Genomic DNA, 72089 nt, shown 5'->3' on the forward strand with positions numbered 1-72089 from the left:
CATTCCAGCGGGCAGCGGAGGTGTGGTAGATCCCCTCGGAATCCCAGCAGCATGACGGCGTGGTGGTGGTGGTGGAGGAGAAAAGCTGCAGGGCTTCGCCAAGCCGGAGCAGACTAGCGGTGGAGGAGAGAGATCGGCGGCTAGGGTTTTTGGGAGAGGGAGCCTTGGGGTGGCCGGCTAGCCTCCTCACCTCTATATATAGAGGGAGGGGTGGCTAGCGCTGGCCCCACCTCTCTTCAAGTCGCACCAAGAAGGGGGGAGGAGATAAACCTATCCCAAAACCTTTATCTCTTATTTAAACCATTCAAATCTAGAGATAGATCTTATCTCTAATTTAAATCATTTAAATCTTATCTCTAAGGGGCTGGCCGACTTGGGCCCACATGTCATAGTGTGCCTGGCCCACTAGGCCATGTAGCACTCATGTGGCCCCTCCTGGGGTGGTGGGCCCACCGGTGGCCCTCTAGAACCTTCTAGAAGCTCCGGTCAAAACACCGAAACTTTTCCCGAACCCCGGAAGATGACTTCCATTATATGAATCTTATTCTCCGGACCATTCCGGACCTCCTCGTGATGTCCTGGATCCCATCCGAGACTCCGAACAACATTCGGTCTCCATCTCATATTCCGAAGCTACTATACAACATCGAACCTTAAGTGCGTCACCCTACGGTTCGTGAACTATGCGGACATGATCGAGACTCCTCTCCGATCAATAACCAATAGTGGGACCTGGAGATCCATAATGGCTCCCACACATTCAGCGATAACTTAGTGATCGATTGAAACATTTACATACGATACTGATTCCCTTTGTCACGCGATACTTTACTTGTCCGAGGTTCGATCATCGGTATCTCCATACCTAGTTCAACCTCATTACCGACAAGTACTCTTTACTCATACCGTGGTATGTCATCTCTTGTGACCTTGTCACATGCTTGCAAGCTAATTAGACGACATTCCACCGAGAGGGCCCAGAGTATATCTATCCGTCATCGGGATGGACAAATCCCACTCTTGATCCATATGCCTCAACTCATACTTTCCGAATACTCAATCCCATCTTTATAACCACCCATTTACGCAGTGGCGTTTGATGTAATCAAAGTACCCCTCCGGTGTAAGTGATTTACATGATCTCATGGTCAAAGGACTAGGTTACTATGTATCGAAAGCTTATAGCAAGATGAACTTAATGACTTGATCTTATGCTACGCTTATTTGGGTGTGTGTCCATTATATCATTCACCCAATGACATAACCTTGTTATTAACAACATCCAATGTTCATGATCAGGAAACCATGATCATCTATTAATCAACAAGCTAGTTTAACAAGAGGCTTACTAGGGACTCTGGTTGTTTACACAACACACACGTATTAATGTTTCCGGTTAATAATATTATAGTATGGGGTGTAAACATTTATCATAAACACAAAGATATAATAATAACCATTTTATTATTGCCTCTTGGGCATATCTCCAACAGTCTCCCACTTGCACTAGAGTCAATAATCTAGTTTACATTTGTAAAGATATAATACCTTGGCCTTCTGGTGCTTATCATGTTTTGCTCACGGGAGAGGTTTCAGTCAACGAATCTGACACGCTCAGAAACGTATGTATTTTGCAATTCATTTGCGTCTCCACGCATCACTCATTTTCCAAATGAGTCGGCATTAATCGTATATGCTTAGTCTTCTGGTGGAACCTTAATTCCGCGGTCTGAAATATGTCACTAATATTGTCACACACAATATAGCTTCAAAGTTCTGACACTACCGGAACTACACCAAGTTCTCAAAGACCTCCTTGACTCAAACACCCTCGGTCATTGTCAAAACAATGACATACTCTGCCTTCGTTTGTAGAATCCGTCACAATATTTAGAACTCATCTAAATCTAGCATAGACTTCTTCTAGCTCATTGTGCTACCTTTTAATAAACACTTAGCCTAATTGAGATTGAAATCTATTTTTATATGTGACCAAACTAATATCGGTTCAACGCCTTACATCGATTTGTTCGTCATTACCTCATACAAAACTATATATATATCCTTGGCTCTTCCAAAGTACTCAAGGATATTCTTACTGTTGTCCAATGATCATCACATGAATCATTCTGGTAAATGCTCGTGACACTTTAGAACATATGACATCTGATTGTGTATATATTATTCGTGATCTAAAATCACTTCATGTGTTTTTACTCATTGAGTATCAAATAACTTCAAGTCTTGTTCAAAACTCCACATGGAAAAGAACACCTTCTTAACGTTTTCGTATTGAACTATTTAAATATTCATTCTATGTACTTTGACTTAAACTTATTATGCGTTTCAATCTATCTTCATAGATCTTGACGCTAAGTATGTTTCAGTCCATATCCTTTCATTGAAGCTAATTCTCAATGAAACCTTTTAATCACATCAAGTACATAATTACATCATTTATAATCAATGATATGTCATCCACATATAATATTATAACTATGTCTCAGCGCTCCCACTTAATTTCTTGCAAATGCAAGTATCTTCATCGTTTCTGATGAAATCAAAACTCTTTGATTATTTCATCCGGTGAAGATTCCAACTCCGTGATACTCACTTCATTCAATTGAAGTTTGTATACCTATCTAGTATTCCACGGACCAGCTAAACTCTTGGTTGTATCTAGTATACATCCTTAATACACACTTCTGGTAAGGAATGTATTTCTGCCATCCTACTAACATATCTCATAAAAGAAATATGTAGCGATTACTAGAATAATCCACATAGACTTAAGCATCGCTACGAAAGATCTAATATTATCGTAGTCAACTCTTTGAACTTTGTCGTAAACAACTTTTCGACAAGTTGAGCTTCTTCAAGGATATTGCATCCAATTCCATCAATTTTATAGATCCATTTACTTTCAAAAAGTATTTACCTATCTTGGATTTCATGGTGCTTAGCCATTTTAACGAAGTCAGGGCCCATCATAACTTCTTTGTATGTAGCTCGTTTATCATTGTTCAAAATCAATCCTTTGTCCACAAATCATTTATTTGACCACAAAGTAAACCATACCTACAAAGTTCAATAGGTACTTCGATCTCCATGACTATAACACTTTGTAGACATGGGAGCCATGATCGTCGTGGCCGCTTTCGGAACCATTTCCGATGCTACGCTACTCTGATCATCATGCTCAGGTTCATAAACCTCATCAAGTTCCATTGTCCTCCCACTCAAATACTTCGCTAGAAACAATTTCTTGGAAATAAGTAAGAAACATCGACAAACACTTTTGACTTTGACTTCATAGTGGAAAAAATTCCCAATTTGTTCTCTGGGATAACCAACAAAAACATTCATCCGATTTTGGTTGTAAACTCATTTACTTATGCTACGCATACCAAAATTTAAGAAAGGACTATTAGGGTTTATACCCTTGCCATTACTCGTATGGTGTCATTTCAACGGATTATGATGACGCTCTATTTAGTGTAAAAGCGGTAGTCTCTAAAGCATAATCCACAAAAATATAATGGCATCGTTTCAATTTTATCTCATCATTAACCCAACGAGGTTTGGATTCGTCTCTCGGATACTCCATCATCACTATGATACTCCAAGAAACGTGAGTTATAGAACAAGTTCATAACTCTCTTAAATGTTCGCTAACACTCGTAATTCAAATATTTCCACCATGATCCAATCATAGATATTTGACTTTTCTATTACGATGATTTCCACTTCATGCTGAAATTTATTTGAATCTATTCAAATGTTTCAAACATCTTCCTTATTGAATATATCCTTATATATACACTCAATTCATTGTTGGAAGTTTTCATGAAGTAGAAGAATCTCCCGCACACAACTATGCCCAATGAACCACATACATCATCATGTATGTTTCCACTAAGTTAGTTGCCCGTTCAACTCTTGGCCTACGAACAGTATTACAGTCATTCTCTTTTAGAAGAGATTTGCAAGCGCCGAATGATTCAAAAATCGAATGACTCCAAAAAATCCATTTGCATGGAGTTCCTTCATGCGTTCCTTTCTAACATGACCTAAATGGCGGTTCCACTAATAAGTGGAATTCACATCATTTGCCTTATGGCATTTTAGCATCAGTGTTATGCATGTGTGTTTCACCATAAAGATTTATAATAACTTATCCATCGTACATGGAATACTGTCATAATTTGAACAACTCATTGTTCTCATTTGACCAGAACAAAACAACAATTATAAAGTTCTTTATTATAAATCTGAAAGGCTAGGTAGAATGCCAACGACGAACACAATAACACTTTATTTTGTTCCAGACGTGCATTCCTACCATATTCCTTGTCAGTCACTTAGGCCATCGTATTCTTGTATTGCGTTGTTTTGTACGACACCTCATACCAACCAATATGGTACAAATACCCAAGAATTTCATTGTGTGACCAAACAAAGAATACATTCATAACATGTATATCATCTATATTTACCTGAGCTAGACTTTCTAGTCTTTTCTTTCTTTCTGCCAAAATCTTTTGTAGTTTCTCTTTTAGCTTTCCTCATTTTCAGAAAACACTTCACCGTCAACAACTTCTAGGTCCGCTGGTCAAATACCAATAACCTTGAGGTTCTTACTTTGAAGTTTGATCATCACATGACAAGTGTTCCAGATTTCACTATTAGTAACTTTTTAATGTGATGAACAATTTCACTCATAATTTTTATCCATCAAATCATGATGTCATTCCGAGACCATGTCTGTACATGCTAGGCTCGTCAAGTTTAACCTCAGTATTCGCATGTGCAAATCTGGCTTGCACCCGTTGTATGCACACGTAGAATCTATAACACCCGAACATCACGTGATGCTTCGAAACGACGAGTCTTAGCAACGGTGTATACTAAGGACGACCACTTCATGGATATGCGAATATCGTTAGTGCCCAACTAGTTGGAGGATCGGGACGCCTAGCGTCTTCAACCTTCGTACATTCCCATAAAACTTATGAGTTTATGTAGTCTCAATAAATTATATTCTATCATCTTGCACTAAGGTCTTAGATATCACATATATCTCATACCTTGCTTATTTCTGAAAACTAACTTTTCTACTCCTTACTTTTCAAACGGATTTGAACTTCAAGTTTTACAGAGACAAGATGATTTTAGGTACTAATTGAAACCATTGCTCTTTTGAATCAGCAATGTGAGGTTTCCCAAAAGTTTGCAATAGGACTTAATCATTTCTTGATTCTTTAACAATACGGTACCAGTCCGTAGAGTTACTTGTTAGATTTAACAGTGTTTCTATCTCAATTACTAGACTAGCGCATGGTAGATAACGGATGCCAATTCTACAAATTTAATTCAAAATACTATTCAGACTATGTTCATGATAATTAGTTCAAGTTTTAATCTAATTACTAATGAACTCTCACTTAATACAACATCCCTCATAGTTGTTTAGTGGCACACGATCCATCGTCACTACACCAAGTCTGATCATCACGTGAGATGATGTAGCTTTAATGGTGAACATCAACATGTTGATCATATCATCCATATCACTCGTGTTCAAACTTTCGGTTTCCTGTGTTCCGAGACCATGTCTGTACATGCTAGGCTCTTCAAGCAAACCCAAGTATTTCCGCGTGTGCAACATGGCTTACACCCGTTGTATGTGAATGTAGAATCTATCACATCCGATCATCACGAGATGCTTCAAGACGACGGACTTTAGCAACAGTGCATACGAGGGGAGAACACTTTATTATCTTGATATTAATGTGAGGGATCATCTTATAATGCTACCGTCGAGATCTAAGCAAGATAAGATGCATAAAGGATTAACATCACATGCAATTCATAATATGTGATATGATATGGCCTTTCTTCTTGTGCTTTTGATCTCCATCTCCAAAGCACACAAGCATGATCTCCATCATCACCAGCATTGCACCAAGGTCCATGGCACCGCTTCATGGTTGTCCATCACTTATAGCTACTATAACAACTACTTGAAATAAAGCTATTACATGATGAATAGACACGCAGGTCTTAACAAATTTAAAGAAACCATTAGGCTCCTGCCGGTTGCCATAATACAATAATGAACATCTCATACATCAAATATAGTCATCATCACATCATGGCCATATCACATCACCAAACCCTGCAAAAACAAGTTAGACGCCTCTAATTTGGTTTGCATATTTTACGTGGTTTAGGGTTTTCGAGTAAGATCCAATCTACCTACGAACATGAACCACAACGGTGATACTAGTGTTTTCAATTGAAAGAGTAAATTGAATCTTAACTATGGTGAGAGAAGATAGACACCTGCAAAGCCACTTATGCAATACAAGTTGCATGTCAAGCGTGGAGCAAGTCTCATGAGACGCGGTCATGTAAAGTTAGCCCGGGCCGCATCATCCCACCATCCCGCAAGATGCAAAGAACACATAACTAAAGACAACAAAAGCATCAACGCCCACAAATCCATTGTGTTCTACTCGTGCAACAGATCTATGCATAGACACGGCTCTGATACCACTGATGGGTTCGTTGCATGGAAAAAAAATTCTACCGTGAACATGAACAAAAACCAAGATCCAATCTAGGAAGAAGCAAGATCTAATCTATGAAGATCGAAGCAACGAGATGTATGAAGACTAACCCTCGAAGATCCAAAGCCTTACGAGATCAGATCTCGTTGTTGATGTAGTCGATCGTCCCGGTGCTGCAATCCGGCAGCACTTCCGTACTCGATCGCGCGTACGGTGTCGGTGTAGTCCGTCCTCTCCCCATTCCAGCGGGCAGCGGAGGTGTGGTAGATCCCCTCGGAATCCCAGCAGCACGACGGTGTGGTGGTGGTGGTGGTGGAGGAGAAAAGCTGCAGGGCTTCGCCAAGCCGGAGCAGACTAGCGGTGGAGGAGAGAGATCGGCGGCTAGGGTTTTTGGGAGAGGGAGCCTTGGGGTGACCGGCTAGCCTCCTCACCTCTATATATAGAGGGAGGGGTGGCTAGGGCTGGCCCCACCTCTCTCCAAGTCGCACCAAGAAGGGGGGAGGAGATAAACCTCTCCCCAAACCTTTATCTCTTATTTAAACCATTCAAATCTAGAGATAGATCTTATCTCTAATTTAAATCTTTTAAATCTTATCTCTAAGGGGCTGGCCGACTTGGGCCCACATGTCATAGTGTGCCTGGCCCACTAGGCCATGTAGCACTCATGTGGCCCCTCCCGGGGTGGTGGGCCCACCGGTGGCCCTCTAGAACCTTCTAGAAGCTCCGGTCAAAACACCGAAACTTTTCCCGAACCCCGGAAAATGACTTCCATTATATGAATCTTATTCTCCGGAACATTCCGGACCTCCTCGTGATGTCCTGGATCCCATCCGAGACTCCGAACAGCATTCGGTCTCCATCTCATATTCTGAAGCTACTATACAACATTGAACCTTAAGCGCGTCACCCTACGGTTCGTGAACTATGCGGACATAATCGAGACTCCTCTCCGATCAATAACCAATAGTGGGACCTGGAGATCCATAATGGCTCCCACACATTCAGCGATAACTTAGTGATCGATTGAACCATTTACATACGATACCGATTCCATTTGTCACGCGATACTTTACTTGTCCGAGGTTCGATCATCGGTATCTCCATACCTAGTTCAACCTCGTTACCGACAAGTACTCTTTACTCGTACCGTGGTATGTCATCTCTTGTGACCTTGTCACATGATTGCAAGCTAATTAGACGACATTCCACCGAGAGGGCCCTGAGTATATCTATCCGTCATCGGGATGGACAAATCCCACTCTTGATCCATATGCCTCAACTCATACTTTCCGAATACTCAATCCCATCTTTATAACCACCCATTTACATAGTGGCGTTTGATGTAATCAAAGTACCCTTCCGGTGTAAGTGATTTACATGATCTCATGGTCGAAGGACTAGGTTACTATGTATCGAAAGCTTATAGCAAGATGAACTTAATGACTTGATCTTATGCTACGCTTATTTGGGTGTGTGTCCATTATATCATTCACCCAATGACATAACCTTGTTATTAACAACATCCAATGTTCATGATCAGGAAACCATGATCATCTATTAATCAACAAGCTAGTTTAACAAGAGGCTTACTAGGGACTCTGGTTGTTTACACAACACACATGTATTAATGTTTCTGGTTAATACAATTATAGCATGGGGTGTAAACATTTATCATAAACACAAAGATATAATAATAACCATTTTATTATTGCCTCTTGGGCATATCTCCGACAGAAACATCCAGCTCTGTGGTTTTAGTCGGAAAACATACACAATCAAAAAATGAACAGAAAAAGGAGGTAAAACACTCAAATAGTGAATCATATGCTTTATTTCATTGATCATGTATCATAACTATTACAAGATATGTAATGTGGTAATTGCTAAGTATGGAAAGGACGTAGTTGTACGATATTCCAAGTACGATCTGTCTCGTCGTACACGTCACCCGGATCCTCCCTCTTTCGTTTCCGGAGGAAGTTTGCAGGTATATCCTTCAACTCACGAATATCAACGTGGTAGTAAGATCCGTTATGCAATACTTTGCTGACGATGAAGGGTCCTTCCCATGAAGATTGCAACTTATGTTCTTTCACCTGCCGAAGGAGGAGGACCAGATCACCTTCTTGGAACGAGCGATTCCGAACTCGACGACTATGATAGCGTCGCAGTTTCTGCTGGTAGATGGTGGAGCGCTGGTCTGCTAAATTCCGAGCCTCTTCGAGCAATTCCACAGATAGCTGTCGAGCCTCATCTGCATTGTCTTTTTTATAGGCGGAAACTCGCGAGGAATCATGAATGATGTCGGAGGGTAACACTGCTTCAGATCCGTATACTAGGAAGAAGGGTGTGAAACCAGTTGATCTGTTGGGGGTTGTTCGTAAGCTCCACAAAACAGAACCTAACTCCTCAGCCCAAGCTACGTCTTCTTGTCGCAGCGGTTCTTCAAGGCGAGGTTTGAGCCCAGTTAGTATGAGGTCGTTGGCCCGCTCAACCTTCCCATTGGACTGTGGATGTGACACAGAGGCAAGGTCGAGCCGGATCCCTAGGTCATGACAGCACACCTTTAGTTCTCCCTGTGCAAAGTTCGTGTCATTATCTGTGATTATGCTATGTGGGATGCTGTATCTCACCATGAGGCTGCAAACAAATTTTAGTGCCGTAGCACCATCGGCTTTTCTAACTGGCTTTACCTCGATCCACTTGCTGAATTTATCAACTGCAACCAAGAGATATTCAAAACTGCCAGATGAGGACTTTTTCAATTTTCCGACCATATCAAGCCCTCAGACCGCGAACGGCCAAGTGATAGGGATGGTCTTCAGCTCTTGAGCTAGTGCATTTGGCTGTGTAGCGTAGTAATGGCAGCCGCGGCAGGTTCCGACTACTTTCTCAGCATCAGCTTTTGCTGTTAGCCAAAAAAACCATGCCGAAAGGCTTTTGCAATGAGTGATCTGGGAGCGGCGTGATGCCCGCAATCGCCAAGGTGGATCGCTCTCAGAATTTCCATGTCATCTGCATTTTAGACGCATTTTTGGAAAACTCCATTTGCGCTTCTATTGTAAAGTTGTCCATCAATTACTGTGTAGGACCTTGCTCGCCTGATGATCTGCCGTGCCAAAACCTCGTCCTTAGGCAACTTTTGATCCACCAGGTATTCCAGAAAAGGCCTGGTCCAGGCCGGAGTGATGACCATCACCTCTTTTGCCGGAGACACTGCCATGTCTGTATTTTCTGGGTTAGCGCCCTTCACCGAGGGTGTCCGTAAATGCTCAAGGAAAATTCCGGGTGGAATTGGCTTTCAGCCAGATCCGAGCTTGGATAACATGTCAGCCGGTGTGTTATCGTCTCTTCTGACGTACTTGACTTCGTATCCGAGGAAGCACTTGGCGATCTCGTCAACTTCATCTCTGTAAGCCGCCATGACGGAATTCCTGGCGTTCCAGGTTTCGGCTACTTGCTGTGCCACCAGGTCGGAGTCTCCGCAACATATGATGTGCTTGATCCCGATCTCCTTTGCGATGCGCAGTCGACGTAGTAAAGCCTCATACTCCGCCATGTTATTGGTGGCCTCGAAGTGGATCTGCAGAACGTACTGCAGTTCTTCTCCGGTTGGTGACTTAAGGGTCAATCCAGCCCCCGAGCCTTGATGTTGCTTGGAGCCGTCAAAGTGCATAACCCAAACTTCTGGTTCCGGCACAGGCGTGCCCTCCAGTGCTTCAGTCACGAAGAAGTCCACCAAAACTTGTGACTTGATTGCATCTCTAGCTTTGTAGCTGATATCGAAGGCGAAAAGTTCTATTTCCCACTTTGCTACATGTCCTGTTGCGTCGGAGTTAATGATGATATTTAACAATGGAGCTCTGCTCACAACTGTCATCGGATGCTCTTGGAAGTAATGCCTCATCTTCCGGCTTCCCAGGAATGCTCCATAGGCTAGCTTCTGAAAGTGAGGGTAGCGTTGCTTGGATTCCGTGAGGACCTCGCTGATGTAGTAGATAGGCCGTTGGACTCCATACTCGTAGCCTTCTTCCTTTCGCTCCACCACGATGACTATGATGACGACCTTGTTCGAAGCTGCCAAGTAGAGGAGCATAGGCTCCGACTCTGCTGGTGCTACCAAGATAGGTGGGGAGGAGAGTATACTCTTCAACTCCTGTAGTGTTCCGTCTGCTGCATCGTCCCAGACAAATTTGTCTGTTTTCTTCAGTAGTTTGTATAATGGCAATGCCTTCTCGCCAAGACGACTAACAAATCGACTAATTGCTGCTACACAACCAGTTAATCGATGTACATATTTGAGACAAGTTGGCCGCTTGATGTTGAGGATGGCCTTGATTTTTTCCGGGTTTACTGTAAGCCCCAGGAGTAGGGAACGTAAGAGCGCGCATGTATGAGGAGTTTTTTGTGTATGAGGTCACTACAAGGGACCGCGAGGTCGCCTCGCATTCCCAAGCTTATGGGTAGGCCAAGCAAAGCTCGACATGCTCATACACAATACCGACCTCATAGGCTCACGTTTAGTCCCATGCCTGAGTGCTTCACCTTCCTGTGCACTTCAAACAAACACGCACGGTGCACATGATACAAGGGTGAAATACAGTGCATATAGTTTCACAACAATAACAACTATGACACAAAAGATGGAAATAAGTTTATATAGCAACGCTCTAATGAGCAAGATAGCAAATGACACTCATAGGATACATATCCCAACAATACATCATACATCATGCGGAAGCGAATATATCGTCTAGGTACAGACAAGATGCAAATGGGCATAAGATGCCAAGAACATAAATCAGACGATGCCCATATCCACGGATCTCAGGTCGCTGCTAAGGAACTCTCACTGCGGACCGGAAACATCCTCATCATCATACTCCACGTAGTATCCTCCTGCCGGATACTCGCAAGGAAACGTACCTGCAAGTCGGGCCAACGGTTGCCGAAAGGTAGATAGAAAGCAGAGCGTGAGTACCAAAGCACGTGTACTCAGCGAGACTAGAACTAGGCTATGCTCGCCGGGCTATATGGTGGGTTTAACGGCAGCAAAACTTGTACTAATACTTATAGAGACACGCTACAACTTCCGTCTATTTAGAGAAGGTAAGAGAGCGCATATGGATCCAACTATATACTACAACAAGCATAACCCTGCCAAATACACATATCCCCTTCAACAAAGCGAAGAGGCAATGTAAAAGGCACTCAACGGTTGACAAGTTTTATTAGATATTGGTTGTAGTAATGCTATATTACTACGCAAGTTATTAGCAAATTATTAGCAACAAGTATAAGGTGTAATTTGTTCTATGATCAAGCCATACAATTCCAAGTCGTCCATAACCGCGGACACGGCTTATCGATAAGATGTACACCCTGCAGGGGTTGCCCAAAAGTAACCATACGCACGCTTGACCCTGGTGTCAAAACCAGAGGCTCACGACAAGACCATTCCCAAAGCTACAAGCAAGTTTATTGGGAGCCACCCAACTAAGCTACCCGTGACGAAGTTCGGCCGTACTCCAATACGGACCCAGAAGTTTGTGCCAACGGCTAAGCTAAGTTTGAACAACCTGCCTTCGCTAATCGTTCCACGAGAGATGCAGTACAGTACATAATATAACACCCGAAGGCAACAGGAAGTAAATCGTGCATATAGTGCATATGAGCAAAATAAAACCAAGGTTGTGGCTCCCACTAAACAGACTCGAGGTAAGGTAGTAGGTGATGGAGGTCCCACTCCCCCACGTATGGGTACAACGCTCAGTCTCGGAACATATAACAAGAACTCGGGGTCCTAGGGGACACAAGTGGTTGACAAAGGTGTCGTCCACCGATGCCTCTGCATTAATAGTTATCCCACCTCAATTTTAGTTGCAACAAGTATCAAGATTAACTTCACCAACATTATCCATAGATAAGACATGTAACAACCCCAAGTTATCCTGATAACATATCGAGATAAACAACAAGACCCTAAGCACGCCTACGACTCGCAAGGCTTATCAAACAACAAACAAGAGCTGATAGGTAATGGAAGGGAAACACGGCTCAGTATGGTAAACAAGTGGAATAGGACACGTGACCCGAAAGAATCGCAATATAGGGTAGCAGTAGATAGCAAGAGCTGAAATGTAAAATAGGTGAAGGAGGGAGGGCTCGCCTGCAGGATCAGCGGTAGTGCCACAAGCGATATCCTCCTCGGGGTAGCACGCAAACTCCTCGTGGCACTCCTCGGTACCGGCGTCTATCGCGAAGAAGCAAATCACATACAAAGAAATAAAGTGCGCAAATCAATACAAGAAGTGCAATGCGCAATATGATGCATGGCATGTGATATGCAAGGGGTTCATGCTTGGCAAAATTAAGTGGGGCATCTAAATAGCAAGATATAAGAGGAAGCCCTCACATAACATTTAATTCGATTAGTAATTTCCATTTGGCTGAGACATAGAATGGTATATGATGCATGCCAATTTAATATTTGGATTCCTCATATTTTTCTGATACAAATAGACATCAAATTTGTTGCATTTGGCATTATAAAAGTGAAGTTATGCAAAATGCAAGTTTTAAACATATAGTAAAACGTTTGGCAAAAAGTTGGTCTTAAACCAGGGGCACCATGATTTGATCCCTGGTCTCCAGGAAAACAATGTATGGTTTCAGCCACTGGAACTTGGTCGTTTTACTGACAGAAAAGGGACACGGAAGTTTTAAAACAGCATATCAAAATAATTTCTGAAGTTCTAGATAAAACGTAGACATAGCAGATCAAAACTGGGTAAACGCCTTCACTGGGATTTGATCCTCGGTCTTCAAGTAAAAAAAACAGGGCTCCAGCCAGTGGAGCTAGGATGTGTTGGTGATATGATCTGGGTGCGTGTAGCTTTGGAAAGTTCAGACATGGTTTGCCAGTTTACTGAAACTGCACACGAACAGGACATGCAAAAAAAAACTGGCGTTTGCTTCTACTGGGATTTGGTATCCGAAAGTGATGGATCAGATCTGGCATGCCTGCCACTGGGATGGTGCTCAAATTATGATATGTAAAAGATGGAATTGTTTTTTAGCAGATCATACTACCGTCTGACGAAACTGATAAATGAACAACTGTATGCTGAAACTGGAATAGAAACAGATAAAGAAGATGGTGGCGTTGCACCTCCTGGTAATTAGATCGTGTGTATGCTGGGAAGGATCGAGGGGCTAGTCAGTCCAGCTGAAACGAGTGGTAGTTAAGAGATAAACGTACGGCCAGAAAAGCTTCTCCAGGTGCCATGGCAGGGTCACTGAAGATGTAGCGATCAGCAACCGGCGACGATACTAGTTTGCATATACTGGCGGCGGGAAGAAGTCTACTACGACGGAATGGACAGGGAGATGGTGGAGGCGAAGCGGTTCTCACCCAGGACGAAGATGGCGAGGCGCTCGAGCTCGGGGACGACGGAGACGAGGAAGAGGAAGCAGACGTGCCGGCTCTGGGGAGAAGACGAGGTCGAAGAAGGCGTTCTGGAACTGCTCCGGCTCCGTGAACTCAGCGAGGAGGAGGACGAGGCCACGGGGGCTCCATCCCTGCGGTCAGTACGGCGAACGGTGGCGAGGAACGGCGGCGCGGCGGCGACCTTTCTCCGGCGAACTTGGTGACTGAAATTCCTAATTATCCCTGGGTGTTCTTCTCTGAAGTCTTTTGTGGAGGAGATGATAGAAGAGTCAGCGATGGCGGCGGGCAAGAGGAAGCATGCAGCTAGGGTTGGGGGATTGATTTGGAGGGGAAAAGTGGAGGAGGGAGATGCCCAGGCTCTCCTCGTGCTCCACCTCACGAAGGACAGCGACAGGGGGAGCCTAACACTCACGCTCAGGTGCGTCTTGGGCTGGCCTGACTCGGCTGGGTTAGGTCCAGATTAGGACAGGATTCTGTTAGCATTTTCCTTTTTTTGTTTAATTCCTGTTTTGAAACAAACATATTTAAACTATTTCGAAATTGGTTAGAGATGAGATAGAGTATCAAACGTTTTGAAGCCTGCAACCTTAATTCAAATAAAACAAAGTACATGTGTTCCCAAAATTATTTGCTTCATATTAAAATAATTGTAAAATAAGATGAGATTTAGGAGGGCTTTAATATTAAACCCAAGTAAAATTTTTTGGCATGACCTATATGAAAGGTAGATCAATTTATGGTGATGGTTTGGCCTTGCTTGGAACATCACAAGTGATGTAGAGAGAACAAGAGAGAGGAAGAAAACCCAACAAGCAAAAAAAAAGGTGGCACATAAAACTAAATGCAATTTGATAAAAACCAATGGTGACATGTATGAGATGCATGAATGCAAAGATGATGCACAAAACATGGTAATGTAAAGATGGTAGTGACGAGGGAATACATCGGCAATGCCTACGTATTGTAGACTAGGGTTTCGGGAGAGAGCGACGATGGAGATTCCGGGGTCGAGATTAGGCACACGACGTACCTAGCTTCGGGTCCCCTCGGTGGAGGATCCCTACGTGCTGCTAGCAATCCAGTATATGAGCATAATATGTTTACATGGTGCCGCCATAGGCGGAGCTATGTTGTCTCTATTCTGTCTATCTTTTTTCCTCTCCTTATTTCGGGTGCCCTGGCTAGCTTTATATATGCAACCAGCCTAGGGTTTTACAAGAGTCCTAGTCGACTACTTCTTCGGGTTGCCTTGTTGGGCCTTCTCCATATTGGGCCGAGCCGATCCAGGTATACTAATAATGGGTACCCGAAGGGTATGCCCATGTCAGTAGCCCCCGAGTTTATAGGGAAGTCGAAGACTTGCGTAGAAACTCCAAGCATAACCATCTCCGAAGTCGAAGAAATATAAGGCGAGGTCCATGTCGTAGATCATGTGTAGTGTAGATGATGTCGACGATTCTTGAAATTATCGGGTGCGCGGCAGCGCTCCCGATGGGAGTAGCCCCCGAGTCTATGGGCAAGTGCTTGCACTTGGGCATAGACTCAAGTTGTACTACTCGATGAAAAACCTAACTATATTTTTGGTAGGACTTGATGAAATCCATGTGCTCCCGATGGGAGTAGGCTCCACTCGAGTCGTGGAATCGAGTTGAGTCTACAAACTTTGACTGTCATAGATGCTATCGAAGTTATTTTCTATCGGGTGCGCGGCAGCGCTCCCGATGGGAGTAGCCCCCGAGTCTATGGGCAAGTGCTTGCACCTGGGCATAGACTCAAGTTGTACTACTCGATAAAGAACTTTACTATATTTCTGGGTGCAGCCCCTCTTTTTATCGACTCCAGGCCGTTGCTATCCATATCTATATTGTACAGGGATAATGGTAGTTGGGGCTAGTTCATCTGACGGATCAGGTACTAGTTAACTGCTCTAGTGGCAATCCGCAAAAACCTACTTCAAGATCATGTCCCTGGACATGATCCCGGGATACTGGTGTTAACTCGACAGGTGCCGCTTAAGGTCTTACCATTCTGTCGAGTCCTAGTCATGTTTTATCGGGTACCTAACGCGTCCGTTAGGATTTTTCTTCGTATCTGTTGATACGGATAAAAGTAGCAAACCGACGTCAGAGACGGTGCCACGCCGCTCAGAACGGATCCGGGGTCTTACCTTCGCAGAGTTTTGCGGCATTCAGAGATTATTCGCGACTTTTAGCGCTCTGAGAATATATTGTCGAGTGCCTTGTTCGGCTGATGCAATGACCCATTTTACGGGCTCTTCTATATTTTTCTCGGGCGTGATGAGATAGCCAAATATATTGGATTCTTCTATATTGTCGGGTTCATCACCGATGCTATTGCTCGGAAGAATATGACGAGTCAATGGACCCGAAGATTTGTCGAGTTCATCACCGATGTTCTATTTTTTTTTTTGATGAAAATTTCGTCGAGTTTTTTCTTGAAGAAAATTTCTTCGGGTCCTCCTTGAGGACAATTCTTCGGGTCCTCCCTGAGGATAATTCTTCGGGACCTTCTTGAAAATAATTCTTCAAGACCTCCTTGAGGATAATTTTTCGGGACCTTCTTGAAGATAATTCTTCAGGACCTTCTTGAAGATAATTTTTCGGGACCTTCTTGAAGATAATTTTTCGGGACCTTCTTGAAGATAATTCTTCGGGTCCTGTTCTTTCTAAGACAATTTCGTCGAGTTCTCCCTTTGGACAATTTCGTCGGGTTCTCTCTTGTAGACAATTTCGTCGGCTTTCTCCTGCATAAATAAACAAACTTTTTCTATCTTTCCCTTGACTCTCTTTTTCGCGTGCGGTGTCAGATGCTTAGATTCGATGATATGTAAAGTGAATATATGCCGCGCAACCCCCGAGTGTCGGGTGCGACGAAAGTAAACGATAATCAACTTTGTGCAAAAAAGAACACTTAGCTTTTTGGACACGATGAAGTCGATGCATGATGAAGTCTTCGAGTGTAGATAAGAAATCTAGCCAAAGTAGAAACCACCAAATAGCAAAAGTGGATGCCGCGAAATTGTTGATGAAGAAATAGCCGAGCCCCCGAGCGTTGCTGGGATGATGTCATGTTTGTTGTGTCACAGTCGTGACCCGAGGAGAAATCGTTGTCGAGCTCCCGAGCGTTAGGCGTGACGTTGAAATAAGTTGATGGAGTCGCGGCGTCATATTTGGTGAAGCCATTTAAGATGAAGCCATAGACAATAATATACGAAGATGAATCCCAGATGAAGTATTTGAGATGAATCCATATTTGAAGATTACGCCACTTAAATATAGAGCATATATTGAAGATAAATCCGTTGATATCATAGAGGATGGATCCATTGGCCCGAAGAATCCAGTAATAATCATAGAAGATGAATCCGCTGATATCATAGAAGATGAATCCGTTGACCCGAATAATTCAGTAATAATCATAGAAGATGAATCCGCTGATATCATAGAAGATGAATCCATTGACCCGAATAATTCAGTAATAATCATAGAAGATGAATCCGCTGACCCGAAAACGTATCGGGTAATATTGTTTAAGTGAACCAATAATAACCCAAAGAAAACCAATCCAATAATCCGAAGAAAATAAATACACTGAGCCGAAGAAGACAAAGCCACTAAGTCGAAGAAAGTAATTCCACTGAGCCGAAGAAAAATTCACTAAGCCGAAGGAGATATATCCAGAGGCGAAGAAAAGAAGTTCATCAAGTAATCGAGTGTATTTGTAGTAACGAAGCCACAGTGTTTGGGTGAATTTGCTGTAATAATGTAATGACGCAGTCCCCGAGTATTCGGGTGTGACGAAAGTAAATAATAATTGACTATTGGAAGATGAACACTTAGCTTTATTGTTGGATGCGGCGAGGTCGAGGTGGAAGTAGGTCGTCTGGAAGATGGAGTCGACGAAGCGGATGTACTTGATGCAGCAGAGCCGTGCGGCGTTTAGCCGAAAATATTTGATACGGTGGAAGTAGTCGGCATGAAGGAGAGAATCGTCAAGTTCGCGGTGGGCGAGCCCCCGAGCATGCGACTGTACGCGGCGAAGTCGTCGAAACTTGTTCTGATCAGTAGTTATATTACGGCGCAAAAAACTGTGCGCAAATAATAGTACAAGTCGAAGAAAATACTTGGCAAAATAAATTTCGCGTAATTGAAAATATAGCACCTGATAATCTATATGTTGGGTGGCGAAGTACGCACTAGCAGATTCATGCTGGCAAATCTACGACGGAAAATTTCGGGAGAGCCAATTTTCTTACTAGAGATGAGATCGTGCTATTTGCCTTTGTTAGATGAATAGTGTTCAATCCAAGACCAAATACTATAACGTGAAGAAATAGCAATAGGAGTACTTAGCTGAATATAACGATCGCATCTTGGAGATCTTGAAGCATCATGACTTCTCTTCCTTGATTCTGCTGCTGCTTCCGCCGTGAAACAACAGTTTTTTTTTTCTTTCCGATCAAACGAGACACGTGAATCAGATCTTGAAAGTTGTGTCCCGCTTTCATCATGCATGCAAGCCGTATTTCTTTTATGCTTCGCTATTGGTGATCGCGTGGCGTGGAACTGCTTTGATCGGGACTCGGTCCTTTTGGCGGCGCTCCTCCCGGAAAAAGATGATCTTCCCTATGCGGCGGACGCGGATACGACCGCAGCAGGCATGCCGTTGTCGACGAAATCAAAGATGATTCGGCCAGATGAAATCTAGCTGTTCTCGAAGATTAGGATCTCGCCCGGATAACAAAATCCAGTCGTCGCGATTCCCACAGACGGCGCCAATTGACGAGGGAATACCTCGGCAATGCCTACGTATTGTAGACTAGGGTTTCGGGAGAGAGCGACGATGGAGATTCCGGGGTCGAGATTAGGCACACGACGTACCCAGCTTCGGGTCCCCTCGGTGGAGGATCCCTACGTGCTGCTAGCAATCCAGTATATGAGCATAATATGTTTACATGGTGCCGCCATAGGCGGAGCTATGTTGTCTCTATTCTGTCTATCTTTTTTCCTCTCCTTATTTCGGGTGCCCTGGCTAGCTTTATATATGCAACCAGCCTAGGGTTTTACAAGAGTCCTAGTCGACTACTTCTTCGGGTTGCCTTGTTGGGCCTTCTCCATATTGGGCCGAGCCGATCCAGGTATACTAATAATGGGTACCCGAAGGGTATGCCCATGTCAGGTAGCTCACTTGGGATGTTACAACTCGCCCCCCCTAAGAGGAATCGCGCCCCGAGATTCCTAAGGAGATGTGAAAAGAGCGGGATACTCGGATCTAAGAAGATCTTCACGTTCCCAAGTTGCCTCTTTATCGGAGTGGTTTGACCATTGAACTTTGAAGAACTTGACAGATTTGTTTCTGGTCTTTTTCTCAGCTTCATCAAGGATGCGAATCGGATGCTCCTGATAAGATAGATCTTCACGGAGATCGATTGTCTCGTGATCCACTGCACGGCCAGGATCTTTGAAACACTTCTTGAGCTAGGAGACATGAAAAACATCGTGCACCAAGGAGAGGTTGGGTGGAAGCTCCAACTGATAGGACACTTGACCACGCTTTCCAAGAACCTTGAAGGGACCGATGTATCTAGGTGCAAGCTTGCCTTTGATACCAAAGCGATGTGTTCCCCTCATCGGAGTCACACGAAGGTAAGCCAGATCATCAGGCTTGTATACCATGTCGCGGTGCTTGCTATCATAATAGCTTTTCTGCCGGGACTGAGCCATCTTCAAGTTCTCTTGAATCACTCGAACTTGTTCTTCAGCCTGTTGTACAATGTCAGGACCAAAGAATTTCCTTTCACCAGGACCAGACCAGTTCAGAGGTGTTCTACACTTCCGACCATACTGAACTTCAAAGGGTGCCATGCCCAAACTGGCTTGATAGCTGTTGTTGTATGAGAACTCAGCAAAAGGAAGACAATCCTCCCACTTCATACCAAAAGATATCACACAGGCACAAAGCATATCCTCAAGGATTTGATTCACTCTTTCGACTTGACCACTAGTCTGAGGGTGATAAGTTGTGCTAAAGAGCAACTTAGTTCCCATAGCTTGCTGAAAGCTTTCCCAAAACTTGGAAGTGAAGATGCTTCCACGATCTGAGCTTATTTCCAAAGGAACACCGTGAAGAGAGACGATTCTGTTGGTGTATAACTCAGCCAACTGACTAGCAGAGATCGACTCTTTGACAGGAAGGAAGTGAGCAACCTTGGAGAGGCGATCGATCACAACGAAGATTGCATTATTGCCTTTGCGATATTTTGGAAAGCCAGTGATTAAATCCATCTCGACTTTGTCCCATTTCCATTCAGGAACCTTCAAAGGTTGAAGCATACCAGAAGGCTTTTGATGCACAGCCTTGACTCGGCAACATGTGTCACACTCTGAGACATAGCTTGCTATTTGTTGCTTCATACCAGTCCACCAGAATGTGGTCTTGATATCATGATACATCTTTGTGCTTCCAGGGTGGATAGAGAGAGGAGTTTCATGAGCTTCTTTGAGAATCAACTCTTTCAAGCTTGGATCATTGGGAACAACGAGACGGCCTTCAAAGAAGAGAGTGCCTTGATCATCAAGGGAGAAGGAACTGTACTTAGGCTCTTGCATGTTGGCCTTAGCTTTCTGGACCTCGTCATCTAACAATTGTGCTTGACGGATCCTTTCCTCAAGAGTGGAGGCGATAACAAGGTTTGCAAGATAGCCTTGAGGAACCACTTGGAGATTCAACTTCTGGAAATCTTCAAGAAGAGACGATGGAATTTCATCCACCATGAGATTATTGCAATATGACTTGCGACTCAGCGCATCAGCCATCACATTTGCTTTGCCAGGAGTGTAGGAGATAGTCAAATCAAAGTCCTTGATTTTCTCAAGCCATCTTGTTTGACGAAGGTTCAAGTTGGGTTGGGTGAAGATGTATTTGAGGCTCTTGTGGTCGGTGAAGATCTCACATTTCCTACCCAACAAGTAGTGTTTCCATTGCTTCAAAGCATGAATCACTGCTGCAAGCTCGAGATCATGTGTAGGATAGTTGAGCTCATGAGTGCGCAACTGACGAGAGGCATAAGAAACGACTTGACGCTCTTGCATAAGGACGGCACCAAGTCCTTGAAGCGAAGCATCACAAAAGATCTGAAAGGGCTTAGAAATGTCAGGAGGAACAAGAACTGGCGCCGTGGTGAGCTTCTTCTTGAGGAGTTCAAAGCTTTCTTGACATTGTGGAGACCAAAGAAACTTCTTATCTTTCTTGAGAAGATCAGTCATAGTCTTAGCAATCTTAGAGAAGTTCTCAACAAAGCGGCGGCAATAACTAGCCAAACCGAGGAAGCTTCTCACTTGCTTGACATTCTTTGGAGGGAGCCATTCAACAATGGACTTGATAGTTTCAGGATTGACAGCAATGCCTTTTGCAGAAATCACATGGCCAAGGTAGACAACTTGAGGAAGCCAAAATTCACACTTGGAGAACTTGGCATAGAGGCGGTGTTCACGAAGCTTCGTTAGAATGAGACGAAGGTGCTCTTCATGCTCTTCATTAGACTTGGAGTAGACAAGGATATCATCAAGATAGACCACCACAAACTTATCAAGGTACTCATGAAAGACCGAGTTCATGAGGCGAGAGAAAGTTGCTGGAGCATTTGTGAGACCAAAGGACATGACTGTGTACTCATACAGGCCATAGCGAGTTTTGAAAGCTGTCTTTGGAACATCCTCCTTGCGGATTTTGATTTGATGGTAGCCGCTTCTCAAATCCAACTTAGAGAAAACAACGGCACCCGCAAGTTGATCGAAGAGATCATTTATTTGAGGAAGAGGATATGTGCTCTTGATGGTCTTCTCATTGAGAGGGCGGTAATCAACCACCAACCGATCAGTTTTATCCTTCTTCTTGACAAAGATGGTGGGACAACCCCAAGCAGAAGTGTTGGGCTGAAAGAATCCAAGCTTCTCCAATTCATCCAACTGCTTCTTGAGTTCAAGCAACTCATTTGGGCCCATCTTGTAAGGACGCTTGGAGATAGGAGCCGTTCCAGGTTCAAGCTCGATGACAAACTCGACTGCCCTGTCAGGTGGCATACCTGGGAGCTCTTCTGGAAAGACATCTGGGAAGTCACAGACAACTGGCACAAGTTCAAGCTCCGGTAGATGATTGCCATTCAAAGAGTATAGCTGAACAGAAGGAGACTGAGTCGGTGAATAGACTATGTGGCCGGTTGGAGTTGGAAGAGTCACCGTGTGATTAGCACAATCAATGACAGCCTTGTTGATTTTCAACCAATCCATACCAAGGATGACATCAATGTTTGACCTTGCAAGAGCTATCAAAGAGGCAACGAAGGTATGATTCCCAATTTCAATTTGGTTCCCATGACTTATCTTGGAAGACATCATTTGAGAACCAGGGGACTGAACCATGATGCAACTAGGCAAACTCTCCAGAGATAAACCATGCATATCAGCAAAACTTGAAGAGACAAACGAAAGAGAAGCTCCAGTATCAAACAGAACTTTTGCACCGGTAAAGTACCAAGAACGACGTCCTCGGACTGCTGAGCTTGCTCAATGCTGATGTTGTGGAGGTGAGCAGTCTTGGAACCTGGCTTGTTGTTGGGGTAGAAGCCACGGTTCGGAGAAGGAGCACGCACCATCGCATGTGTCGGAGTCAAGCGAGGTGGTGGTGGCGGCAGCTTCTGAGTGCAAAAGGTGGAGATGTGTCCAGCTTGCCCACACTTGTAGCACGTGGTACCAGGGCGAGGAGCCGGCGGTCTCGGAGGTCCTGGAAGTGGCGGCCTCGGCAGAGGCTGAGAGACTCTAAAAGCTGGACGAGGAGCTGGCGGGCGAGGAGCTGGAGGGTGAGGACCATACCCTGCTGGCATGCGGTAAGCTCCTGGAGCTGTGGGATAAGGGACCCACAACCTCCTCTTCGGTGTCGGTGCAGAAGGACCACCAACATCTCGAGAATGCTTACGCGATTCCTCAAACGCAAGTCTTCCTGTCTCTTCCTTGACTGCATTGTTCACTAGCTCATCGAAAGTCCTGGCCGGCACATGAGTCAATGCATATCTGAGAGAAGGTTTGAGGCCACTGCGGAATCTCTTCTGCTTCTTTGCATCAGTTGATGACTCATCGCCGGCATAGCGAGCCAGATCTGTGAACTGTGAGCTATAGGTGATCACATCATTGTTGCCCTGCACAAGCTGACAGAACTTTTCTTTCATGCGCTCCATAATGCCATCTGAGATGTGATGACTCCGAAAAGCCTCCACAAACTGGTCCCAACTGACATCAGCACCATCTCTCATCTCCTGATACTGATCCCACCAAGCTGCGGACCCTCCTTTCAGCAAGTGGGTTGCATACTTTACCTTATCTTCAGGGGCCACTCCAGCTGTGTTGAGCATGCGATTCACATCGCGTACCCAATCATCCGCATCCAAAGGCTGAGGAGTAGCATCAAAAGTGCGAGGGTTTAGCTGCAAGAAGTCCCGTATCATCACTCGACCATTGCCCTGATGATTTGCTTGATCGACATTATGTTGATGCTGCTGCATCTGTGCAAGCAACTGAGTCATCTGGAGCATTGCCTGGCCCATCTCAGGTGGAGGAGGTGGTGGTGGTGGAGGAGGGCGCGCCATCCTGTTGATGAACAAGAATTTGATTAGTACACAGAAGGATATGAAAATCCAACATTAGTGCACTAAAGAAACTTTTGAATTGCAACAGAATAACATGAGCATGACATAGATATCATCAAGGTACAAGAGAAATCAAGTACACAAGTGGTAGCCATAACATACGACGATTAGAACGATAGCATTAATAATACTTCACAAATCTCGCAAGATAGTGATATATATAGCTATGCAGAGGTTAACAAAACATGGTATGTGCTAACACTATCCAAGTTATGCCAAAAGAAGATAGTTGAACAAACAATTCCAAAGGAAAGGAACTTGAACAACAGACAACAAGTTAGCACGATCATGCTAACAAGCGATAGAAAGATTTTTCAACAACCTTCATAGATCTTGTAACCAAAAGATTTAGAGGCAACATTTTAAACTTTGAAACAAACACCTATGGTACTACGGACCCAAAACACGTGATATCCTAGATGAAACAAGGTAAGGATAGAACAAAGCCGTTACACTTCCTTACCAGAGGGTGGGTGGGTGGGGTAAGAAGTAAAATCAATGAGTTCCTACTCTCACGAATAGTTTTCCTGAATAGCTACAAAAATATGAGTTCTAGACACAACTTCGTCCGCTGCAAGGGCTCCTATAGGCAGTTAAGGCTCTGATACCAAGTCTGTAGGCCCCAGGAGTAGGGAACGTAAGAGCGTGCATGTATGAGGAGTTTTTGTGTATGAGGTCACTACAAGGGACCACGAGGTCGCCTCGCATTCCCAAGCTTATGGGTAGGCCAAGCAAAGCTCGACACGCTCATACACCATACCGACCTCATAGGCTCACGTTTAGTCCCATGCCTGAGTGCTTCACCTTCCTGTGCACTTCAAACAAACACGCACGGTGCACAGGATACAAGGGTGAAATACAGTGCATATAGTATCACAACAATAACAACTATGACACAAAAGATGGAAATAAGTTTATATAGCAACGCTCTAATGAGCAAGATAGCAAATGACACTCATAGGATACATATCCCAACAATACATCATACATCATGCGGAAGCGAATATATCGTCTGGGTACAGACAAGATGCAAATGGGCATAAGATGCCAAGAACATAAATCAGACAATGCCCATATCCACGGATCTCAGGTCGCTGCTAAGGAACTCTCACTGCGGACCGGAAACATCCTCATCATCATACTCCACGTAGTATCCTCCTGCCGGATACTCGCAAGGAAACGTACCTGCAAGTCGGGCCAACGGTTGCCGAAAGGTAGATAGAAAGCAGAGCGTGAGTACCAAAGCACGTGTACTCAGCGAGACTAGAACTAGGCTATGCTCGCCGGGCTATATGGTGGGTTTAGCGGCAGCAAAACTTGTACTAATACTTATAGAGACACGCTACAACTTCCGTCTATTTAGAGAAGGTAAGAGAGCGCATATGGATCCAACTATATACTACAACAAGCATAACCCTGCCAAATACACATATGCCCTTCAACAAAGCGAAGAGGCAATGTAAAAGGCACTCAACGGTTGACAAGTTTTATTAGATATTGGTTGTAGTAATGCTATATTACTACGCAAGTTATTAGCAAATTATTAGCAACAAGTATAAGGTGTAAGTTGTTCTATGATCAAGCCATACAATTCCAAGTCGTCCATAACCGCGGACACGGCATATCGATAAGATGTACACCCTGCAGGGGTTGCCCAAAAGTAACCATACGCACGCTTGACCCTGGTGTCAAAACCAGAGGCTCACGACAAGACCATTCCCAAAGCTACAAGCAAGTTTATTGGGAGCCACCCAACTAAGCTACCCGTGACGAAGTTCGGCCGTACTCCGATACGGACCCAGAAGTTTGTGCCAATGGCTAAGCTAAGTGTGAACAACCTGCCTTCGCTAATCGTTCCACGAGAGATGCAGTACAGTACATAATATAACACCCGAAGGCAACATGAAGTAAATCGTGCATATAGTGCATATGAGCAAAATAAAACCAAGGTTGTGGCTCCCGCTAAACAGACTCGAGGTAAGGTAGTAGGTGATGGAGGTCCCACTCCCCCACGGACGGGTAGAGCGCTCAGCCTCGGAACATATAACAAGAACTCGGGGTCCTAGGGGACACAAGTGGTTGACAAAGGTGTCGTCCACCGATTCCTCTGCATTAATAGTTATCCCACCTCAATTTTAGTTGGAACAAGTATCAAGATTAACTTCACCAACATTATCCATAGATAAGACATGTAACAACCCCAAGTTATCCTGATAACATATCGAGATAAACAACAAGACCCTAAGCACGCCTATGACTCGCAAGGCTTATCAAACAACAAACAAGTGGAATAGGACACGTGACCCGAAAGAATCACAATATAGGGTAGCAGTAGATAGCAAGAGCTGAAATGTAAAATAGGTGAAGGAGGGAGGGCTCGCCTGCAGGATCAGCGGTAGTGGCACAAGCGATATCCTCCTCGGGGTAGCACGCAAACTCCTCGTGGCACTCCTCGGTACCGGCGTCTATCGTGAAGAAGCAAATCACATACAAAGAAATAAAGTGCGCAAATCAATACAAGAAGTGCAATGCGCAATATGATGCATGGCATGTGATATGCAAGGGGTTCATGCTTGGCAAAATTAAGTGGGGCATCTAAATAGCAAGATATAAGAGGAAGCCCTCACATAACATTTAATTCGATTAGTAATTTCCATTTGGCCGAGACATAGAATGGTATATGATGCATGCCAATTTAATATTTGGATTCCTCATATTTTTCTGATACAAATAGACATAAAATTTGTTGCATTTGGCATTATAAAAGTGAAGTTATGCAAAATGCAAGTTTTAAACATATAGTAAAACGTTTGGCAAAAAGTTGGTCTTAAACCAGGGGCACCATGATTTGATCCATGGTCTCCAGGAAAACAATGTATGGTTTCAGCCACTGGAACTTGGTCGTTTTACTGACAGAAAAGGGACACAGAAGTTTTAAAACAGCATATCAAAATAATTTCTGAAGTTCTAGATAAAACATAGACATAGGAGATCAAAACTGGGTAAACGCCTTCACTGGGATTTGATCCTCGGTCTTCAAGTAAAAAAAAAACAGGGCTCCAGCCAGTGGAGCTAGGATGTGTTGGTGATATGATCTGGGTGCGTGTAGCTTTGGAAAGTTCAGACATGGTTTGCCAGTTTACTGAAACTGCACACGAACAGGACATGCAAAAAAAACTGGCGTTTGCTTCTACTGGGATTTGGTATCCGAAAGTGATGGATCAGATCTGGCATGCCTGCCACTGGGATGGTGCTCAAATTATGATATGTAAAAGATGGAATTGTTTTTTAGCAGATCATACTACCGTCTGACGAAACTGATAAATGAACAACTGTATGCTGAAACTGGAATAGAAACAGATAAAGAAGATGGTGGCGTTGCACCTCCTGGTAATTAGATCGTGTGTATGCTGGGAAGGATCGAGGGGCTAGTCAGTCCAGCTGAAACGAGTGGTAGTTAAGAGATAAACGTACGGCCAGAAAAGCTTCTCCAGGTGCCATGGCAGGGTCACTGAAGATGTAGCGATCAGCAACCGGCGACGATACTAGTTTGCATATACTGGCGGCGGGAAGAAGTCTACTACGACGGAATGGACAGGGAGATGGTGGAGGCGAAGCGGTTCTCACCCAGGACGAAGATGGCGAGGCACTCGAGCTCGGGGACGATGGAGACGAGGAAGAGGAAGCAGACGTGCTGGCTCCGGGGAGAAGACGAGGTCGAAGAAGGCGTTCTGGAACTGCTCCGGCTCCGTGAACTCAGCGAGGAGGAGGACGAGGCCACGGGGGCTCCATCCCTGCGGTCAGTACGGCGAACGGCGGCGAGGAACGGCGGCGCGGCGGCGACCTTTCTCCGGCGAACTTGGTGACTGAAATTCCTAATTATCCCTGGGTGTTCTTCTCTGAAGTCTTTTGTGGAGGAGATGATAGAAGAGTCAGCGATGGCGGCGGGCAAGAGGAAGCATGCAGCTAGGGTTGGGGGATTGATTTGGAGGGGAAAAGTGGAGGAGGGAGATGCCCAGGCTCTCCTCGTGCTCCACCTCACGAAGGATAGCGACAGGAGGAGCCTAACACTCACGCTCAGGTGCGTCTTGGGCTGGCCTGACTCGGCTGGGTTAGGTCCAGATTAGGACAGGATTCTGTTAGCATTTTCCTTTTTTTGTTTAATTCCTGTTTTGAAACAAACATATTTAAACTATTTCGAAATTGGTTAGAGATGAGATAGAGTATCAAACGTTTTGAAGCCTGCAACCTTAATTCAAATAAAACAAAGTACATGTGTTCCCAAAATTATTTGCTTCATATTAAAATAATTGTAAAATAAGATGAGATTTAGGAGGGCTTTAATATTAAACCCAAGTAAGAAATTTTGGCATGACCTATATGAAAGGTAGATCAATTTATGGTGATGGTTTGGCCTTGCTTGGAACATCACAAGTGATGTAGAGAGAACAAGAGAGAGGAAGAAAACCCAACAAGCAAAAAAAAAGGTGGCACATAAAACTAAATGCAATTTGATAAAAACCAATGGTGACATGTATGAGATGCATGAATGCAAAGATGATGCACAAAACATGGTAATGTAAAGATGGTAGCTCACTTGGGATGTTACATTTACCTCTATGCCTCTGTGAGAGACAATGAAGCCAAGGAGTTTTCCAGCTGGAACGCCAAAGACGCACTTCAGCGGATTTAAAATCATCTTGTACCTCCGGAGATTTTCGAAGGTTTCCTTAAGATCGCTGATCAAGTCGGATCATTTCCGAGTCATGACTGCAATATCGTCGACATAGGCGTGCACGTTCGGGCCAATCTGGTCCTTCAGGCATCGCTGCATCGTTCGTTGATATGTGGCACCTGCATTTTTCAAACCAAAGGGCATGGTGACATAGCAGTAGTGTACCAAAAGGTGTGATAAAGGAAGTCGCCTTTTGGTCGGACTCCTTCATCCGGATCTGATGATACCCGGAATATGCGTCAAGAAAACAAAGAAGTCCCCCCCCCCCCGTCGAGTCAATGAATTGGTCAATGCGAGGCAGGGGAAACGGATCCTTCGGGCAGTGTTTATTCAAGCCAGACTAATCGATGCACATTCTTAGTATTTCAAAATTCTTTTTGGGTACAAGGACGGAGTTTGCGACCCAATCAATATGGATAACTTCTATTACAAAACCTTCCTCTAGTAACTTTCCTAACTCCATTCCTATGGCGCGGCGCTTCTTATCTCCAAAGCGTCGCATAGCTTGCTTCAACGGTTTTGCACCCGGATTTATATTCAGGTAGTGCTCGGCGAGTTCCCTTGGTACTTCGAACATGTCAGAAGGTTGCCATGCGAAGATATCCATGTTGGCCCGCAGGAACTCGACGAGCGCGTCTTCCTATTTGGGGTCCAGGCCAGCTCCAACAGAAACCTGCTTGGAGGCATCCCCTTGCTTGAGGTCAACCTTCTTGGTGTCTATCGCGGCCTTGAACGTGGTGTTCTGGTCGGAGATCTGCTTCTTGGTGGTGTGCATCTCAGCCGGATCCACCGCGGCGCTGTAGCCTTGCAGCTCCTCTCCAGAGATAACTAACTCCGCGAAAGCGGCTTTGCCCTCCTCAAAGTCTTGGGCTTTTTTGTAGTCTCCGGATACGGTGATAATACTGTTAGGACCCGGAATCTTGAGCTTGTTGTAGATGTAACACGGCCTTGCATGGAACTTGTGGTATGTTGGCCTACCGAAGATCACGTGGTACGAACTTTTGAAGGGCACAACCTCAAATGTGATCATCTCCTCACGATAATTATTAACATCACCGAAGGCCACAGGAAGTTTGATGCTGCCCAAGGAGTTCGCCTTCTTACCCGGAACCACACCATGGAATTTCGTGGTGCTGTGCTTAAGCTGTTCCTTGGTAAGGTTCATCTTCTCCAGGGTTTCCAGGTACATGATGTTCAAGTTGGCTCCGCCGTCCATGAGGCACTTGGAGAAGTCATACCCGTCTATGCGGATGACGGCCGGATGATCGGCTCTGTCAAATGTGCATGGTATTTCCGACCACTTCACGTATTGCGGCACAGCCAGAAGCGTGGCGTTCAAGGTCCGGAGGGTGGATTTCTTTGCACGAACTGTTGGGGTTCTGAGGAAAGTGTGATATGCACCGACACTTTTCTTTCCGAAGGGATTGGAGGTGTTAGCTGCGGAACCCTCTTTGGGATCCGGCAAAGCTCTGTCCTCATACATTGCCTCGGAGCTTTCCTCGTCCTTGTCCTTATTCTTGCATTTGCCTCCTTTGCCACGTGGGCGGTGCTTCCTTGCACGCTTGTATCCTGCTTCTGGATCCGTCTTAAGATCGTTGACCCACTTGCAGTTGCGATTCGTGTGTGAGGACTTGCCTGTTACCGAATCAATATGAGCCAAGCACGCCATGTCTCTGTATTCCTCGTAGGTTTGGGGTGCGCGGGTTCCGGCAGCCATGACTTCGTCAGTGCGCTGCTGGCCCCGGCCGGCTCCGCCACCACAGTCGCGGCCTCTTCCTCCACCTTGACCTCTCTGGAACGTCATGGTGACCATGTCGGATCCGCCGCTCTTTTGGTCATCGGGGGATTCTTCCACTTGTTATTGCCGTTGTTTTTCTTCTGCTGCTGCAGGGGTAAGGCTGTGGCCGGAAGTTCTCCGCCCGCGTCATCATCCGCAACAGTGTGGGTGCTGGCGATGGAGATCATCTTGTTCAGATCTAGCTTCTGGTCATTGTACTCGCACGTTAGCTTGTGTCGGAGCAGGCCTCCCCTCTGCAATCCTCCAATGAAGGCCATCATAGCTGTTAGGTCATCGACATTTTCGTAGGCATTTCTTGTATCTAACCATCAAGTAAGGTACTCTCGAGAGGTTTCATTTTTCTTCAGTATGCAAGCCTGCAAATCGCTGGCCGTGGATGGTTTCTTGTAGGTCCCCCGGAAGTGTGCCGCAAAGGCTATCTTCAGGTCAAACCAGCAAAAGATGGAGTTTTCCGGGAGGTCACTGAGCCAAACCCGGGCTGGACCAACAAGGTACAACTGGAGCATGCGGCAAGCCATGTTTAGGGTCCCTCCGGCAAAGTTGACAACATCGAAGTAGTCATCAATCCAGGTACCGGGCATCTCTTTGCCATCATAATGCTTCAAGTTTCCGGGTAGCTTGAGGTTCAGGCCTCTTGCCATTTCTTCCTCGCGGATCCTCTTTCCAAAACACTTTGGGCCAATGTAGCCAACTTTGTATTCGTTCAGACGTTCCTGTGCGTCTCGCGAGCTCCGCCTGTGATTAGGGGACTTTGAGCGGGAGTGTGATCTTCTGCCTCTGCCTCCCCTGCTGGGTGGTGGTGACGGAGAACCGCGCGGGGGCTTGTGATGCCTCTTGCTTCCGCCATCAGAATCTCCGCGTCCTTCTTGGCGGTGCTGGCTCCGGCTGCGGTGGCTTCCTCCGTCGTCGCAGTGGCTGCCTCCTTCACGCCGGGGTTGCCTAGGCTCAGCGGCGCATTCCTCGTTCCTGCTCCTTCTGGGCTCAACGTTGTCACGGATGTTAATTCCACCTGGCCCAGGGGGCCTGACGTTTCCGGCAGGACTTCGTGGGCGAGGGCGCGGAGGTGCGTGTTGTTTCCTTGGCGGTGAGGGGTTCCGGTACTTGTCTTTTCCAGAGTACATCGCATCCTTTCCCTTGGCCTTATCCTTAGGAGTATCCGAAGATATGGGGATTGGATTTGGGTGCTCCCTGGTCTTTCTCCGGTGCTCCGATAATCCGGTGCACGATTGATCGTCGCGGTGCTCCCTTGGTTTTCCAGAAAGGCGATTGTGCGATGTGGACACACATGCGTCCGGGTTAGATTCTAACTTGCGCGAAGTATCCGTCTTACTCTGTTGCTTCATGTCCGTGACAATGATTGTTCACAGATATTCAATGTGAATCTGCTCATTGTCCTTAGCCAGGAGCTCCGCTCCTTTTTTCATGGTGTCCTTTGGAGTTTTCAGAGGCTTGTGGCGAGTTGCACTGTCAAAGTTGATGTTGCGAGGGTGGATAGCGTATTTCCACATCTGCCTTGCTTCCTCATGGGTTTTTTAACTGTGTTCTTCCACTCCTCCGCGAGCTCTCTGCCTTTCACGTATTCTTCCTCCGCCAGCCGTCCGTTTTCTACGGCATGCTCGTACAGTTTGTCGGTTTCCATCTTGTCCTGCAGGACTGATGATGTGACCTTGACTATGCTTTGAGCTTCCGCCAGGAATTCTTTATGCTTAGCTTCAAAATCTTCTGGATCCGCGGCCTCCTCAGCGGTGATTGGCCAGGTGAGGATCTTTTTTTTACGTGTTCTCCTTCCTTGCCTGCTATCGCAACGAGCGTTTCGTCTATCAGCCCCTCCTGAAAGTTCAGGGCCCAGCCTGGCTGTTGCTCCCTCTGCTGGGTACGGACCCGTTGCGAGGCATCCGGATGAGATGGGTCTGGGATTGATGCGTGAGGCGGAGTTTTTTCTGAATCGTCATCCTCGTCGAAGCCAGCCACGGTTGCAAAGACCTGCTTTGGCGGAGCGGATTCAGCTTCAGCTTTCTCCCTATCCTCCATCTCCTTCATTAGAGCATTGTACTCTTCTGAATCTATGGGGGATGCTTCAGCGGATAGTAGGCTAAGGTTCTCAAGTATCGAGTCTTCATTGTTTCCAGAACGTTCTGGGTATTCGGAATCTTCGGCACCCTCTGTCTGCATGGGTCCAGCACCGTCCTAAGTAGGGGCGTTTCTGAAGTGTGTGCGAGGAAGTGCACGAAGTGGCACCTTTGCTTCTCTAACACCTGCGAAACCCAGGCGGATTTGCAATTGTCTTACACCACTGTTTCCTGGTCAGGGGCGGATAGGGTGGTCTTTGAAATTTCAGATCTAAGGCGGAAATTTTATTAGGAAGTTCCTACGACTCAGATCGGATCTTAGCAACTGCGTCCAGCTCGGCGGCGGTGGTAGCTGCGTTACTTACCACTTTCTACTAGCTACTAACTCTTTTTATCTTTTTGCGTGAAGTAGCAAGTTAGCAAAGGCAGCAAAGAGATGGCTTGAATTGTGTTGCGCTCCCTGACCAAAAACCGTACAAAGATAGGAGAAACCAAAGTTTTTTGTAGCAATGGCAGGATTTGGATTTGTGATCCTGGCCAAATTAAAACATGGCAGAAGGACCAAGGTCGGGAATAAATTTTCGCCATCCTGAAGAAGTAGGTGGAAAGGGTATGCGGCAAGTCAGGTCAAGTCAATGAGAACTATAGACATGGAGGGAGCACACGTCAACAATCAGTCCGCAAACAGGGCTAGGCCAGAACAACAGTGCGCGGCATCAACCGGCCGGCCACAACGGCATGATCCCGGCCGATATGCTGCGGCGGCACCGCCGCCCGGCACATGACTCGATGCCATCGGTCTCACGTGGCCAAGGCACGGCACGACACGGTAGATTCCAGGGAGCAGGATTGACCAAAACAGGCAAAAAAAATTTAAATAATACGAATTAATTATTTAATTCCAGGACTATCACGCGTTTTCAAAAATTTACAAAAGTGTGACTCGGTCGGATTCTAGTAGGCCGATCGGACAGGGGCAAACCGACTGGGTGTCGGCTGCAGGGCTGCACCACATGGCCAGACTCGTTGGTCGATAGCAGGCCAACTGGTCGATAGCTGGCCAACTGGACAGCTAGAGACCAATTGGCCTCCTACTAACCGACCGGCCTGCTGCTATCCGATTATTTGCATGGATGTGTTTTGTTTTGTTTGCAGCACGCTTATGGTTAGCAGGGATATAGCTTGAGGCACTTATGGCGCCATTTTTAAACGCTACAACATACTGATACATAGTTCATACATAATGTCTGATACATAGGTGATGCGTACATAAATGTCTGATACATAGATACATAAATGTCTGAGACTATGGACGGCGTATGGGGTTTCGTGGGGGCGGCGTAACACGGGGTGTCCAACCGAACCTGTCCGGGGCCCTGGTGATGCGAGCAGGGATCCAGGACCCGGACTCGGGGTCGTACTGCGTCTCCTTTGTGGGCTCTGGTGGAGGAGTCTGCATACCGACATAGTTCTGCTGCGTGCTGTAATACTCCATGTGCTCAGGATCCTGATCACTAGCTCCCCATGAAGGATTGGACGCAGTGTGCTGCGTGTATCCTGTGCCACGAAACATAAGTGATGTCAAACTAAGTGGAGTATAGTCTATATGGAACACAATAGCTAGAATAGTACATACCCTGTGTGTATCCTGCTCCTCCCATGAAAGGGGCCTGCTGCTGCTGCCACTCGTCGAAAGCAGCTTGATGCTGATAGTCACCGAACATACCGTGCTGCTGGTACTGATAGTCGTCGACGGAAGGAGTGTGCTGCTGCTGCTGCCACGACGAACCTCCTGCATGGTCAGGAGGTGGTGGTCTGGGTGTCACTGTCGGTGTGCGACGTGGCCGTGATCCGTGGTGCTGGTACTGAAAGTCGTCGACGGAAGGAGTGTGGTGCTGCCACGACGAACCTCCTGCCCGGTCAGGAGGTGGTGGTCTGGGTGTCGCCGTCGGTGTGAGAAGTGGCCGTCGCTGCTGCTGTGTGGAGGGCCGCGGTGGAAGGAGGTGGCGCTGAACGACATCAGAACTACGGCTGCACGTGATAGCCGAGTAGATCCCGCGTAGCTTGTCTTCGAGACGCCTCAACCAGGACACCTGCTGGTCGCGCGGCTGCAGAAGAGGCTGTGACGCCCCGGAACCGGTACCATGAGGATTCCAGCGATCCCGCCGAAATCCGCATGATATCGATTCAGAGACGCCCTCCGACACGACGTGCGCGACGAATCACACACGTGATGCCAGAGGAATTAACACGAGCGGTAACATTACAACAGGATTACAATAGAGCCCACGAGAAACATATATTACAACAACGACTCCAACGAGTCAAGATACAAATAGATACATACAAAGATCCAAATCATACAGAAGATCAAATAGGTCCGAGTACGGACAAGATACAAATTGGACTAAGAGTCCTGAAGATAACCAGTGGCGTCTAGAACCCTGCCCAGGCCAAGCCGGAAGGGTAACCTTGCTAACGTCGTCTTCATCGAACATAACTTCATACCTGCCCGGTTATGTCCCAAAGAAGCGGCAATAAGTACGGGTTCGTACTTAACAAGACTTCAAGACGTATAAGCATTCGTCATCCAGTCGTCCTTTGTACTTGAGGCACGCAGGGGACTTAGATGACGCAAGAGGAACGTCATAGGCAAAATGGTGGGGTTAAGCGGCAGCGCGCAAGCACTAAAAACCTATAGAGACACTCTACAACATTCGTCTAATCAGAGAAGATGAGAGAGCGCATAAACTAACAGTTCTATACTCTGCAAACATAACACAGCCGATGTGTTCCCCCCTCGCAAGGAAGTACTTACGAAGGCACTCACACGGTGGACAAGTTTTATTAGGTAGCCGTTGTAGTAATGCTATATTACTACGCAAGTTATTAGCAGATTATTAGCAGCAACATAAAGGTGTAAATTGTTCTATGATCGAGTTAAACAATTCCAAGTCGTCCATAACTGCGGACACGGCTTATCGATAAGATGTACACCCTGCAGGGGTTGCCCAAATGTAACCATACGCATGCTCGACCCCACGTAGCAAGTGCGGAGTCTCACAACAAGACCGTTCCTAGTTCAACAAGAAAGTCTAAGGGGGCCACCCGACTAAGCTACCCGTATCGAAGTCCGGCCGTACTCCGAAGTGGACTCAGGGTTTGCGTTAACGGCTAGGCGTGCAAACCACACGCTTCGCTAAACGTTCCGCGGGGTACAGTACAGAATGTAAACACCCGAAGGCAACAGGAAGTAAACACCCGAAGGCAACAGTAAGTAAAGCATGGCATACATGGCATAGGCAAATAAAACCAAGGTTGTGGCCCCCTTTTCAACTGACTTGAGAAAAGGTAATGGGTGAGGGGGGGTCCCGATAATCGTCCCCACGTACGGGTAGAGCGCTCAATCTCGGAACAGATAACAAGAACTCGGGTCCTAGGGGACATTAGCGAGTCAAAGTTCCGATGCTTTCGCAAAGGGGCTCACAGATGCCTCTGCTTACAATTTTAGTTGTTAACAATAAAGTAAGTGTGACTATCTCCAACAACATATCCATAAACCATGTGTCATGATTCACCAACAAATAACCCGATAAGATAACGATAACGGTAACGAGACATAAACAGCACTAGCATGCACTACAACTCGCAAGGCAAACACGATAACCAAACAATAGCTGTAGGAGGTGGTGGTGGCAATATGGGCTGCTTGAGGTGACAGGTGGATAGGACACGTGACAAGAACGCAACTCAAGGCTAGCATAAGGGAGAAGGCAAAATAAAATAGGTGAGCGACTCCTGCAGAGACAGGAGTTTAGGAAATGCTTGCCTGTTAAAGCTTGCCGAGGAACATCCGGAGAACTCGTCGTATCTCACAACACCACTTCGCGATCCTATCCGGGAAGAAGCAAATGCTGGACAAACAACGGATGCAAATCTTACTACTACGAAAGAAGAACCAGCATGAGCAGATGCAGGCATGCATGGCATGGCAACGATGGTGCAATGCAACTTATCCATATTAATCGGAGTCGGAACCAAGGACAAACAAATCAAGGTTGGAGTTGCATTTCTACCGGCAAATTTAAGTGTTGATTAGCATGGTACAACATGGCAGGGGTGGGCTACTTCAAAGTTAAATGGAACCGGGACAACAAATAATTTATATCCCACATATTCCATATGTTACATATTAGGTGATAATGCAAACTAGCACGAGACGACATGATGCGAAATGCAAACAGGCATATGAATGGCATATTCATGATCCTCATATTTTTCTGATCGAAATTCATGTATAATACTTTTTATTTTGAGTTGCCGTTCAAAAGATATAGGATTTGCAAGTTTATATCATGTTCTGGAATTTATTTCGAAAATAGAAAACAAGCAGAACTTTTGGGTACCGAGGTTCATCTAGCCTGTGTTGCTGACTATGGGGCTGGGTTGCTGACTGGGACGGCTGACTGGATCGCGATTGCTGGGACGTTTTGCACCGGAGAAAGACTAGCCCGAGCCAAAGACGAGCGGGTCCCAGCTGTCAGCGGACATGATAAACAAATGAGACAAAAAGAATGGATTTATGCCAGAACAAGATTTGATCTTGGATCTCACGGGAGATTAGGAAGGGGATTACCACTGGGCTACCTCGTTATTCTTGCCAAAAGTGGGATGCTCGCCCAGTTGAACCAACCATCAGCGAAAGATTAGAGCTGGACGTGATGGACATGGATCAGGGAAGAGACGGGAAGGAACTGCAAGAAAACGCGAACTCGACGACGGCCATAACGGTCACGAGGCTTCACAGAGGACCAACAAAATGACGTGCGGCACCATGCTGGGGCGAGGTAAGGTTCGGGGACGAGATCCTGGTGGAGTCGGAGACGTACATGGCTGTGCACACGAGAGGAAAAGTAGCGACGGCGTTAAGATCATGCTGGTAAACGACCGGGAAGACAAGATGAGAACGAGCGCTCACGAGAGGAGTCCAGGCCGGCTAAGGGCGGTGCGGGCTTCAGCGTTGAAGAGACGTCGTTGAAGGACGGCTGCTGGTCCATGACGGCGGAGGTGTTGCCGACGCGCGCACGGGGCAGGAGCTTAGCGACGAACGCATCACTGCAGGTTGACGTCGAAGACGTCGTTGGGAATGTCGGCGGCGAGGTAGGGGTTCCGCCGGAGGTCGAGGAGGCGGCCGGCGAGCAGACCCAGGCGAGGAGGCCGAGCTCGAGCGGCAGTTCATGGATGTGGCGGTGATTTCCCGTGAAGAAAAGGAGGGCAGTGAGGAGATGGAGAGAGTGGCGGCGGGGAGGAAAGGAAGTGGTTTGGGTTCTGCAAGTGATGTCCCTTTTTATGGAGAGGAGCTGCGATGGGATGTCCGTCCATCATCGGACAGCGACGTGCGGAGGCGTGGATGTCTTGCCGTACAACGAAGAAGAAAGTGCTAGGCGGTGGGATGGAGCGGTACTTGGGCTATCATGGGCTTCAAAGGAGATGGCCACTAGGAAGGAAATTGGTCCAGGAGAAGAGAAGGACGTGGTGGCTGTGACCTGTGAGGATCGACTGCTAGCTCGTTCTTCACACGTTTTCTCCAAATCTTCCTTTCTTGCTGAATTTTCCCATGAAACAACAGGGGAAAAGAGGGAAGGATTTTAGAGCAAAAAGGTTCACAAAATACTTTCAAAAACTTTGGTTCTGAAATAAACAAGTTTTCAAATATTTTAAAAATGTTTATGTTGAATTAAATAAGAATAAGGGAGGCTTCTTATATAACCATAGGATTAATTTGCAAAACAAATTAGGCTTGCACAAAATATTTTTTTAGGGTTTTTCAAAACATGCAAGGTGATATGATGCATGAATATGCACCAAATAAAAAGGAACAAACCAATCTAATAGGGGTATTACCGGGGCCGTTACAATCGACACCACTAACAAGGGATCGCGCCCCGAGATCCCACGTTCAGGTACGGGGGAAGAGAGGTGAACTATCGGATCTTCAGGCGACGTGTCGAACTCCTCGACACCACTACCAAGAGTTGTTGCTCCATGTTGGTCGGTCGACTCCACTAACAAGAAGTCGTTGTTCCATCGATGATGTTGCGCTTCTGTTGAGAATCTCAGGTTGCAAAGGATCAGGCTCCGTACAACAAAGATGGAAGGAGTAAGAATCACATTCATCCACCCATTCAAGTAACAAGAGCAAATAATAAGAGTAGTCGGTATTGTCGCGACTCCATCCCGCACTCAAAGTATGACTCTGTACATAAATAGGAGAATCGTGCGATCCACTCTCGGAATCAGATTGGCGATCTTGATAGGCGTTGTCGACGAAGATTCATCGGGGCCAAAGCACAAAGAATTGAAGAAAGAGCACAGAAACAAAGATGATGTCAATGGAGAAGACAAAGGTTAACCATCGGTGATGTTCTTCTGTCGAAAGTCTTCAGAGATCGGTCCTATTAGGATAAGGCATAGATCGTCCAACCCGCGTCGGAACCTAGAATTCAGAAAAACTTAGTTAAGAGAGAAGACTCAAAACTCGCAAAGGTAAGAGGAGAAAGAATAGAGATAAGAAGAAAAATCAGAGCTAGTCAGATCTATCCAATGAATTTTCAGAAAATAGTTTTGACACTAGACACAACATCGTCCGTTGGCAAGGTTATCCTACAGGCTGGACCAGTGGGGTACCGTCAACCTGGGCTCTGATACCAACTTGTGACGCCCCGGAACCGGTACCATGAGGATTCCAGCGATCCCGCCGAAATCCGCATGATATCGATTCAGAGACGCCCTCCGACACGACGTGCGCGACGAATCACACACGTGATGCCAGAGGAATTAACACGAGCGGTAACATTACAACAGGATTACAATAGAGCCCACGAGAAACATATATTACAACAATGACTCCAACGAGTCAAGATACAAATAGATACATACAAAGATCCAAATCATACAGAAGATCAAATAGGTCCGAGTACGGACAAGATACAAATTGGACTAAGAGTCCTGAAGATAACCAGTGGCGTCTAGAACCCTGCCCAGGCCAAGCCGGAAGGGTAACCTTGCTAACGTCGTCTTCATCGAACATAACTTCATACCTGCCCGGTTATGTCCCAAAGAAGCAGCAATAAGTACGGGTTCGTACTTAACAAGACTTCAAGACGTATAAGCATTCGTCATCCAGTCGTCCTTTGTACTTGAGGCACGCAGGGGACTTAGATGACGCAAGAGGAACGTCATAGGCAAAATGGTGGGGTTAAGCGGCAGCGCGCAAGCACTAAAAACCTATAGAGACACTCTACAACATTCGTCTAATCAGAGAAGATGAGAGAGCGCATAAACTAACAGTTCTATACTCTGCAAACATAACACAGCCGATGTGTTCCCCCCTCGCAAGGAAGTACTTACGAAGGCACTCACACGGTGGACAAGTTTTATTAGGTAGCCGTTGTAGTAATGCTATATTACTACGCAAGTTATTAGCAGATTATTAGCAGCAACATAAAGGTGTAAATTGTTCTATGATCGAGTTAAACAATTCCAAGTCGTCCATAACTGCGGACATGGCTTATCGATAAGATGTACACCCTGCAGGGGTTGCCCAAATGTAACCATACGCATGCTCGACCCCACGTAGCAAGTGCGGAGTCTCACAACAAGACCGTTCCTAGTTCAACAAGAAAGTCTAGGGGGGCCACCCGACTAAGCTACCCGTATCGAAGTCCGGCCGTACTCCGAAGTGGACTCAGGGTTTGCGTTAACGGCTAGGCGTGCAAACCACACGCTTCGCTAAACGTTCCGCGGGGTACAGTACAGAATATAAACACCCGAAGGCAACAGGAAGTAAACACCCGAAGGCAACAGTAAGTAAAGCATGGCATACATGGCATAGGCAAATAAAACCAAGGTTGTGGCCCCCTTTTCAACTGACTTGAGAAAAGGTAATGGGTGAGGGGGGGTCCCGATAATCGTCCCCACGTACGGGTAGAGCGCTCAATCTCGGAACAGATAACAAGAACTCGGGTCCTAGGGGACATTAGCGAGTCAAAGTTCCGATGCTTTCGCAAAGGGGCTCACAGATGCCTCTGCTTACAATTTTAGTTGTTAACAATAAAGTAAGTGTGACTATCTCCAACAACATATCCATAAACCATGTGTCATGATTCACCAACAAATAACCCGATAAGATAACGATAACGGTAACGAGACATAAACAGCACTAGCATGCACTACAACTCGCAAGGCAAACACGATAACCAAACAATAGCTGTAGGAGGTGGTGGTGGCAATATGGGCTGCTTGAGGTGACAGGTGGATAGGACACGTGACAAGAACGCAACTCAAGGCTAGCATAAGGGAGAAGGCAAAATAAAATAGGTGAGCGACTCCTGCAGAGACAGGAGTTTAGGAAATGCTTGCCTGTTAAAGCTTGCCGAGGAACATCCGGAGAACTCGTCGTATCTCACAACACCACTTCGCGATCCTATCCGGGAAGAAGCAAATGCTGGACAAATAACGGATGCAAATCTTACTACTACGAAAGAAGAACCAGCATGAGCAGATGCAGGCATGCATGGCATGGCAACGATGGTGCAATGCAACTTATCCATATTAATCGGAGTCGGAACCCCGGACAAACAAATCAAGGTTGGAGTTGCATTTCTACCAGCAAAGTTAAGTGTTGATTAGCATGGTACAACATGGCAGGGGTGGGCTACTTCAAAGTTAAATGGAACCGGGACAACAAATAATTTATATCCCACATATTCCATATGTTACATATTAGGTGATAATGCAAACTAGCACGAGACGACATGATGCGAAATGCAAACAGGCATATGAATGGCATATTCATGATCCTCATATTTTTCCGATCGAAATTCATGTATAATACTTTTTATTTTGAGTTGCCGTTCAAAAGATATAGGATTTGCAAGTTTATATCATGTTCTGGAATTTATTTCGAAAATAGAAAACAAGCAGAACTTTTGGGTACCGAGGCTCACCTAGCCTGTGTTGCTGACTATGGGGCTAGGTTGCTGACTGGGACGGCTGACTGGATCGCGATTGCTGGGACGTTTTGCACCGGAGAAAGACTAGCCCGAGCCAAAGACGAGCGGGTCCCAGCTGTCAGCGGACATGATAAACAAATGAGACAAAAAGAATGGATTTATGCTAGAACAAGATTTGATCTTGGATCTCACGGGAGATTAGGAAGGGGATTACCACTGGGCTACCTCGTTATTCTTGCCAAAAGTGGGATGCTCGCCCAGTTGAACCAACCATCAGCGAAAGATTAGAGCTGGACGTGATGGACATGGATCAGGGAAGAGACGGGAAGGAACTGCAAGAAAACGCGAACTCGACGACGGCCATAACGGTCACGAGGCTTCACAGAGGACCAACAAAATGACGTGCGGCACCATGCTGGGGCGAGGTAAGGCTCGGGGACGAGATCCTGGTGGAGTCGGAGACGTACATGGCTGTGCACACGAGAGGAAAAGTAGCGACGGCGTTAAGATCATGCTGGTAAACGACCGGGAAGACAAGATGAGAACGAGCGCTCACGAGAGGAGTCCAGGCCAGCTAAGGGCGGTGCGGGCTTCAGCGTTGAAGAGACGTCGTTGAAGGACGGCTGCAGGTCCATGACGGCGGAGGTGTTGCCGTCGCGCACACGAGGCAGGAGCTTAGCGACGAACGCATCACTGCAGGTTGACTTCGAAGACGTCGTTGGGAATGTCGGCGGCGAGGTAGGGGTTCCGCCGGAGGTCGAGGAGGCGGCCGGCGAGCAGACCCAGGCGAGGAGGCCGAGCTCGAGCGGCAGTTCATGGATGTGGCGGTGATTTCCCGTGAAGAAAAGGAGGGCAGTGAGGAGATGGAGAGAGTGGCGGCGGGGAGGAAAGGAAGTGGTTAGGGTTCTGCAAGTGATGTCCCTTTTTATGGAGAGGAGCTGCGATGGGACGTCCGTCCATCATCGGACAGCGACGTGCGGAGGCGTGGATGTCTTGTCGTACAACGAAGAAGAAAGTGCTAGGCGGTGGGATGGAGCGGTACTTGGGCTATCATGGGCTTCAAAGGAGATGGCCACTAGGAAGGAAATTGGTCCAGGAGAAGAGAAGGACGTGGTGGCTGTGACCTGTGAGGATCGACTGCTAGCTCGTTCTTCACACGTTTTCTCCAAATCTTCCTTTCTTGCTGAATTTTCCCATGAAACAACAGGGGAAAAAAGGGAAGGATTTTAGAGCAAAAAGGTTCACAAAATACTTTCAAAAACTTTGGTTCTAAAATAAACAAGTTTTCAAATATTTTAAAAATGTTTATGTTGAATTAAATAAGAATAAGGGAGGCTTCTTATATAACCATAGGATTAATTTGCAAAACAAATTAGGCTTGCACAAAATAATTTTTTAGGGTTTTTCAAAACATGCAAGGTGATATGATGCATGAATATGCACCAAATAAAAAGGAACAAACCAATCTAATAGGGGTATTACCGGGGCCGTTACAATTGACACCACTAACAAGGGATCGCGCCCCGAGATCCCACGTTCAGGTACGGGGGAAGAGAGGTGAACTATCGGATCTTCAGGCGACGTGTCGAACTCCTCGACACCACTACCAAGAGTTGTTGCTCCATGTTGGTCGGTCGACTCCACTAACAAGAAGTCGTTGTTCCATCGATGATGTTGCGCTTCTGTTGAGAATCTCAGGTTGCAGAGGATCAGGCTCCGTACAACAAAGATGGAAGGAGTAAGAATCACATTCATCCACCCATTCAAGTAACAAGAGCAAATAATAAGAGTAGTCGGTATTGTCGCGACTCCATCCCGCACTCAAAGTATTACTCTGTACATAAATAGGAGAATCGTGCGATCCACTCTCGGAATCAGATTGGCGATCTTGATAGGCGTTGTCGACGAAGATTCATCGGGGCCAAAGCACAAATAATTGAAGAAAGAGCACAGAAACAAAGATGATGTTAATGGAGAAGACAAAGGTTAACCATCGGTGATGTTCTTCTGTCGAAAGTCTTCAGAGATCGGTCCTATTAGGATAAGGCATAGATCATCCAACCCGCGTCGGAACCTAGAATTCAGAAAAACTTAGTTAAGAGAGAAGACTCAAAACTCGCAAAGGTAAGAGGAGAAAGAATAGAGATAAGAAGAAAAATCAGAGCTAGTCAGATCTATCCAACGAATTTTCAGAAAATAGTTTTGACACTAGACACAACATCGTCCGTTGGCAAGGTTATCCTACAGCCGGACTGGTGGTACCGTCAACCTGGGCTCTGATACCAACTTGTGACGCCCCGGAACCGGTACCATGAGGATTCCAGCGATCCCGCCGAAATCCGCATGATATCGATTCAGAGACGCCCTCCGACACGACGTGCGCGACGAATCACACACGTAATGCCAGAGGAATTAACACGAGCGGTAACATTACAACAGGATTACAATAGAGCCCACGAGAAACATATATTACAACAACGACTCCAACGAGTCAAGATACAAATAGATACATACAAAGATCCAAATCATACAGAAGATCAAATAGGTCCGAGTACGGACAAGATACAAATTGGACTAAGAGTCCTGAAGATAACCAGTGGCGTCTAGAACCCTGCCCAGGCCAAGCCGGAAGGGTAACCTTGCTAACGTCGTCTTCATCGAACATAACTTCATACCTGCCCGGTTATGTCCCAAAGAAGCAGCAATAAGTACGGGTTCGTACTTAACAAGACTTCAAGACGTATAAGCATTCGTCATCCAGTCGTCCTTTGTACTTGAGGCACGCAGGGGACTTAGATGACGCAAGAGGAACGTCATAGGCAAAATGGTGGGGTTAAGCGGCAGCGCGCAAGCACTAAAAACCTATAGAGACACTCTACAACATTCGTCTAATCAGAGAAGATGAGAGAGCGCATAAACTAACAGTTCTATACTCTGCAAACATAACACAGCCGATGTGTTCCCCCCTCGCAAGGAAGTACTTACGAAGGCACTCACACGGTGGACAAGTTTTATTAGGTAGCCGTTGTAGTAATGCTATATTACTACGCAAGTTATTAGCAGATTATTAGCAGCAACATAAAGGTGTAAATTGTTCTATGATCGAGTTAAACAATTCCAAGTCGTCCATAACTGCGGACACGGCTTATCGATAAGATGTACACCCTGCAGGGGTTGCCCAAATGTAACCATACGCATGCTCGACCCCACGTAGCAAGTGCGGAGTCTCACAACAAGACCGTTCCTAGTTCAACAAGAAAGTCTAGGGGGCCACCCGACTAAGCTACCGTATCGAAGTCCGCCGTACTCGAAGTGGACTCGGGGTTTGCGTTAACGGCTAGGCGTGCAAACCACACGCTTCGCTAAACGTTCCGCGGGGTACGATTACGAATATAAACACCCGAAGGCAACAGGAAGTAAACACCCGAAGGCAACAGTAAGTAAAGCATGGCATACATGGCATAGGCAAATAAAACCAAGGTTGTGGCCCCCTTTTCAACTGACTTGAGAAAAGGTAATGGGTGAGGGGGGGTCCCGATAATCGTCCCCACGTACGGGTAGAGCGCTCAATCTCGGAACAGATAACAAGAACTCGGGTCCTAGGGGACATTAGCGAGTCAAAGTTCCGATGCTTTCGCAAAGGGGCTCACAGATGCCTCTGCTTACAATTTTAGTTGTTAACAATAAAGTAAGTGTGACTATCTCCAACAACATATCCATAAACCATGTGTCATGATTCACCAACAAATAACCCGATAAGATAACGATAACGGTAACGAGACATAAACAGCACTAGCATGCACTACAACTCGCAAGGCAAACACGATAACCAAACAATAGCTGTAGGAGGTGGTGGTGGCAATATGGGCTGCTTGAGGTGACAGGTGGATAGGACACGTGACAAGAACGCAACTCAAGGCTAGCATAAGGGAGAAGGCAAAATAAAATAGGTGAGCGACTCCTGCAGAGACAGGAGTTTAGGAAATGCTTGCCTGTTAAAGCTTGCCGAGGAACATCCGGAGAACTCGTCGTATCTCACAACACCACTTCGCGATCCTATCCGGGAAGAAGCAAATGCTGGACAAACAACGGATGCAAATCTTACTACTACGAAAGAAGAACCAGCATGAGCAGATGCAGGCATGCATGGCATGGCAACGATGGTGCAATGCAACTTATCCATATTAATCGGAGTCGGAACCCCGGACAAACAAATCAAGGTTGGAGTTGCATTTCTACCGGCAAAGTTAAGTGTTGATTAGCATGGTACAACATGGCAGGGGTGGGCTACTTCAAAGTTAAATGGAACCGGGACAACAAATAATTTATATCCCACATATTCCATATGTTACATATTAGGTGATAATGCAAACTAGCACGAGACGACATGATGCGAAATGCAAACAGGCATATGAATGGCATATTCATGATCCTCATATTTTTCTGATCGAAATTCATGTATAATACTTTTTATTTTGAGTTGCCGTTCAAAAGATATAGGATTTGCAAGTTTATATCATGTTCTGGAATTTATTTCGAAAATAGAAAACAAGCAGAACTTTTGGGTACCGAGGCTCACCTAGCCTGTGTTGCTGACTATGGGGCTGGGTTGCTGACTGGGACGGCTGACTGGATCGCGATTGTTGGGACGTTTTGCACCGGAGAAAGACTAGCCCGAGCCAAAGACGAGCGGGTCCCAGCTGTCAGCGGACATGATAAACAAATGAGACAAAAAGAATGGATTTATGCCAGAACAAGATTTGATCTTGGATCTCACGGGAGATTAGGAAGGGGATTACCACTGGGCTACCTCGTTATTCTTGCCAAAAGTGGGATGCTCGCCCAGTTGAACCAACCATCAGCGAAAGATTAGAGCTAGACGTGATGGACATGGATCAGGGAAGAGACGGGAAGGAACTGCAAGAAAACGCGAACTCGACGACGGCCATAACGGTCACGAGGCTTCACAGAGGACCAACAAAATGACGTGCGGCACCATGCTGGGGCGAGGTAAGGCTCGGGGACGAGATCCTGGTGGAGTCGGAGACGTACATGGCTGTGCACACGAGAGGAAAAGTAGCGACGGCGTTAAGATCATGCTGGTAAACGACCGGGAAGACAAGATGAGAACGAGCGCTCACGAGAGGAGTCCAGGCCGGCTAAGGGCGGTGCGGGCTTCAGCGTTGAAGAGAGGTCGTTGAAGGACGGCTGCAGGTCCATGACGGCGGAGGTGTTGCCGTCGCGCGCACGGGGCAGGAGCTTAGCGACGAACGCATCACTGCAGGTTGACGTCGAAGACGTCGTTGGGAATGTCGGCGGCGAGGTAGGGGTTCCGCCGGAGGTCGAGGAGGCGGCCGGCGAGCAGACCCAGGCGAGGAGGCCGAGCTCGAGCGGCAGTTCATGGATGTGGCGGTGATTTCCCGTGAAGAAAAGGAGGGCAGTGAGGAGATGGAGAGAGTGGCGGCGGGGAGGAAAGGAAGTGGTTAGGGTTCTGCAAGTGATGTCCCTTTTTATGGAGAGGAGCTGCGATGGGACGTCCGTCCATCATCGGACAGCGACGTGCGGAGGCGTGGATGTCTTGTCGTACAACGAAGAAGAAAGTGCTAGGCGGTGGGATGGAGCGGTACTTGGGCTATCATGGGCTTCAAAGGAGATGGCCACTAGGAAGGAAATTGGTCCAGGAGAAGAGAAGGACGTGGTGGCTGTGACCTGTGAGGATCGACTGCTAGCTCGTTCTTCACACGTTTTCTCCAAATCTTCCTTTCTTGCTGAATTTTCCCATGAAACAACAGGGGAAAAAAGGGAAGGATTTTAGAGCAAAAAGGTTCACAAAATACTTTCAAAAACTTTGGTTCTAAAATAAACAAGTTTTCAAATATTTTAAAAATGTTTATGTTGAATTAAATAAGAATAAGGGAGGCTTCTTATATAACCATAGGATTAATTTGCAAAACAAATTAGGCTTGCACAAAATAATTTTTTAGGGTTTTTCAAAACATGCAAGGTGATATGATGCATGAATATGCACCAAATAAAAAGGAACAAACAAATCTAATAGGGGTATTACCGGGGCCGTTACAGAGGCTCACTGGACACTTGACGTGTGTACCGAGCGACTTCATCCTGTAAGTATGAAGTCATCTGGCCCTGAAAAATCATGGTAGCATATAAATCGTACAACCCAATAGATAAACGACAAGTATGATGGTGGAATAGAAAGTAGTAAGTACCGCGTGCTGTCGACTGCCGGCTGTGGACTGAGTCGGGTACATATCGTGCATAGACGCAGGAGGCGCCTCGGCTGGATCAGTCGGCGGGATGAGGCGCACTCGCGTGGCTCCAGTGTACCTCTGCAGATATGCGTCAAACTCCTGTGGATCAAACTGCTCATCGTTCGGCCAGACGTGTGTTGTCGCACCATCCCACTCAGCAACATACGAGCCAACGCGCTGAAGCCACCATGTCGAGGAGTGGTTAGTACCCTTCCTGTTGTACCTGCAGAAAATAATTGTGCTAGTTAGCCGAACCATGATGAACAATCTAAAACTTAGCGACGCTCAGAACTTACTTGTGGACGTAGGCAGGGAGAGGTGCTATCGGTGGCGGAGGATCGACCAGCTGTCGAGAGCCGAACTGCCTCATGATCCTCTGCTGGGCCATTACCTCCACGGACACATCGAAGATGATCTTCGACTGTGTCATCCAGTGACATAGGCATCCCAAATGGGCCTGCCGAATATAGTACCCGGGGTTTATTGAAGGCCCACTACCCGAAGAATAAGAAGATTCGGGAGCCCAAGATGCGTTTAAGGAAGAAATAGAGTTGTAATAGGAAGTGTTGTTTGTAATCTGGCGGGACGAGTTAGAAACCGTCCCGGACTCTGTAAACTTGTATAGCACGAATCCCTCGGCTTCACCTCATATATAAGGGGGAGTCGAGGGACAAAAGAGAGAATCGAATCATTGTCTGCAAACCCTAGTTTTCATAGTCGTCGAGTACTTTTCGGCTGAAACCTTCGAGATCTACTTGCCCTCTACTTCTAACTAAACCCTAGCCTATAATCCATAGGCATTGACAAGTTAATCCCTTGTCAATTGGCGCCGTCTGTGGGAATTAGAGGCGTAAGGAGCTGATCTCGATGGCACGCTCAAGATCTTCGACATCGTCAACCGCAAGCAACACAATGGATCGAGGTAAACAGATCGCTACTGGTCTTGTCGATTTTGTTCCTCACCCACCCTCCCGTTTGGATGCATATGCGTATCTGGCGGAGCCCATGGAGATGACGTTCGGAAGGTTCCATTTTCGCGTCGAGAAGGAAGGATCGTATCGTGTCGAAATTCCGATTTCGTCGGGATCATCAGTGGCCGATTCCGATTTTTCAAGCTATGCATCGTCAAACGAGTCAGGAGAAGAAGAAACCTCGGCGACACGCTACGTCAGTATCAGAGCAAGAGAGAAACTCGCCAAGATCTTCAACGACATATCGTTTGAGTCATCTGCGGACTCGTATATAAGCGATGGCTCAAGCGATGTCGACAGTCATGACTTCATCGACAAATCTCTCACAGTGGGCAAGGTCCTCATCAATCTCAACGATGATGTCACCAAACCCAACATAGATCTGAGTACAAGGTATCATCAGATTTACGCCATTGAAGGTCAAGAGGAGACATCTGAGGCTTTCGACAGTTTGGGAAATCCATACGTCGATCCCTCCAATCTGCGACAAGGCTTGGGCAACAAATACGTCGGGCCGAGCCGCGAGATAGAGTTCAACTTTCACAAGCAGCGTGGGATAGAGCTGCGAGAGCTATGAACGGCACGTAACCAATGGCTACCACAGCCACACCGAAGAATTGCAAGCATATCAATATAGGCTCGCACGAGCTGCCAGGGAATTGGAAAAACAGCTGAGTTGAACAGGAGAAAGGAGGCAGCTTCTGCATCCAGCAGGAGAAGGGCAGATTTAAGTCGACAATCTAGAACTACGGGTGATAGCCATCGGGAGGCGCGGAACAGAGCAAGATCAAGGCTGCAACACATACCCGAGGCAGAAAGAGAACACTTAGTTCAAAACCTCGACATGTCCTTTATGTCGATAGATACAAGAGGAAACATCATCCCTAAGACACCAGAGAGGCTGGGTATATGGCGACACATGCTTTTATCCTTGCATCTAAACCACCTCCGGGTGACCCAAGAGAAACACCGTACAATATGGCGGTAGCAGGAGTTGGAGCTATGGGGACAGCGTTTATATCAACGCCTCCCGAAGGAGTGGCAAGGCAAAATAGTCCGCGACCCGCAAAGAAGAATAGCCGGCAAAGACTCGAAGGGCCAAGTGGAGCAAGAGACACGGCGGCACAAGCAAGAGTCGACAGAGCGCGGCAAAGCGAGAAGGGATCATCGGCAATCCCCGTAACTTAACGACGAAGATATGTGCGGCTTACCATGCTTCACGAGGAGAGTCCGAAAACGCGAGTCCCCTCGGGATTCAAGTTACCCGATAATTTCAAGAAATTCGACGGCCTTCAAGATCCAGAGGATTGGCTAGTCGACTATCCTGGAGACGGTGAAGGCGACAGAGGAACTAGGGCAACAGCCATGCAAAGCATCCAGTGCACCCGAGTGGTGCCGCACGATCATGGATAAAGAAACTCGCTCCAGGATCCATCGACACTGGGAAAGTTTCGAGGACGTGTTCGTCAAGAACTTCAGATCCACGTGCAAAAAACCCGCATCGTTAGAGGAGTTGAGAGCGTGTCGACAAAAGCCAGATGAGCCAATGAGAAAGTACATCCAGAGGTGGAATATCATCAAAAACTCGGCAGAAAACATATCCGACGAGAGAGCAATAGATGCGTTTGTCGCAGGAGTCGAGGCGTGGAGACTTTGTCGAGGATTTGGGAAGGACCAATCCAAGGACCGGTATCCGCGTTAATGGAGATAGCAAATAAATGGGCAGATGGAGAAGACGCTGTCCACAACAAACGACACAGGTCGCCGAGAGGAGGACCGTGGTCGAAACTATCAACCGAGGCGAAGATTTCCTCGGACGTACAGAACTACGACGCTCCGTAACAAATTTCGGCAGGTTTTCGGACAAATACGGAGGCAATAGAGATGATTACCAGAGAAGCAGTGAACAGCGAGGTGATAATAGGGATGATTCACGCAACAGGCAAAATAGTGGGCCGAGGTTTCCAAGACCTTTCGTGTCCCCCGAGGAAATGCTGAACGGACCGTGCCAGATGCACTTCTTCCTCGACAAAGAACGGGAAAAGACGGTCGGGGCACCCGAAAAGACTGTCGAAATTTTCAGGCAATGTTCAGATACGCGAGAAAATGCTCACGCTCGAGCAGCACAGAGAAACCCTCGGGAGCCTAGGAGCGAGATTCATCTACCGCCACCTCCCGCGATTACAGAGGACAATCGACACCAGCTAAGAATAGCGGCGGCACCTGCACCACCACCCTATGTTGATCCTAACTCCAACGGAGCGGTGTTGATGATTCGAGAAGGGAAGGCCGTCCAATAGAGCTCAAAAAGTAATCTCACGACAGTGTTTATGGCAGAGAAAATGCCTCCACCAACAGTTGAGTACCTTAATTGGTCGGGACAAGATATCGGCTTCACAATAGCAGATCATCCGCAGCAAGTTCCTCGACCAGGCAAGTCGGCACTTATTACGCCAGCGGTTATCGCAGGATTTGATGTCTCTCGAGGGGTCATGGAGGGCGGCAGCAGCTTGAACCTCATGTATGCGAATACATTGAGGAAGATGAACATATCCTTAGCAAACTTGAAACCAATGTACACAAGGTTCCACGGCATTACACCAGAGAAACCAAGTTATCCATTGGGAAAAATCAATCTCGATGTTCAATTTGGGACCCGAGAAAATTATAGAATCGAGAAGCTCGAATTTGAAGTCGTGGATTTTCCATCACAATACCACGCTCTGTTGGGACGACCAGCATATGCTAGATTTATGGCAGTACCACACTATACATACCTGTTGTGGAGGTTGCCCGGACCAAGAGGACCAATCACCGTCAAGGGAAGCTTTGCCTTAGCCGATAAGTGCGACAAGGATTTTCACGAGGTTGGCGAAACTTTCGGGATGCAAGCCGAGTACTTGGCGTCAAAAAGCATGACTGATTACGACGTACTGCCAGACGCTGGAAGGCCAAATAAAGAATCAACTTTCAACACAGAGAAAAATTCTAAGGAGGTGCAGATTCACCCGACAGATCCAAAAAAGACGACATCTATCGCAAACGATATGGATATCGCATAGGAAAGCGCGCTCGTCAAGTTCCTCCGTGAGAACTGGAAAATCTTTGCATGGTGTCCAGCTGACATGCCAGGAGTACCCAGGGAACTTGCCGAGCACCACCTAAATTTGGATCCAACAGCGAAACCAATCAGACAACCTTTGCGGCGTTTTTCGGAACCAAACCGCAAAGCCATGCTTTCAGAGATAAATCGACTCGAAGAAGCTGGTTTTATCAGAGAAATATCTACAGAAGCCACATGGGTAGCTAACCCAGTGATGGTGCCGAAGAAAAACACGACAGTCCTTCGCATGTGCGTCGACTTTACGTGTCTCAATAAACATTGTCCTAAGGATCACTTTCCCCTCCCAAGGATCGATCAAATTATCGACTCCACGGCAGGTTGCGAACGTCTTTCCTTCTTGGATGCATACTCTGGTTATAACCAGATCAGATTAAAAGAAGATGATGAAGCCAAGACAGCGTTTATTACACCTTACGGCGTGTTTTGCTACAAAACAATGCCCTTTGGTCTAAAAAATGCGGGAGCAACATATCAGAGGATGATGCAGAAGTGTTTAGCAACACAGATCGGGAAAAACGTGCAAGTATACATCGATGATGTCGTCATAACATCAAAAAAGGGGACAACATTGATCGAGGATCTCAAAGAAACTTTTGACAACCTCGACAAATTCTGCCTCAAACTGAACCCGACGAAGTGTTCTTTTGGCGTCCCGGCAGGAGAACTTCTCGGGGTTTCTAGTTTCGGCAAGAGGGATTGAAGCAAACCCCGACAAAATACAAGCCATAGTAACAATGAGAAAGCCAACAAAGTTGAAAGAAATACGAGCTAATCGGGCGAGTCGCAGCTTTGAGCAGGTTCGTCGCCGAGTTAGGAGAAAAAGCGTTACCATTTTATGCGCTGATAAAACAAGGAGATAAATTCCAGTGGAACGAAGAGGCCGACAGAGCTTTCGAGGATCTGAAGCGAAAAATCTCGACACCACCAATCCTGGTGGCTCCAAAGGAAAAGGAACCTCTCCTACTGTATATTGCAGCCACGCCCCAAGTGGTTAGCACAAAGATTAGTTGTCGAAAGAGAGGAAGAAGGGAAAATCCATGGAGTGCGGCGTACAAGATACTTCGTGAGCGAAGTCTTGTCACCTTCAAAACAAAGGTACCCTCGGTACCAAAAGCTAGCATATGGAGTGTTCACGACAGCACGAAAATTGCGCCACTATTTTTCGGCACACCCGATCATAGTGGTCAATGAAGCTCCCTTGTCAAATATACTGAATAACCCAGAAGCTACGGGTCGTGTCTCCCTTTGGGGAATAGAACTTTCCCCTCGGGACATCACGTATGAATAATGAATAGCAATAAAGTCGCAAATATCGCTGGACTTCATCGCAGAATGGATGGAGTTGCAAAATACAGGACCTCCAGATTTATCGAGAACTTGGACCATGAACTTTGATGGGTCCAAGAGACTAGAAGGAGCTGGCGTAGGAGTAGTACTCATATCACCTGAAGGCGACAAATTGAAGTACATCCTCCGGATGACGTTCCTTAACGCATCTAACAATGAAGCAGAATATGAGGCTCTCATACACGGGATGAAGATGGCGAAAGCCTGCGGAGCAACTCGATTAAAAATCTTTGGCGACTCACAGTTGGTGGCTCAGCAAGTTATGAACCAATGTGATGCAGTCAATGATAGCATGATGGCATACAAGGAGGTGTACAACGAGCTTGAGAAGTTATTCGATGGATGCGAAGTAAATCATATTAGCAGGTTGAGCAACGACGAAGCCGACGTTCTTGCAAACATCGGGTCACGGTGCCTTCCCGGTCCCGCCAGGTGTATTCGGGAAGAGATAACAGAGAGATCCACTAAGCCAACAAAGTCAAAAAAGAAGGAGAAGAAACCCTCGGGGGCTGCCAAAGAAAAGCAAGAGGACGAAGAAGATCAGGACTTGGTCATGATGATACAGATACCGTGGATGCAGCCGTACATATCATATATCCTTCGGAAAGAAATACCTGCCGATCCAGTTGAAGCAAGGCGAGTAATTCGACGCTCCAAAGCTTTCACGGTGGTCAAGGGAGAATTGTATAAGCGAAGTATTTCGGGCGTCTTGCAAAGGTGCGTCACACCCGAAGAAGGAAGAATAATTCTGAAGGATGTACACGAAGGAATATGTGGCCACCACGCAAGTAGTCGAGCTATTGCAGCCAAGGTTTTTCGGGCAGGATTCTACTGGTTGACAGCAATCGAGGACGCCAAGGACATAGTAAGAACTTGCGACGCGTGTCAAAGGTTTGCCGCAAAACCCCACTCTCCGGCGAGCTAGCACCAATACCATTGTCGTGGCCCTTTGCTCAATGGGGACTTGATATGGTGGGTAAGTTACACAAATCCTGGCCAGGAGGAAAGGAGTACATGCTAGTAGCTGTCGATAAGTTTACAAAGTGGATAGAAGCGAAGCCGATAAATTCACCAGATGGAGCATCCGCATGATAAAATTCGTAAAAGGCCTCGTCTTCAGATTTGGAGTGCCCCACAAGATCGTCTGAGACAACGTCAGCAACTTCACATGCCATTAATTCAAAGATTATTTCGAAGAGGTGGGTATTAAGCTGAACTTTGCGTCGCTTGCACATCCTCAAACCAATGGGCAAGTCGAGAAAGCCAATGGCATCATCTCGCAATGGTATCAAGAAGCGCTTATTAGGACCACCGGAAAAGCTCGACATACCTGGCGGAAGAACTACCAAGCGTGTTGTGGAGCATCCGAACAACACCAAACACAAAGAACGCAGGAAACTCCGTTTTCCTGGTTCATGGAGCAGAGGCAATACTACCAATCGAGATAGAGCACAACTCTCCACGTGTCGCTGAATATGATGAAGAAACGTCGAGAAGAGTGCTAGAAGACGACGTCGACGCACTTGATGAAGCTCGAGATGAAGTATTATCTCGGGTAACCAAATATCAACGGGACTTGAAGAATTACCACGGTCGACGTTTGCGGCCAAGATCTTTTCAGGTGGGAGACCTAGTTCTTCGGCTCACGCAAAAAAGTCATGAAAAACTCGAGTCACCATGGCTTGGCCCTTACATTGTCACGGAAGTAATTGGAGGAGGAGCATACAGAATAAAGGACAAGAAGACAGGGGTGGAGGAGCCAAACCCCCGGAACGTGGCGCAACTTAGGCGTTTTACGCCTAGAGTCAAAATATAGTCTTTGTAAAGCTTCAATGTACCGAAACGCCCGCGAGTTTTCAGAGACGCACTCTTTTCCTTTTTCGGGGCACCGAGTGGGGCCGGAGAAGGTTTTTAATGAGGCGGGCTCGCGGTGCTGCAATATAATAAAGATAGTGACAATATAACTTTTCTTCTTTATCGACATGACCAAAGTCTTCGCTCCGACGAATTTCAATATAGTTCATCGACAAAAGGAAAAACTTGCCTTGGTATTCAAATACCTCGTGAGTCAACAAAAATACAAAATAGTACTCAATAAAAAGCTTGGGGGCTCATATTCGCCTTAAATATATAAATGCCTTGGTTCAAAACCTCGCAAGTATACAAATATAGTAAAGAGTCACCGAAACACTCGGGGCTAAACAAACAGAGAAATATAATGATTGCTTTACAATATAGTCATGGATTACAAAGAAAAAATATCTACAAGAAGAAACTAACTAGTCTTGATTCAATATGTCATCAAGAGTAACCCTGTTTTCCTCAGGAGCAGCACCAAGAAAATCGGCATAATGGCCATCGGCAAAAAGTCGGCATCCATCCGAAGTAGGTCTTCAATCATCTCTTCGGCTATAGGCGTAACCTTCGTGTTAATCCTGTCAACACCAACTCTCCGACGTTTTACTTTTTGGTGAACCTTCTCGACAACCTGGGTAAGGTCAAGCTTCGAGTGGCAGATTTGGAGCATGATAAGAGCAAATGCAGCGCCAGCTACTAGTTGAGCTTTGACAAAATCATGGATACTGCGAGCATCCCTGAACCTTTCCATCAATTCAGGAAGAGTTTTTGGTTGGACGTTCCGAGGAAACATGGAGTTGTAAACCATGGACAAGGTCTTGGTACAGAAGTCAAGGAAATCGCGAGTTTGAGAGGCGCGATCTTGAAATACGACAATTTGGCGGGTCCTCTCCGGGTAGCCCAAAACAACGAACCATGGTCCAGGGAAAGATTAACAAGGAGGGTTGTCCTAGCATTTACCCTCTCTTCCTCGGCAGCAGCATCAACAAAGGCACCTATCAAAACAAAGAAGTGGAAACCTCTAAGAAACAGTAGCATGAAGATAAAAAATATCAGCGGACGAAACAGGCATACCCGACATATCTGCACTGGCTTCATTCATTAATTCGAGCATGAAATTTTCTCGAGTAGTTGCCTTTTCAGCCTCGGAAGCAGCAATTTCCTTAGCAGCCACGGCTTCGTGAGCTTGTTGAAGAGCAATTTTTTCGGCTTCAGATGACTTACGAGATTGCTCCATCATCACAAGTGTTTGCTTCTTCGCATACTGAAGTTGCTGCCGAAGTTCATCCAGTTCTTGCGACAAGGTATCGTCGACAGTGCGATATCGGCAAAAGCTCTCCTCGCACGAGAAGAAGGCGATACATTGGAAGGAGCGGAAGTTGGAGTATAGTTATCAAATATCAACTGAAATTTAGACAAGACAACATCAAATGACAGATAGAGTTTTTCATTAATTTCTTGGAATCATTACAAGGGCACTACAGTAGAGCTAAAGAAATGAGTGTCGCCAAAACAACTACTTTGGCAACAAAAGCAAAAGAAACAGAAAAAGAAACAAGGAGGCATGCAACTAGACCTCCGGCCTCGAGGAGCTAGGAGTCGAAGCTGGCTTGATCCCCAGATACGCCAAGATCTTCTTCGTGTTGGGCTTGGCTGCCTTGATCAGCAACCTCCATCTCGAATGCTCTACCTGGCTGGTGTCGCCAACCTTCATCCAATCAAGCGTCTGTTGGCTGTCAGCAACCAGGGCAACAAGATTTCTCGACAGCAACCTTCATATTCTCCTGACGCATCTTCAATCCCAGGTCTTCCGACGAATTGAAAAGCTTGGCAAGGGCAAGGAAAGTCGAAGGTTCCTCTTTCTTCGGGAAGAAGTAGGGGAACAACGCCGACAAACTTGCACTGGCATTGGCCACGCCTTCACGAATTTCGCGCCCATGGAACTCCAGAAGAGAAAGTGCATCAAGGAGAGGGTCATTGACGGGATTCTCCAGATCAAAATCTTGGTTTGTTTGGGCTGCCACACGAGACAAACCATTAGTCAAAAACCAAGAAACAGGAAGTACAATAGAAGGGGTTGATGATATTACTCAGCGTACGTCGACTTTGCGACTTCAGACGCTTGATGATCTCTTGTTCACGCACAGTTTGTGCAGTTTTCTGCTCATCTAAGGCAGATTCGGCATCTTTGAGCCTTCTCTGCAGCTCCTCGACACTAGCAGCTTTCACCTTGGCTTCATCAACCTCGGCCTTGGCTTTGCTAGCAACAAGTTCAGCTTTCTTGCGAGTCGCCTCACTTTGCTCGAGTTTTTGAGCAAGTGCGTCGACACGTTCGTTGGCCTCTGAAAGTTTTTCTGTCGAGATATGAAAAAGAAAGAAAAGAAAGATCAAAAAATAGCGACAAGCAACAGGAATAGAAAGTCAAAGAAAAATAGCAAGTATAAAAGTCGTTACCTTCGGCACGGCCGGCAAATTCACCGTACCCCCCAAATTCGGACCCGATCCGAAGAAGCTCTTTGATCATTGGCTGTTCAAAGGTAAGTACATCAAAAGAAACGTCGGCATGAAAAAGAGAAAAGGTGTGAAAAAACAAAATAAGGAAAATATAGATGCCGACAAACTTACATCATCTAAGAGCAGAGTCGACGAACTGCCCAACTGAGGGGCAGGATCAACAATCTTTTCAACCCGTGCCCTTTTTGGTGAAGGGGCACGGGGGCTCGAAGGAGGAGTAGATGTATCAACATTTTGTTGAGGAGGCGACGATTCCTCCCCTTCAACTGGTTTTTCTGAAATAACTAAAGTATGTGACGTGCTCGTTCGAGCAGCCACATCTAAAGTTGGTGTTTCTTCATCATCACTGTGACAAAATAGTGGCAGCATAAAAAGCAAGGCAAAATAAAATTCTTCAAATAGAAAAGGAAAAGAGCAAGGAACCTACGAGCTGATGATACTCTCGATGTATGGATCATAAGCTGCTTTTCGAGGTGAAGGAGCAGCTTTCTTCGGGTTTCGAGGTCCCGGAATCTTCGGCATTGCTCCTTTTCCTTTTGCTCTTCGGAGAAACAGCAGGAGGAGGAGATTGCGCTGATGTTGTATCTTCGTGAGGCAGCATCCTTCTCAGTAGATCCCGCAGATTTTCGAGAATCATGCGGGTTCATTCACAAAAGAGGGGGTCTCTGGTTGACATCATCGACAACGGCTCTTTCTTCGACCTCTCCATCCTCAGGAAGAGGAGGAAGGGAAGCCATAGTAGGATGATTCTACAAAGAAATAGTGACAAAAGAGAATAAGTGAGATACCACTGCAAATAAGATACGAGGAACAGTTCAAAACAAGATAAAACTTCGAGAAGACAAAATACCTCGGGAAGAGGATTGGAAGCACTGTATGGTTCCACTCGACAGGAGGAGGGAATAGGATCCTTCTTGCCTAATCGAGAAATTCTTCGAACCAATTTTTCCAAATCCTTTACAGAAAGATCACTGGAGATTCTGTTGGCGTCATTTTCACCAGAATACGTCCAAAGGGGATTTTTGCGAGCCTGAAGAGGCTGCACTCTAATCCTAAGGAAGTAGGCAGTAATTTGAACACCAGATAGCTCTTTGCCTCGAGTGTTTTGAAGATGACGGATACGAGCCATGAGCGCCTCTGTCGCCTTTTTCTCTTCTTCAGAAGCTTCGGCATCCCAGGAACGGCGACGCTGAATCCTGGCACTTCCGTCAAAAGGAACTATGTTGTGCTCCACAGAATTGGCGCTTTCTTCGTGGATGTAGAGCCACTTTTTGCGCCATCCTTGGACAGAATCAGGAAACTTGACGTCGAAATAATCGACATCAGTCCGAACACAGATAACAACGCCACCTATGTTATAAGTGACGTTGTGGGAGCCATTACGGCGGAGGCAGAAAATGCGCTTCCACAGAGCCCAATTGGGAGTGATTCCGAGGAAGCATTCGCAAAGTGTGATAAAAATAGAAATGTGAAGGATGGAATTGGGAGTCAGTTGGTGCAGCTGAATCCCATAAACAAAGAGAAGACCGCGGAGAAAATCATGAATTGGGGTAGAGAGGCCACGGATGAGATGATCAACAAAACTAACCCGATACTCCATTGGAGGCTTGGGGTAGCTTTCTTCGCTAGGAAAGCGGATGGCGTCCTCCTTCGTCATGAGGCCGAGCCTCTTCAGCGTGTTGATGTCTTGATTGGAGATTTTGGATCTCTCCCACTCAAGATCCTCGGCGGCCATCTTGGATTCCGGCGTGCCGTGGCGAGTCGAGTCGACGCGTGCGCGGTGGCATCAACGGCAGTGGGCAGAGCAATGTATGTGCGTACGGAAGATTGGAGAGAGTTGGGCGCAGGGGAAGTTTTGCGAAAAGGAACAGGTGAGCGGCGCAAGCGAGGGGATGAATGAAGGTTGAAGAAGGGTTTATATAAGATTCGGGTGAAGCAGTGTGCCGTTGGATGAAGAAATCGTGTGGTGAGGATGGATCTTCTAGACACAAGGGCAAAAGAGTATTTTTACTGAAATAGGCGTTACCGTACGTGCGCCAGGAAAAGCGGAGGACGTGTGTCCACTACTTGCACGACGTGTCAACGTGGTGAAAGCAATGGACCCACAGGACAGAAAATTCACGACTACTTGTCAAGGATGAAGTAAATTTGATTAAGTGAAGAATGTCGACAAGGAAGTATTCAGAGATTGGCGACAGGATGAAATATTCAATACTTCGGGAGCCTTTGATCAAATACAAGTTTTTGCCCAAATGCTCGGGGGCTACTCCGACAAAAAGTAAAATTTCGAGTATGACAATATAGAAAATGTTGAGCCTACAACCAAGCACAAGTTCTTGGCTGTAGCCTCGGGGGCTACTCCCATCGGGAGCGCTGTTCGCGCACCCGAGAAATATAAAAATAAAGAGAGAGAAGAAGAAGAAGAGGAAAGAGTTCATATTGCGAAATAATGACAAAATAGCGACAAGGTGGAATAAAATGTTGAGCCTACAACCAAGCACAAGTTCTTGGTTGTAGCCTCGGGGGCTACTCCCATCGGGAACGCTGTTCGCGTGCCCGATGAAATTAACAAAGGAAAAATAGAAGAGCAAGAGAGTATATTTCGAGTTATAATTAACTCTACATATACTCCCATCGGGAGAACAATATAAGTCATATTTGACTCAATAAAATGTGCCATTCCAACAGCCGGAAAAGCACTCGACAATATATTCTCAGGACGCCAAAGTTGCGATCAATTTCTGAATGCCGCAAATTTGCGAAGGTAAGACCCTTAATCCATTCTGCTGGGCGTGGCATCGCCAAAGATCTGCGCTGCTACTTTTATCCGTATCAACAGATACGAAGAAAAATCCTAACGGACGCGTTAGGTACCCGATAAATTTGACTGGGACTCGACAGAATGGTAAGACCTTAAGCGGCACCTGTCGAAGTTTACACCAGTATCCCGAGATCATGTCCAGGGACGTGATTTTGAAGTAGGTTTTTGCGGATTGCCACTAGAGCAGTTAACTAGTACCTGATCCGTCAGATGAACTAGCCCCAATTACCAATATCCCTGTACAATATAGAATTTTATGAGAAGAAATATAGAAAGTTAAGGCTTTCGGGTAAAAATAAACAGTGGAGATTTTCCCTGACTTTACAATTCAAGCAAAATCTCGGGGGCTACTGACATAGGCATCCCAAATGGGCCTGCCGAATATAGTACCCGGGGTTTATTGAAGGCCCACTACCCGAAGAATAAGAAGATTCGGGAGCCCAAGATGCGTTTAAGGAAGAAATAGAGTTGTAATAGGAAGTGTTGTTTGTAATCTGGCGGGACGAGTTAGAAACCGTCCCGGACTCTGTAAACTTGTATAGCACGAATCCCTCGGCTTCACCTCATATATAAGGGGGAGTCGAGGGACAAAAGAGAGAATCGAATCATTGTCTGCAAACCCTAGTTTTCATAGTCGTCGAGTACTTTTCGGCTGAAACCTTCGAGATCTACTTGCCCTCTACTTCTAACTAAACCCTAGCCTATAATCCATAGGCATTGACAAGTTAATCCCTTGTCATCCAGTACGCACAATCTCTATAGCAGAGGTTAGAGATCCCGCCGGGGTACCTTGCATGCACGGCGGCCGCCATATAGGGCTACCAGATCACCGCCCTATCATCGAGCACGTCGAACTGCCCGGTGAACGCAGGGTAGTAGTTCCTGACCTGGTCGCGAGCAAATCGTCTCTGCGGAGAGAAATAGTCAGTACTCGTGCAATACTATAAATTACGAAAGAACTATGTTTGACAGTGTACATACCTCGCGGCGTGTCCAAAGTATGCCGAAAGTAGGCATGTCGATGTGGTCTGGATCATCCAATTCGTTTGCCCCGAAAGGGCGGTCAGCATCTATGTCTGGCCGACCAATCGGGAACCTCTCCCAGGACCACAGCTGCAAGAACAGTGGGAAGCCAAGAAGGCCAGACTTGGGGGAGACAAGTGTACAAGCATTGCACAAACCTCGGTACGTTGCTGCTAGAACCGCGGAACCCCAACTCCGCTGTATGATGTCGTCGGCGGTTTGTGCCTCTGCTATCTCCAGTGCAATGGGGATGAAGCGCCTGCTGATGGTGGTCTGATGGTTCTCTGTGAACATCACCTTCCCAAGCAGCCACAATATGTACGCCTCGAGACTCCTAGTGATCTGTGCCTCACTCATCGGCGGTGTGAACTGTGAAACCTACAACAATGAAAAAGATGTTAGTTTTAACAATGCAATAACCATAAATAAATTTGTTATAACAATGGTTACCTCGAAGTTGAGTAACCAGTCACACTTTGGACCGTGGTCCTCATAGAGAAAATCAGTCTGGCCCGGACGAGTTCCCTGAAAACGTGCATGCATTTCTTCATCCCAAAGCACAGGTTCTGCCAGCGGGCCTATGGGCTGACCCGCCAACGGTAGGCCTAGTAAGAAAGACACGTCCTTCCAGCTCACCGGTCCTGATGGGATTCGTAGCATAGAAAACAAAAATTTTCCTACCGCAAGAACGAAACACAAGCCAAGATCCAATCTAGAAGACGGTAGCAACGAGGGGATCACGAGACTAACCCTTGAAGATTTCCAAAGCTTAACGAGATTAGATCTCGTGGTGGATGTAGTCGATCACTTGCCGCTTGCAAAAGCGCGTAGAAGATCTTGACGGTGCCACAATCGGGCAGCACCTCCGTACTCGGTCACACGTACGGTGTTGATGAAGACGACGTCCTTCTCCCCGTTCCAGCGGGCAGCGGAAGTAGTAGATCCTCCTCGGAATCCCGACAACACGACGGCGTGGTGGCGGTGGTGGTGGAGAACTCCGGCAGGGCTTCGCCTAAGCGCTGTGGGAGGTGTATGAGGAGGGGACGGCTAGGGTTTGGAGAGAGGGAGCTAGGGCTGCGACTTGTGCACCTCTTGGGGCTCCCCTTGCCCTCCTTTTATAGGTGGAAAAGGTCCTTGGGTCGTCCAAGACCTGCCCCCAAAGTTTGGGAGAGTTCCGGTAGGTTTCTGTCAGCCGAAACCTACCAGAACTAGGACTCTTTTGCCAAATCCGAATCTGCTTTAGGGGAAACTTCTTAACCCTAAAGGAAAACATGGATACACCTATTATGGAACCCTCCGGACTTCCTTAGACAGCCCGGGTCGTCCCGGACACTTCCGGAACCTTCCACAATGTTCCGGACTATTCCGGTCCTTCCAAAACCTTCTAGAAGCTCCGGTCAAAACACCGGACTTTTTCCGAACCCCGGAAAATGACTTCCCATATATGAATCTTATTCTCCGGACCATTCCGAACCTCCTCGTGATGTCTCGGATCCCATCCGAGACTCCGAACAAAACTTCGAACTCCATTCCATATTCCATATCTACTTAAACGACATCAAACATTAAGTGTGTCACCCTACGGTTCGCGAACTATGCAGACATGGTTGAGACTTCTCTCCGACCAATAACCAATAGCGGGATCTGGAGATCCATAATGGCTCCCACATATTCAACGATGACTTAGTGATCGAATGAACCATTTACATACGATACCGATTCCCTTTGTCACGCGATATTTTACTTGTCCGAGGTTTGATCATCGGTATCTCTATACCTTGTTCAACCTCGTCTCCTGACAAGTACTCTTTACTCGTACCGTGGTATGTGGTCTCTTATGAACCATTCATATGCTTGCAAGCTAATTAGACGACATTCCACCGAGAGGGCCCAGAGTATATCTATCCGTCATCGGGATGGACAAATCCCACTGTTGATCCATATGCCTCAACTCATACTTTCCGAATACCTAATCCCACCTTTATAACCACCCATTTACGCAGTGGCGTTTGATGTAATCAAAGTACCCTTCCGGTATAAGTGATTTATATGATCTCATGGTCGAAAGGACTAGGTAACTATGTATCGAAAGCTTATAGCAAATGAACTTAATGACGTGATCTTATGCTACGCTTAATTGGGTGTGTCCATTACATCATTCATCAATGACATAACCTTGTTATTAATAACATCCAATGTTCATGATCATGAAACGATGATCATCTATTAATCGACAAGCTAGTTATACAAGAGGCTTACTAGGGACTCCTTGTTGTTCACATAACACACATGTATCAATGTTTCGGTTAATACAATTATAGCATGGTATGCAAACATTTATCATAAACACAAAGATATATAATAACCACTTTATTATTGCCTCTTGGGCATATCTCCAACAGTCTCCCACTTGCACTAGAGTCAATAATCTAGTTTACATTTGAAAAGATATAACACCTTGGCCTTCTTGGTGCTTATCATGTTTTGCTCACGGGAGAGGTTTTAGTCAACGGATCTGACACACTCAGAAACGTATGTATTTTGCAATTCATTTGCGTCTCAACGCATCACTCATTTTCCAAATGAGTCGGCATTAATCATATATGTTCAGTCTTCTGGTGGAACCTTAATTCCGCGGTCTGAAATATGTCACTAATATTGTCATACACAATATAGCTTCAAAGTTCTGACACTATCGGAACTACACCAAGTTCTCAAAGAACTCCTCGACTTAACATCCTTAGTCATTGTCAAAACAATGACATACTCTGCCTTCGTTTGTAGAATCCGTCACAATATTTAGAACTCTTCTAAATCTAACATTGTGCTACCTTTTAAACAACACTTAGCCTAATTGAGATTTGAAATTCATTTTTATATGTGACGAAACTAATATCGGTGCAACAATTTACAGCGATTTGTTTGTCATTACCCATTCAAAACTATATATATCCTTGGTTCTTCTAAAGAACTCAGGGATATTCTTACTGTTGTCCAATGATCATCACATGAATCATTCTGGTATATGCTTCTAACTCTTTAGAGCACAGGACATCTGATTGTGTACATTTTATTCGTGATCTAAAATCACTCATGTGTTTTTACTCATTGAGTGTCAGATACACTCAAGTCTTGTTAAACCTTCACATGAAAAGAACATCTTCTTAATTTATTATATTGAACTACTTCAATATTCATTTTATGTACTTTTAACTTAAACTTATTATGTGTTTCAATCTATCTTCATAGATCTTGACACTAAATATGTTTCAGTTCATATCCTTTTATTGAAGTTAATTCTCAATAAAACCTTTTTAATCAATTACATAATTACATTATTTATAATCAACGATATGTCATCTACATAAAGTATTACAAATATGTCTCAGCGCTCCCACTTAATTTCTTGCAAATGCAAGCCTCTTCATCGTCTCTGATGAAATCATAACTCTTTGATTATTTCATCCGGTGAAGATTCCAACTCCGTGATACTCACTTCATCCAATTGAAGTTTGTATACCTATCTAGTATTCAATGGACCAGCAAAACTCTTGGTTGTATCTTGTATACATACTTCTGTTAAGTAATGTATTTTGCCATCCTACTATCATATCTCATAAAAGAAATATGTAGTGATTACTAGAACAATCCGTATAGACTATAAGCATCGCTACGGAAGATCTAATCTTATCGTAGTCAACTCTTTGAACTTTGTCGTAAACAACTTTTCGACAAGTCGAGCTTCTTCAAGGATATTCCTATCCAAGTCCATCAATTTTATAGATCTATTTACTTTCAAAAAGTGTTCATCTATCTTGGATTCCATGGCGCTTAGCCATTTTAACGGAGTCAGGGCCCATCATAACTTCTTTGTATGTAGTTGGTTTATCATTGTTCAAAATCAATCCTTTGTTCACAAATCATTTATTTGATCACAAAGTAAACCATACCTACAAGGTTCAATAGGTGCTTCGATCTCCATGACTATAACACTTTGTAGACATGGGAGCCATGATCGTCGTGGCCGCTTCCGGAACCATTTCCGATGCTGCGCTACTCTGATCATTATGCTCAGGTTCATAAACCTTATCAAGTTCCATTGTCCTCCCACTCAAAACATTTCGCTAGAAACAATTTCTTGTAAATAAGTAAGAAACATTGACAAACACTTTTGTCTTTGTCTCCATAGTGGAAGGAATTCCCAATTTGTTCTCTGGGATAACCAACAAAGACATTCATCCGATTTTGGTTGTAAACTTATTTACTTATGCTATGCATACCAAAATTTAAGAAAGGACTATTAGGTTCTATACCCATGCCATAACTCGTATGGTGTCATTTCAACGGATTATGATGATGCTCTATTTAGTGTAAAAGCGGTAATCTCTAAGCATAATCCACAAAAATATAATGGCGTCATTTTATATTATCTCATCATTAATCCAACAAAGTTTGGATACGTCTCTCGGATACTCCATCATCACTATGATATTCCAAGAAACGTGAGTTGTAGAACAATTTCATAACTCTTTTAGATGTTTGCTAAAACTCGTAATTCAAATATTTCCACCATGATCCAATCATAGATATTTGACTTTTCTATTACGATGATTTCTACTTCATGCTGAAATTTATTTGAATCCATTCAAAAAGTTTCAAACTTCTTCCTCATCGAATAAATATATCCACATATATATACTCAATTCATTGTTGGAAGTTTTCATGAAGTAGAAGAATCTCCCGCACACAACTATGCCCAGTGAACCACATACATCATCATGTATGTTTCCACTAAGTTAGTTGCCCGTTCAACTCTTGGCCTATGAACGGTATTTCAGTCATTCTCTTTAGAAGAGATTTGCAAGCGCCAAACGATTCAAAAATCAAATGACTCCAAAAATCCATTTGCATGGAGTTCCTTCATGCGTTCCTTTCTAACATGACCTAAATGGCGGTTCCACTAATAAGTGGAATTCAAATCATTTGCCTTACGGCATATTAGCGTCAGTGTTATGTATGTGTGTTTCACCATTAAGATTTATAATAACTTATCCATCGTACATGGAGTAAGGTCATAATTTGAACAACTCATTGTTTTCATTTGACCAGAGCAAAATAACAATTATTAAGTTCTTTATTATAAATCCTAAGGGCTAGGTAGAATGCCAACGACAAACATAATAACACTTTATTATGTTCCAGACGTGCATTATTACCATATTCCTTATCAGTCACTTAGGCCATCGTATTCTTGTATTGCGTTGTCTTGTATGACATCTCATACCAACCAATCTGGTACAAATACCCAAGAATTTCATTATGTGACCAAACAAGGAATACATCCATAACATGTATATCATTTATATACACCTGAGCTAGACTTTCTAGTCTTTTCTTTCTTTCTGCCAAAATCTTTTGTAGTTTCTCTTTTAGCTTTTCTCATATTCAGAAAAACACTTCAACATCAATAACTTCTAGGTTTGTTGGTCAATTACCAATAACCTTGAGGTTCTTACTTTGAAGTTGATCATCACATGACAAGTGTTCCGGATTTCACTATTAGTAACCTTTTAATGTGATGAACAATTTCACTCATAATTTTTATCCATCAAATCATGACGTCTTTCCGAGACCATGTCTGTACATGCTAGGCTCGTAAAGTTTAACCTCAGTATTCGCATGTGCAAATCTGGCTTGCACCCGTTGTATGCACTCGTAGAATCTATAACACCCGATCATCACGTGATGCTTCGAAACGACGAGTCTTAGCAACGGTGCATACTAAGGACGATCATTTCATGGATATGCGAATATCGTTAGTGCCCAACTAGTTGGAGGATTGGGACGTCTAGCGTCTTCAACCTTCATACATTCTCATAAAACTTATGAGTTTATGTAGTCTCACTAGATTATATTCTATCATCTTGCAATAAGGTCTTTGATATCACATATATCTCATACCTCGCATATTTCTGAAAACAAAATTTCCAGCTCCTTACTTTTCAAACAGATTTGAACTTCAAGTTTCATGGAGACAAGATGATTTTAGGTACTAATTGAAACCATTGTTCTTTGAATCAGCAATGTGAGGTTTACCAAAAGTTTGCAATAGGACTTAATCATTACTTGATTCTTTAACAATACGGTACCAGTCCGTAAAGTTATTTATCAGATTTAACAGTATTTCTATCTCAATTACAAGACTAGCGCATGGTAGATAACGGATGCCAATTCTACAAATTTAATTCAAAATACTATTCAGACTATGTTCATGATAATTAGTTCATGTTTTAATCTAATTACTAATGAACTCCCACTTAATACAACATCCCTCATAGTTGTTAAGTGGTACACGATCCACATCCACTACACCAAAACCGATCATCACGTGAGATGATGTAGCTTCAATGGTGAACATCAACATGTTGATCATATCATCCGTATGACTCGTGTTCAACCTTTCGGTTTCCGTTGTCCCGAGGCCATGTCTGTACATGCTAGGCTCGTCAAGCAAACCCAAGTATTCCGCGTGTGCAAACATGGCTTACACCCGTTGTATGTGAACGTAGAGTCTATCACATCCGATCATCACGAGATGCTTCGAAACGACGAACTGTAGCAACGGTGCATACGAGGGGAGAACACTTTATTATCTTGATATTAATGTGAGGGATCATCTTATAATGCTACCGTCGCGATCTAAGCAAAATAAGATGCATAAAGGATTAACATCACATGCAATTCATATGTGATATGATATGGCCCTTTAGTCTTTGCGCCTTTGATCTTCATCTCCAAAGCACGGACATGATCTCCATCATCAACGGGCATGATCTCCATCATCGTCGGCGTAGCGTCAAGGTCCATGGCGCCGTCTTCATGGTTGTTCTCCATGTAGCAACTATTACAACTACTTTGAAATAATACTATTACATGAAATATAAAGACAACCATAAGGCTCCTGCCGGTTGCCACAATACAATAATGATCATCTCATACATATTCATCATCACATCATGGCCATATCACATCACCAAACCCTGCAAAAACAAGTTAGACGCCTCTAATTTGGTTTGCATATTTTACGTGGTTTAGGGTTTTCGAGTAAGATCCAATCTACCTACGAACATTAACCACAACGGTGATACTAGTGTTGTCAATAGAAAGAGTAAATTGAATCTTCACTATGGTGAGAGAGACAGACACCCGCAAAGCCACTTATGCAATACAAGTTGCATGTCGAACGTGGAGCAAGTCTCATGAACGCGGTCATGTAAAGTTAGCCCGGGCCGCTTCATCCCACCATGCCGCAAGATGCAAAGTACACGAACTAAAGACAACAAAGCATCAACGCCCACAAAACAATTGTGTTCTACTCGTGCAACCAATCTATGCATAGACACGGCTCTGATACCACTGATGGGATTCGTAGCATAGAAAACAAAAATTTTCCTACCGCAAGAACGAAACACAAGCCAAGATCCAATCTAGAAGACGGTAGCAACGAGGGGATCACGAGACTAACCCTTGAAGATTTCCAAAGCTTAACGAGATTAGATCTCGTGGTGGATGTAGTCGATCACTTGCCTCTTGCAAAAGCGCGTAGAAGATCTTGACGGTGCCACAATCGGGCAGCACCTCCGTACTCGGTCACACGTACGGTGTTGATGAAGACGACGTCCTTCTCCCCGTTCCAGCGGGCAGCGGAAGTAGTAGATCCTCCTCGGAATCCCGACAACACGACGGCGTGGTGGCGGTGGTGGTGGAGAACTCCGGCAGGGCTTCGCCTAAGCGCTGTGGGAGGTGTATGAGGAGGGGACGGCTAGGGTTTGGAGAGAGGGAGCTAGGGCTGCGACTTGTGCACCTCTTGGGGCTCCCCTTGCCCTCCTTTTATAGGTGGAAAAGGTCCTTGGGTCGTCCAAGACCTGCCCCCAAAGTTTGGGAGAGTTCCGGTAGGTTTCTGTCAGCCGAAACCTACCAGAACTAGGACTCTTTTGCCAAATCCGAATCTGCTTTAGGGGAAACTTCTTAACCCTAAAGGAAAACATGGATACACCTATTATGGAACCCTCCGGACTTCCTTAGACAGCCCGGGTCGTCCCGGACACTTCCGGAACCTTCCACAATGTTCCGGACTATTCCGGTCCTTCCAAAACCTTCTAGAAGCTCCGGTCAAAACACCGGATTTTTTCCGAACCCCGGAAAATGACTTCCCATATATGAATCTTATTCTCCGGACCATTCCGAACCTCCTCGTGATGTCTCGGATCCCATCCGAGACTCCGAACAAAACTTCGAACTCCATTCCATATTCCATATCTACTTAAACGACATCAAACCTTAAGTGTGTCACCCTACGGTTCGCGAACTATGCAGACATGGTTGAGACTTCTCTCCGACCAATAACCAATAGCGGGATCTGGAGATCCATAATGGCTCCCACATATTCAACGATGACTTAGTGATCGAATGAACCATTTACATACGATACCGATTCCCTTTGTCACGCGATATTTTACTTGTCCGAGGTTTGATCATCGGTATCTCTATACCTTGTTCAACCTCGTCTCCTGACAAGTACTCTTTACTCGTACCGTGGTATGTGGTCTCTTATGAACCATTCATATGCTTGCAAGCTAATTAGACGACATTCCACCGAGAGGGCCCAGAGTATATCTATCCGTCATCGGGATGGACAAATCCCACTGTTGATCCATATGCCTCAACTCATACTTTCCGAATACCTAATCCCACCTTTATAACCACCCATTTACGCAGTGGCGTTTGATGTAATCAAAGTACCCTTCCGGTATAAGTGATTTATATGATCTCATGGTCGAAAGGACTAGGTAACTATGTATCGAAAGCTTATAGCAAATGAACTTAATGACGTGATCTTATGCTACGCTTAATTGGGTGTGTCCATTACATCATTCATCAATGACATAACCTTGTTATTAATAACATCCAATGTTCATGATCATGAAACGATGATCATCTATTAATCGACAAGCTAGTTATACAAGAGGCTTACTAGGGACTCCTTGTTGTTCACATAACACACATGTATCAATGTTTCGGTTAATACAATTATAGCATGGTATGCAAACATTTATCATAAACACAAAGATATATAATAACCACTTTATTATTGCCTCTTGGGCATATCTCCAACAGGTCCAAGTGTTGAGCACGGCCTCCTTCAGGTAATACGGAGAGACGAACGAGATTTCCGACATCCCCAGGACACCACAAACAGCTAACACATGTGAGCAAGGAAGATGAAGCAACTTTGGTTTGTTGCATGTGCAATCGCAAGTTGGCCATTCTTCATTGCCAATTTTCACATCGTGCGTCCGCTGCGGATTCCCACACCCGAACCTATCTGTAGGTAAGCGGACTTCGAACCTTCTTTCCACATTCCCAATTTGAACAACAGCGAGATGCTTAGCTTTCTCCTTCTTCTTATGCATGTACTCCATAATCTTCGAACAATGTGGTGTGGTTGGTTTGTTCACCATATGCATCCGAGCCTTCTCACGTCTCTCTCTGTAATATTCAACTGTGCCCATGAAAATACCCTCTACTATAGCTGTAAGTGGCAAAGCTCTGTTGCCTCTCAGCACAAAGTTATACGACTCTGCGAGGTTGGTTGTCATGACGCCGTATCTAGCTCCATGTGTGTCGTGCAACAAAGACCACCTGTCTGTAGGCTCATGCTCTATCCACTGCTCAAAGTTTTTAATCTGCCTTCCCTGCCTTCTCCTTGTTCCGGGCGGGTCAAATCCGGGCAAGTCGCACAGACCTTCGGGTGCATCGTAAACTGGTGCTTCTACCGTTGTTGTTCCTGCTGCAACTGCCTGAATATGTGCTGCTATGTTAGCATCTCGAGCTGCTTTCCTCTGCACAACTATTTGCTTCGTCAACTCCTGCAGTTTGCTACGCAAAAAATTATACTTCCACTGCTGGTTCTGGATGCACAGCCTCTTGAAGACATTCATAAGGTTCTTGTTCCTGAATTGTGTGTAAAAATTGGCCCCCAGGTGGCGCATGCACCAACGGCTCTCAATGTCAATCCATGGCGTTTCTTGCCCAGGCTCTTTGAGTGTCTTAATAGATTTCAGTATACCTGCATGTCTGTCATGAAGGATGCAAACATTCGGCTTCTCCTTTACAATTGAAATCTTCAGCTGCCTGAAGAACCATAACCAGCGTTCGGTGTTCTCACTCTCCACGAAAGCAAAAGCGAGTGGCACGATTTGATTGTTTCCGTCCATTCCAATGGCGGACAAGATTTGACCCTTGTACTGACCGGTGAGAAACGTGCCGTCCACACATAACACGGGTCGACAGTGTCTGAATGATTCGATGCATACACCCAACGAGAAATAGACTCTATGCAGAACCCTGTAAGATGACTCCGGCAAAAACAAGTCCTGGATGTTCACATATGTGTCTGGATTCCTCGCTGCGGCGTGCACTGACAAACGCACAACAGCGTCGTATGCGTCTCGAAACGAACCAAACCTCATCTCCAGCGCCCTCTGCTTAGCCCTCCAAGCCTTGCCATAAGAAATGGTGTAAAAATGATGCTTCTTAACATTCTTCTGTATGGCGTTTACTCTCATGGCTTGCCCTTCCACTATTTCAGTGTACAGCAGCCGAGCTATGAGATTAGACGACAGGTTGCAATGATCGTTGCGGATACTTGCAAGCTCACAACTGTGCGCCGCAAAGTCGCTCACACGCTATGTTGTGTCATATTTAGGAACATACCCATGCACCCTTCCGGGACAATTGA

At 45.6% G+C, this 72089-nt stretch overlaps 1 protein-coding gene and 2 long non-coding RNA genes across 3 annotated transcripts; all 3 read right to left on the minus strand.

Annotated features, from left to right (window-relative positions):
- Window positions 1-22896: 22896 nt before the first annotated feature.
- On the minus strand, window positions 22897-27784 carry LOC139838369 (uncharacterized). The gene is made up of 3 exons (XR_011754590.1): window positions 27371-27784; window positions 26125-26208; window positions 22897-23684 (listed from the first exon to the last, which is right to left on the minus strand). It is a non-coding gene; the product is annotated as an uncharacterized lncRNA (long non-coding RNA).
- Window positions 27785-33620: 5836 nt separating this feature from the next.
- Window positions 33621-48061, minus strand: LOC127321137 (uncharacterized). Its single transcript, XM_071827072.1, has 5 exons — window positions 47928-48061; window positions 47590-47854; window positions 47439-47506; window positions 33982-34376; window positions 33621-33902 (listed from the first exon to the last, which is right to left on the minus strand). The coding sequence occupies exons 1-5, from the start codon at window positions 48059-48061 to the stop codon at window positions 33652-33654; spliced, it is 1113 nt and encodes a 370-aa protein (XP_071683173.1). The 3' UTR covers window positions 33621-33651.
- A 9335-nt stretch (window positions 48062-57396) lies between these two features.
- LOC139838370 (uncharacterized) lies at window positions 57397-57918 on the minus strand. Its single transcript, XR_011754591.1, has 3 exons — window positions 57872-57918; window positions 57556-57790; window positions 57397-57457 (listed from the first exon to the last, which is right to left on the minus strand). It is a non-coding gene; the product is annotated as an uncharacterized lncRNA (long non-coding RNA).
- Window positions 57919-72089: the final 14171 nt, after the last annotated feature.

Source organism: Lolium perenne, chromosome 3 (assembly GCF_019359855.2).
Source record: "Lolium perenne isolate Kyuss_39 chromosome 3, Kyuss_2.0, whole genome shotgun sequence".
NCBI lineage: Eukaryota > Viridiplantae > Streptophyta > Magnoliopsida > Poales > Poaceae > Lolium > Lolium perenne.

Excerpts from the sequence above, each read along its gene's own strand:
- LOC127321137 (XM_071827072.1), bottom strand. The coding sequence starts at position 48,061 with ATGACACAGTCGAAGATCATCTTCGATGTGTCCGTGGAGGTAATGGCC. Across the intron at positions 47,855-47,927 it reads CTCCCTGCCTACGTCCACAA|GTACAACAGGAAGGGTACTA; the intron begins GTAAGTTCTGAG and ends TATTTTCTGCAG. Across the intron at positions 34,377-47,438 it reads CAAGTGTCCAGTGAGCCTCT|CCGTAGTTCTGATGTCGTTC; the intron begins GTAACGGCCCCG and ends TATCACGTGCAG.